This window comes from Cucurbita pepo, chromosome 8 (assembly GCF_057944985.1).
Source record: "Cucurbita pepo subsp. pepo isolate OVF chromosome 8, ASM5794498v1, whole genome shotgun sequence".
In the NCBI taxonomy this organism is placed as follows: domain Eukaryota; kingdom Viridiplantae; phylum Streptophyta; class Magnoliopsida; order Cucurbitales; family Cucurbitaceae; genus Cucurbita; species Cucurbita pepo.
Window position 1 is genome coordinate 10,404,653 of NC_141805.1, and position 69,657 is coordinate 10,474,309.

At 34.6% G+C, this 69,657-nt stretch overlaps 7 protein-coding genes, 1 long non-coding RNA gene and 1 pseudogene across 16 annotated transcripts; 3 read left to right on the top strand and 6 right to left on the bottom strand.

Moving 5' to 3' along the window:
* The first annotated feature begins 721 nt into the window (after nucleotides 1-721).
* LOC111799707 (uncharacterized) lies at nucleotides 722-3,235 on the top strand. The gene is made up of 3 exons (XM_023683156.2): nucleotides 722-1,415; nucleotides 2,098-2,202; nucleotides 2,832-3,235. The coding sequence occupies exons 1-3, from the start codon at nucleotides 1,095-1,097 to the stop codon at nucleotides 3,144-3,146; spliced, it is 741 nt and encodes a 246-aa protein (XP_023538924.1). The 5' UTR covers nucleotides 722-1,094; the 3' UTR covers nucleotides 3,147-3,235.
* A 4,634-nt stretch (nucleotides 3,236-7,869) lies between these two features.
* LOC111800368 (uncharacterized) lies at nucleotides 7,870-9,283 on the bottom strand. Its single transcript, XM_023684021.2, has one exon. The coding sequence runs from the start codon at nucleotides 9,201-9,203 to the stop codon at nucleotides 8,112-8,114; it is 1,092 nt and encodes a 363-aa protein (XP_023539789.2). The 5' UTR covers nucleotides 9,204-9,283; the 3' UTR covers nucleotides 7,870-8,111.
* Nucleotides 9,284-16,604: 7,321 nt separating this feature from the next.
* LOC111800296 (nuclear transcription factor Y subunit A-10) lies at nucleotides 16,605-19,443 on the top strand. The gene is made up of 5 exons (XM_087126155.1): nucleotides 16,605-16,848; nucleotides 17,967-18,076; nucleotides 18,166-18,234; nucleotides 18,679-18,819; nucleotides 19,039-19,443. Exons 1-5 carry the CDS (start codon nucleotides 16,605-16,607, stop codon nucleotides 19,441-19,443), a joined length of 969 nt encoding a protein of 322 aa, XP_086982281.1.
* On the bottom strand, nucleotides 17,728-21,303 carry LOC111800297 (uncharacterized). Of its 9 annotated transcripts, none has more exons than XR_015422182.1 (5): nucleotides 21,082-21,303; nucleotides 20,899-21,003; nucleotides 20,177-20,239; nucleotides 18,187-19,641; nucleotides 17,728-18,073 (listed from the first exon to the last, which is right to left on the bottom strand). It is a non-coding gene; the product is annotated as an uncharacterized LOC111800297 (long non-coding RNA). The 9 variants fall into 9 exon arrangements; XR_015422180.1 differs by having other exon boundaries at nucleotides 18,187-19,669; XR_015422184.1 differs by having other exon boundaries at nucleotides 18,187-19,104; nucleotides 20,177-20,298.
* Nucleotides 21,304-21,836: 533 nt separating this feature from the next.
* LOC111800295 (syntaxin-121) lies at nucleotides 21,837-23,924 on the bottom strand. Its single transcript, XM_023683917.2, has 2 exons — nucleotides 23,149-23,924; nucleotides 21,837-22,585 (listed from the first exon to the last, which is right to left on the bottom strand). The coding sequence occupies exons 1-2, from the start codon at nucleotides 23,681-23,683 to the stop codon at nucleotides 22,152-22,154; spliced, it is 969 nt and encodes a 322-aa protein (XP_023539685.1). The 5' UTR covers nucleotides 23,684-23,924; the 3' UTR covers nucleotides 21,837-22,151.
* A 1,206-nt stretch (nucleotides 23,925-25,130) lies between these two features.
* Nucleotides 25,131-44,698, bottom strand: LOC111800304 (uncharacterized). Its single transcript, XM_023683932.2, has 28 exons — nucleotides 44,237-44,698; nucleotides 44,015-44,109; nucleotides 41,056-41,149; nucleotides 40,276-40,380; nucleotides 39,012-39,174; nucleotides 38,369-38,489; nucleotides 38,192-38,254; nucleotides 38,000-38,080; nucleotides 37,783-37,877; nucleotides 37,557-37,707; nucleotides 36,960-37,046; nucleotides 35,985-36,104; nucleotides 35,773-35,901; nucleotides 35,593-35,690; nucleotides 35,328-35,451; nucleotides 33,357-33,464; nucleotides 32,854-32,995; nucleotides 31,198-31,308; nucleotides 31,052-31,112; nucleotides 30,853-30,928; nucleotides 29,578-29,763; nucleotides 29,360-29,470; nucleotides 28,923-29,084; nucleotides 28,283-28,441; nucleotides 27,511-27,744; nucleotides 26,556-26,729; nucleotides 26,042-26,151; nucleotides 25,131-25,952 (listed from the first exon to the last, which is right to left on the bottom strand). The coding sequence occupies exons 1-28, from the start codon at nucleotides 44,394-44,396 to the stop codon at nucleotides 25,409-25,411; spliced, it is 3,864 nt and encodes a 1,287-aa protein (XP_023539700.2). The 5' UTR covers nucleotides 44,397-44,698; the 3' UTR covers nucleotides 25,131-25,408.
* Nucleotides 44,699-46,975: 2,277 nt separating this feature from the next.
* Nucleotides 46,976-47,851, top strand: LOC111800163 (dof zinc finger protein DOF3.5 pseudogene; annotated as a pseudogene).
* Nucleotides 47,852-50,536: 2,685 nt separating this feature from the next.
* On the bottom strand, nucleotides 50,537-51,877 carry LOC111800668 (E3 ubiquitin-protein ligase PUB22-like). Its single transcript, XM_023684471.2, has one exon. It carries the CDS (start codon nucleotides 51,796-51,798, stop codon nucleotides 50,572-50,574), a length of 1,227 nt encoding a protein of 408 aa, XP_023540239.1. The 5' UTR covers nucleotides 51,799-51,877; the 3' UTR covers nucleotides 50,537-50,571.
* Nucleotides 51,878-55,980: 4,103 nt separating this feature from the next.
* LOC111800065 (BEL1-like homeodomain protein 1) lies at nucleotides 55,981-59,578 on the bottom strand. The gene is made up of 6 exons (XM_023683645.2): nucleotides 59,432-59,578; nucleotides 59,250-59,300; nucleotides 57,782-58,681; nucleotides 57,281-57,654; nucleotides 57,144-57,204; nucleotides 55,981-57,054 (listed from the first exon to the last, which is right to left on the bottom strand). Exons 3-6 carry the CDS (start codon nucleotides 58,619-58,621, stop codon nucleotides 56,218-56,220), a joined length of 2,112 nt encoding a protein of 703 aa, XP_023539413.1. The 5' UTR covers nucleotides 58,622-58,681; nucleotides 59,250-59,300; nucleotides 59,432-59,578; the 3' UTR covers nucleotides 55,981-56,217.
* Between the last annotated feature and the right edge of the window lie 10,079 nt (nucleotides 59,579-69,657).

Sequence of the window (69,657 nt, forward strand, 5' to 3'; positions counted from 1 at the left end):
AGGTGGAGATTGTTGAACACTGTCATAAGCCCTATTCTCTAGGACCAAGACCTATTCTCAAGGTCTTTTTTTGGCTTGTTAGTTTATCTTTAGGTTTAACAGAAGGCTATATAATGCCATTCTTTCTGCTGTTGAAATCATCAAGTTTTGAGTGTCATATTGTATGTCTTGAATAACTTTGGTGTTGTGAGTACATTTGTTCCGCTTTCGGCGCACAACAAACACCATTTCCAATTTCTCAAATCTTGCTTTCAAAATAATTTTTCGAAATCTCTTTGCCCCCGTTTTCTAAAAACTCTCTTCTTAAATTGGAGCTAGAGGCTCGGGCATACGTCGCTTGGCCATAGGCGACGCAAGAACGAATAGGTTTAACTCACTTTTGCTGGGAAATGAGTGCCGCACAATCACAAGTCCGTTGTCATCAAAGTGTGATTGTGACACTCAGTGTCCTCGCTAACACACCACCCTCATGTCTGACCCTACTCCCATTTGTAACAGCCCAAACACACTGATAATAGACTTTGTTCATTTTAGTCCTTTACGTATCGTCGTTAGCTTCACAATTTTAAAACACATATGTTAGAAAGATGTTTCCACCCAGGAATGTTTAGTTCCCATTTTCAATCTATGTGGAATCTTATTAAAAAGTTGTACGCATATAAATTATAATAATAAAATAATAAACAACTAACTAACACGAAAATAATAAAAGAGGAGTTTGAAATGGGTATGCTGACATGCATAACATAAGGGCATTTATGAAAAGTCTCTTTCGATCGTTAATGGGCTCGGCCCATTTGCTAAAACGGCCCAATTAAAATAATGGCGAAGGGCATTTATGAAGTCTTTCGATCGTTAATGGGCTCGGCCCATGTACTGAAACGGCCCAATTAAAATAATGTAGAAGGGCATTTATGAAAAGTTTCTCTTTGGATCGTTAATGGGCTCGGCCCATTTCCTAAATCGGCCCAATTAAAGTTTTGGGAATCTTTGTCTGCTTGTCTACGAAGTTTGACTCTTTCCGATCTTCGTTGACAACTTCGGTTCCCGGGTTTTTGCGGCAGAAGTTTCCACTTTCAATTTCCAGTACAAACATGGCGATTTACGATCTCTCGAGGGCATCCGCCGTGCTGCTTCTCCTAATGACGGCGGCGGCCGTTGAAGCTAGGGACAGCAACCGAGTTTTCTCTCCTTGCGCCGACACGACTGTTGAGAAGTCCGACGGTTTCACCTTAGGGCTTGCTTTTGCGACGCACCAGAAGTTCGTCTTTAACAAAACATTGAATTTGTCTCCTTGTGACAGTAGGCTTGCTCTTACGAATGGAAATTCTCTGATCTCTGTGTTTAGACCTATGGTTGATGAGATCTCCCTCCTCACCGTCAATACTACTCCCTCCGTGTCCAATTTCAATCCGGTTAGTTCTTCGAATTCTTTGTTCTTTTTCCTCTTTTGATGTCGAATTTATCGGTATGTTCTGTTTGATCTTCGTTTGAAGTTGATACGAGCGCTAGAATTAGATTTTGTGCTTGAGTTTGTTGAATCGGATGGTTATTAGGTTTTGTGAAAATGAGGTAATAGGTTTTGTATGACTCTCAAATCAAACATGGGTTTGGTTTTTAAAACCTACTCCTAAGCACGAAACAGGGGGGCAAACAGAACAGATCATTTTGGAATCACTTCACGTGCTTTAATTGTATGATTCAAGCTCGATTTGATTTGGGATTTTTTTTTTGGTATATGAATTGTTTCTTTGAGGATATTATAATCAATAGCTATTGGTTGGCATTAACTCAATGTTGACAAGAAACTCCAATGTTGATGTTTAGTTGGAAAAATAAGGAATTTCACTGAAGATGGTATCTAGTGTTTGAGAGAGTAGATACTCGCCCTCCCTCTTCCGCCTTAAGATGATGCCTTCCTAATGCTTGGGCTGCTTTGTCTCCATAGAAGGAAGAGATTAATGTATGAGCTTGTTTGATTTCTATTGCTCACATAGATCTAAAATCTTTTCTACTAGTTTATTTACTACAAATGCTAGTGTTCTGTTCTTACCAGTGGTGGACTCACTATTCCTTTTTCATTTCATCCATTACCAGTCTTCCAATGGCTATATGGTTGCATTTGCTGGACGGAAATATGCTGCAAGGTCCCCTCCAATTTTTGTCGCTGATGAACAACATGCCGTGACCAGCTTTACTCTGGTAAGTTCATGGCATAGGAAGTAGGAAGTAGAAAGTAAACTAAAGACACAAGATATGGATATAATAGAACACTGACTTTCTGATATGTTGTTTTTAAGAATATGACATCCCAAGATGCAGCCTTGTTGGCCAAGGTTCATGGTGTTCGAGTGTTGCCTATGATAGGGGGGGTTCATGTAACTAATAATCGTTCGATAAACATTCAAAATACTTTTGTATTTTCAACTCATATATTCAACGGTTGCAAAATTATTTGCCACATTACAACAACTTCCTCCAATAATAATTTCTTGTAATGAGAAGGGGAGACGATTAGACTAGAGAAATTCATTGCTGAGGATAGTGAGGATAGTGGGTACATTTTCTGTGAGATTACACATCGGTTGGGGAGGAGAACAAAACATAAGGGTGTGGAAAACTGTCCCTACTAAACGTGTTTTAAAAACTTTGAGGGGAAGCCCGAAAGTGAAAGCCCAAAGAGAACAATATTTGTTAGCGTTGGGTTTTGGGCCGTTACATTTTCAGAGCATGTTTACTTCTAATCCTAGAGAAGTGTTTGGACAATCCATTGTGCTCTTTATGATTATTTCCACTTCGGCATCAATTCCATCAAATGTTCTCGTGTACAGGTGCTCGAGTTCGAGAAGGGCAGGCTGCAAAACTTGTTCTGGAAAAGGGACGGTTGTGCTCAATGCTCAAACAACAATACCTTTGTATGCATCAACAATCAGGATTGTGCAATCAGAACAAGCAACTGCAAATATCGTGGCGGTCCTGTCGATTGCAGTCTTGCTATACAACTAGCATTCTCGGGCACCGATAAGCACCTTTCGGTTTTCAACTCTTGGTACGAAGTCTCAAAACTTCGCCAGTACTCGCTCTTCAATCTGTATTCGAATCTCAAAGATTCTCTCACTAGTCAGTACAACAAGATCTTCCAATAGAGCATAGCACATATATTTTGGTTAATGCATATTCCCATACATGTATGTTGTAATTCAGTTTAAGCATCAAATTCCTTTCATATCTTAAATGATTCCCCATACGCAGGGCTACCTTATATGTATACTAAGAGTATTTCGGATACACTATCGATCCGACTCTAATACTTATATAATTATAAGTTTGCACACGCGTGAAACCTTCGTTTTTTGAATCGATAAACCAACAAAAGTTTCGGGTTTAAATTGATCAAATTATTAATTTATCCTTTCACACTAAAATTTTAAAATACTTATTTTCATTATGAAAATCATTCACAATTCTTGTAACATGTACTCAAGTTTTTATTTTTTTTATTTTTGTCTTATTCATTGTACACATACATTAAATTTTTTATTTTATTTTATTTTTATTTATACATACAGTTGCAAATACAAGATTATAAATAAATAATATTAAGATATTTGTAAATATATATTTAAGAAAAAAGTTTATACAAAATAATAAATATTTAAGGAATAAAAATAAATAAATAAAAAAATAAATAAAAACAAGAAAAGTCGTGCCCTCTCAGCCCTTTCTCGTTTTATTATTCCCCTCGCTTAACTTACATAGCCGCCAAAAGCTTTCCCCACGCTTTTCTCGTCCCGCCAGCCTCCCCCATTTTCTGGCCAACGACGAATAAACAAACTCACGCGCCACCTCCCTCCAATTTCCAGATAATAATAATAATAAATAATAATAATATTAATTTTAAAAAAATTCTCCATTAAATTTTTTGAATTATATAAAATTACACCATGCTAATTTGAAATAAAATAAAAAATCCCAAACAATTAAATAAATAAATAAACGTTAATTCATTCAATTGTGCCAGTTTTGTGAAGTCCCATTAATACATATCTGGTGGACACCTCTTTTCACAAATTCTTCACACAAACGACTATTTTGTAACAAAAATTTTCTACAATTGTCAAAAAAATTGAGGTAAAGTTGGCGAGGATTATGATAATACCTACAACTTTTGTTTTCTTTCAAGATGGTTTCACATTTATTCCATTTCATTTAATTTTTCTTTGGTAAAATAAATATAAAATAATAATAATAATAATTAAATTTATGTATGCATGGTGTGTCGTGTTGGTAGAAGAAGAACACGAGGACGAGGAAGAGGAGGAGCGGGTTTGACTGCTCCTATCAAACACTTCTGCAAATAAGACCCTAAATTTGTCCCCTTTCTAAAAGGGTCATGCATGCAATGGTAAAGACTTTAAGCCCCTTAATTTAAGCCTGCTTTTGTCACTGTGGGACACCTTCTTAAACACCCTTTGTTTTCTTTTGTTTGTTTGTGTAACTTCTTCATTACGCGCCATTCTCGTTTAATCCTCATTATTCAACGTACCCGTCACTCTACCCAACGTCGTAAATATTATTCAATGTGCTTGTAAGGAGACTCTTGTGGTCTCGAAATTAGATATTTTGCCAATGTAAACGTAGCTCAATTGACGTTGTTGTTTGTTTATTTTTACGAAAAAAAAAAAAAAAAAAAGTAAAATGAAAAAAGGTGTAGAAAATGACAATATGTGGTGGAGGTGACAGCTCTTTGGGTATTTAGTAACTGAAATGGGAAAACCAGGCAAGCTTTGTTGAAGTTGTTTGTTTTGTTTTGTTCACTTGCTGACTGATCTTATCTTTAACTTTCTCTTCTCTTTCTCTCTCTTCTTTTCATCCATTTTGTAATGGTTTTTGAGATGAACACTTGTTAGTTTTATATTTGATGATAGGTTTAAAATATTCTTCAAACAATGTCATATTTTTTTAAACCTACTCTGGTTTTGAAACACGGATTCGTTGCATTGGCGGTATTGAAGTGGTTTGAGAAGAATTCTGTAACCGTTTAAACCCCTTGTTAGTAGATATTGTTTTGTTTGGGGGTTTTTCTTTCCGGCTACTCCTCAAGGTTTTTAAAACGCGTCTGTTACGGAGAAGATTTCACATGTTCTTCGTTCTTCTCTCCAATTGATATGGGATCTCACAAATTCAGGGTGTTCGTGTAATTTGATGACCTGAATAACTAGGATTACCTTATTCAAATGGTAAAGGTTGAATTTTTTTAAAAACCGAAAAAAATTTGTTTGTGGGTTAGAGTTTTTTTTAGTCGGGTCAACTCAACCAACGTGAAAATTAGGGTTTACATGTCCAACTCAACCTTACTTTTAAGATTATTACGAAAATTAATAAGATTTGAGGTTTGTAATAGATATTAGTAATGCATTGTGCCTTATGAATGTTTGGCATTTGAGTTATATAAGATTCTAGTTATTAATATGATATGTACAGTGGATAAATATGGTTTTTTAAAAAACCAATCCGACGACCCAACCCGAAAAGAGATGGTGGGCTGGGTTGTGAGCTCTATGCTGGTAATTCGAGTCACCAACTTGAAATTTCGGGTCGATCCGTAAACTAAATACATGTTAGGAACATCCCAGCTTAAAAATAGTTGCCCCGTTAAAGATGAGATTTTGATTGGTACTATAATTGTAAAACAACTTTTGAAAACAAAATATGAAACCGGTGTGAAAAATTGAAAGGCGGGATGAATTGTAATAGTTAATCGTTTTGTGAATTAAACGAATAATTGTGATAGGTGAATGTTAAAATGAGTTGTCACAAAAGAAAATCTCATATATTAAAGTTTGTTATATAGCAATGAAGGCGAAATTAATTAGTACAATCTCATTCTTAGTTGTCATTTTGACTTAAGAAAGCTTTTTAATTACTCAAATTAATATTATTAATATTATTATTATTTTATGTGTGAAATGGGCATTATGGTTACAAAAACAGTTTGAATTGGTATTTGAAACCAGAGTTTAATTGGTTGTGGTTGGTGAACCTCTTGCCTTTTACCTTTTTTTGTTTATGTAATAATCAGCAATTTTATTTTATTTTATTTTATTTTATTTTATTTTATTTTCTCTTTTTCCAATTAAATTATGAATTTAGTTTATAGAACTTTAAAATTTTAATTAATTTAAAAAATATTGAATATACGACCGAGAATAAATCTTTTATACACATCTGAAAGCTTAGGGACTAAATAAATAAAATTTAAAGTGAAGGGACTAAGTTGCAAAGGATGAGATTTGCAAAATGATCCCTTTGGAGAAGCGGTATTTCAGTATGAATGGTTTGAGTTGCTGGTTTATTTATTTTTTGTTTTTTTTTTTTACTCGTCTCTCGTTATATTTATATACTTATAAATGAACATGTCGTGTTGTACACGTGACTTTTAAATGTTATAAAAATCAATGATTTTTTTATTTTTATTTATTCTCCTTAGTGTCTACTGTGAATTTAAAGTCAATTTTGACTTAGTTTTCTGATGTTTTATGATGTTAATTATTTAATTTTTTTTAATTAATAATACATGGTAATTTGTTGTATTTCTTCTTTAAATTAAATTATAAGTTTATTCGTTCAATTTTGTTTTCTTTTTTGTTGTATTTATTTGATTTTTGAATTAAGAGCGTTCAAAGAGTCGATTAATAGATTATTTAGATTGGATTAAGTTTAAATAAACGAAAACTTTATTTATTATGTTAATTTATGGATTTATTTTTTTAAATTAGATTGAGTTTAACCGAATTAGCTCATATTTATTCTTAAGGTTAATATATACATTTTTGCTTAACTATACAATTATATATGCATATATTTATTTTATTTTTATTTAAAAATAAATTTCGAAGTTGAGTTGTAAATCTTAATTAAATGTTTGAAGATAAATAAATAGATGTTTTACGAGGGTTCATTATTGAATATAAGTGGTTTGAATTAAAAAAATTTAACCCTAAACAATTAGGTTGGGTCTGCACAATCTAACTCAGGAATACTCCTACTTTAAACTCTCAAAATTTTGTATCTAAGAAGTCACCGATAAGATTTAAATTAGGTCACAATTTAAAGTTTAGGTTTAACGAAACTTTTAAGTTTTAATTTTATATTTTGTAGATTTACGAATATTACAAAAGTATAAAGTTGAAAGGACTAAAATTTACAATTTTTGAAACTTTAGGGACCGAAGATGTAATTTAACATATATTGTAATATCGACGGAGAGTAAAAGATAACGTATCGATAATCATTAAATATTTTTCAATAATTACTAAATTTTGTTCCGTATCATTTATTCTCTCTACAAAAGAAATGAGTACACGTCCCGAAGTCAACGTATCGCTCCATAAAAAATTATCAAAATTTTAAGGCAAGACGATCTAGTTCAAAGATTTCACCAATCCGACACGTCTAATATGCCGTCATCACAATAAAGTTCATGCACTAACGGAACAATATCTTGTTCGGGAGTACGACGTGCATGCATGTACTGAAAATAGTTCTTGGAACAATATCTTGTTCGGGAGTACGACGTGCATGCATGTACTGAAAATAGTTCTTTATCACTTTTTTTCTTTTTTTTTTGTGAGTTTAATAATTATTCGTAGAATGAAAAATCAGACTATCGACTCCTAAAATGAAAATTAATTTTCTTATACTATGGAGTCGATATCATGATATAAATTTTAGAACTAAGTAATTAGGATTAAGATTATATATTAAACTAAGAAAAAAAAAAGCATTAAATATTGTTTATGTTCATCTGGGAATTCTGTAATGTATTTGGAGAGATTTGGATGAAGCTTTTGTCTTAGAAATGCATAATTAAGACTAAATATTTCCCATTAGTTTACATTTAGAAAGGGGGGGATTAGGATTGAGGTGGTGACCAGAAACTGAGCCCTAACCTATTGGTTTAGGTAATTTCAGGGTTCATAACATCAAAAGATACATTAAAAAAGAAAAAGAAAAAAGGAAAAACACCCTGAGAGGAAAATTGGATTCAGAACCCAAATCCTCCATTATTGAGATCACCACAGGTATTCAGACCTTAAACAGCAAGGCGTTCATGGAGTAAAGTTGTTTGGCCATTCCTTGTTGAGAAGATCATCTTCATCTTCTTCTTCTTCCTCCTCTTCGTTCACTTTCTCGATCAGAGTCTCATTTTCAGTTCCATTGCTGCTTCTGCTTCGGGTTCCGCTTCCGAATAATCCATGAAGCATCATCTCTGCTTCAACGCTCGCTCCATCGCCGCCGTCACCGATCATTCCGTAGTTCGCTTGCGGATTAGCCAAATCCATAGGGCTTGCATTGTCGTCAACGCCACCAAGGTTGCTCACAAGTTTCTCAATCTCGCTCATCCCGCAACCTGTTCCCCCAAAATTCCAATCGCAGAGCAGATTGTTCTCATCCATATCTCCCTCAGCAGTAATTGTTGTTCTTCCGCCCAAATCGACGACCTCCATCATCGAATTTCCTCCGACATTTCCTTCAGATTGGAACCCTAACTCCCCTGCCATACTGCTACTACTGCCTCCGATTTTATCGTTCGAGTTCATCACCATATCAATAAACCATTGATCCATTAAATTCCTTCCATTATCCACCAGATCCATCTCGTTACTTCCTGTTGGAAGCAAAGGAGTGTTAGAAGAAACAAATCCAGGAGGAGGATGAAGACGATGCACCTGTTGATGATACTCGATTCGTTTTCGGCATTCTCTCATCTTCTCTTCGACCATCCAGAACAATCCGAGCAATTCTTCAGTGGAGAGTTGGTAAATCTGACGACCTTGATGCAATTGGTGCATCAGAAGGTCGATTTCGAGTTCCTGATTCTTCTTCATGTGCTTCTTCAACAGGTCCTGCGCCTTGGCCGTACGTTCCTTCAGATAGGTCTCCTGGTTCGTCATTTTCTTCTGGCGTTCGACCTCCGGCAGGCTATGGAAGCGACGGTAGAGATGTTGAGCAGCAGAGAGGGACGGCCAGATGACTGGATTGTCGTCATCGGGGCCGTAGACGACGGCGAAGGCGTAAACGCCACAGAGAGTAGTGAGTTCACTCACTTTCTTCATCAATCCGAGCCTTCTCTTCTTGAAACTGGCTTTTCTTGCATTGTCGCTTGCAATCCACACGAGCTTCACCTTCTTCCTCGTCATTTCGATACACCTCTCTGTCCTCCCTTCCTCTTTGCTTGTTTGGTTTGTTCTTAGCTCTGAATTTGAGGTGCAGCAATGGAGTCTATTTATAGGGCTGGGGAGGGAGGAGGAGGAGATTAACTTCTTACTTTTTGTTTTTGTTTTTAATCTCTTGGGAAATGAATTACTAGGGGCATTTTTGTCATCTAGTAAATTGTGATTTAAAAAAAAAATTAAAAACAATTTATAATCGTAACAACCGACCCTCTGAAACATGACCCGACTCAGAAACGGTTAGCACATGCATGGCTCAAAAAGTTTTCAAATTTTTATCAAATAATATAAATAAATAATTAAATAAATAAATAATAGTATTCAAAGTATATCACCCTTTTAAACAAATTTGCATAAATATTTTTATTTTTTTAAAATGAAAAAAATTGATGCACCAATCACAAGCAGTTACTTGAATTTGTAACTCTGGTATGGAGATTCTAACCTCACGTGACTAACGTGACAGTCCTTGACATGTAATTTCCATCATACATACATCATCATTATTATTCACGTAAATTATATATAAAAGAAAATTTTCCATACCGATAATAATATCTTCGTATGTTACTCCTATATTTATTTCAAGAAATACCCAATTTATCCCTATATAGTTTTAACGGTAACTCGAAACTCGTTCTCCTTTGACTTAATATCAATTTAGTTCGATATCTAAAGCAAAATCTTAAATTTAATGTAAAAATCTTGGGACAAAACGCTGCTATTGTATTCTTAATCATGACCAAACAAGCTTAACGGATACTTACTCAGCCGTTCAACTCTGGATTATTAAAATAGACAAAAATTAAAGTCAATCTAACTCAACCGGCTACTGAAGTTGCTAGACTCAACGGAAACAGTGTTGGGCTACTCTGTCGAGAACGACAATGAGAGTGAGGGAGAGAGACAAAGAAAGAAGAAACTCGACTGGGAGAGAGTACTCACCGATGGTCTACAACGACGATACACCCACGATGCTGCACAACTGATTTGGAGAAGACGACGACACAACGTTTTGATCTGATTAGGGACAGTAGAACTCATCTACATTGCCGGAGACTACTGCTGCAATCAATGAAAGAAGATGACTATTAGGCGAGAGTGCATAATGGGCGGTGAGTATCGATGAGAGAGATTGATGACCGCTCGACTAGTGAATTATAAATTTTTATCTATATATGGTAAGACGATGAGTAGTTTTCGTAAGTGTTTATTTCGAGAATTAAATAATGAAGTTCTACTCCCCAATTGACCAAAAAAAAAATTATTTTATTTGGAATATTCAAATTAATATTTTAGAATAAAAATATATTTATTGTATTTAAATTTGTGACGAAGATAATAAAGGTATTTATTCATAACTAAATTACAAATTAATGTGTTAATAAGTCCAATCACGGAACTTGATAACATAAACAAGAGGGAACCGACCGCGTGCCTCAACCAACTATTGAGATACATATGTGGACACAGTCGGATAATACAAACTACTAAGATACACATTCAGTGTAACGACTCATACCTCAAGATTCGAAATCTGAATTTGACTCATGATAGCCCTGATATTCTCCTACATCCCTTACGACAGGGTCACATTACCTATTCCTTGCTTCTTAAGAGTGAAAACTATCTCCACAGACCAACACGAATCTTTCTAGCATACTTTATCCTTACTCACATGCATATCATAAGAGGACACCCAACATAGAATTGCTTCAAGTAAAGCACGTTTAACTTTGAAGTTCCTATGATTGAGCCGCCAACACTTTCGTTTAGTCTTCACTTGAAGTGCATGCATATCCTAGATTTTCTACTTACGACAGTCAACTATGACTAATACTCAATATTCAGAATTCAAGATCTGACACCTAATGACCTCGACATTCTCTTACCTAAAGCACATACATCTCCTAGGTTTTCATTTTATGGCGGCCACACGAGGTTTTATTTATTTATTTATCATTTTTACTCAATTCTTATTTTTTCCCCAATTTTCTTTTGGGCATTACAATATATATATACTTTAAAAATGAAAGAAATAAAAAGTGGAAAATAAGAGGAGACTTAGAAGCAGTTGCTGGCGATGAAAACGCATTTATTGCATTCAATTGGTTGATGTTAGAATCATATCTGGACCTATAAAAACATAGTTTGTTTCTGTGCTTTTAATTAATTCGTCACAATCTCATCATCTTTTATATTTTCTTTTTCCCAAAGTAAAAAATAAAAATCAAATTTAATTACCATGCTTTACAAAGGTTAAAAGTTAATATATATATATATATATATATATATATATATATATATATATATATATATATATATATATATATATATATATATATATATTTTTAAATTAGAAGTGATTTTGGTTAATTCAGTCTGATAATCATTTATCTTTTTTTAAAAAAAAAATTTATATTCTTATAATTTCTTTACCATAAGCTTCGTCTTAAAAAAAATATATATATTTGAATTTTTAGTCAAATTATAAAAGAAAACAAATATATATATAATTTTTTAAAAAATATTTAAAATTTTAAAATGAATATATAGATTTAATTTTGAAGAACAAAAAAGTACAAACTAAATGGTTAATAAACTAAAAAAGAAGAGTAATTATCAAACTTTCAAATTTATTCTATTTTAGATCTAATTTTTAAAATATCTAATAAATTTATGCGTTCTATTTTAGGTCTAATTTAAATATTTTAATTTTTTTTAAATAATGAAACCATTATTAGTTGATTAATTCATAATGTCACCTACATTTAGACTAATAAATGGTTTAGATACTAAGAAGGGTATTTTTCAAATTTAAAGAACAACCAGGTTTTTCTTTTTATTTTTAATTTAATATAATTCTTTTTTTAAACGAACAATCTGGAATTTAAATTAGAAAAAAAAAAAAAAAAATCCAAGCTAGATAATTATATGAGGATGATAATGCAAGAGTTGAAATTAGAAAATTTATTAATTGTGTTTTGATATTATATGGAAACTATATAATATGGAGTGAATGGATAAAGAAGGTACAAAAATGTATTTCTAATAATCATTGTTGGACTTATAATATTTATAATAACCTACATATTTATTTTTATTATAATGTTACACACTGAAATTAGATCGCTAAATAGGAGAGAGAAGGGAAACTTGGGCCCAGGCCCAAATTCTGTAGTCGGCCTTTTATGAGACACACGTCCAACATGCCTCGATACCTGTGTTCTTGGTTCAACCCAATTTCAGTTATTTTTTGTCCTATTCTAAAAACAAAAAATGAGAAAAATGCTAAGCGTGTACACGAGAAGTTAACCGCCCAAGCCCATCGCTAGTAGTTATTGTTTTTTTTTTGTTGGGCTTTTTCTGTCGGATTTCCTTTCAATGTTTTTAAAATGTGTCTTTCTAATAAAAGTAGTCCACACCCTTATAAATAATGCTTCGTTATTTTGTCTCTAATTGAAGAATATGAGAAAATAATTGGGCTTAAATTAAATTAAATGTGTTATTTTTCTCGTCATAAGCCCAAAAATTAATATTTCTAAATTAAAAATTTTGCATTTTTTAAAATTAGGATATATATGAAAATGTTAGGGGTAAATTTTATGAGGGTAAGAGTAAATTAAAATAAAAAGAGCTAGAAATGGAAACAAATCTGATTCTAATTAGTTTCCAAATATGTGCTTGGGAGCTCGCTTAAATTCGGGGGAAGTTTCACCTGAAAAATGTTAGGTCAGCATGAATACACGATTACGACTAAAGAGATAGGTTCAACTCTTTGAAGCCATTATAACGGCCCCGAAATTTAAGGCATGGGTGAGTTACGTGGATTTTTTTTGAAATATGAATAATAATAAAAAAAAAATATGGTGAGATATTCATCAAAATTTTAATTTTAATGTGTTGAAAATTTGTAGCAATTTAAGAGGGGATTAATGTTTTTTTTTTTTTTTTAATTTATTTAAATATTTAATTGAAAAATAAAGAAAAATTCATTAAAAAAAAGGTCAAAAGGGAGATAATATTCCATTAGAGTTATTACATGGACGCCACGTGTTGATTTATTCGGTTCTCAAGTAACTTTACAACCAAAACTCTTACCATATATGGGTAATAATAGAATCAGATGAGTTGTATTTGTACTTTTATTTATATTATTGTTATCAATTTATTTAAATTTATATATATATTTATATATAATCTCAACGAGGTGTGAATTACGTCACCATGCATATGAAGTTTCAATTTGTGACGTGGAATCCATGAAGTTTGTTTTTTTTTTTCTTTTTTCTTTTTCCATTGAATTTTCTCTCTTTTTATTTATTTTTATTTTTTTCAACTCCAATTTTTTTTATACAATTTATATTAATATTTCTTTTTTTTTTCTTTTTCTCAAGAACATTTAAAGATTTATGCAATAAATTTTGGAATACATTTTACGTTAACCTAATAATATATATATATATATATATATATATTTTATATTTTCGGTCGAAAACTAAACCAGTTTAATTTTAAAGTTTATATGATTGAGTTATTAAAATAGAAAGAGTACTTTATAAAATAGTTTTATAAATATATTTTTTCGAACTTAATTTCAATCTGTTTATGTATTATTTCTTTATTTAAATCGTTAGATATTAAAAGTTGATTGGATAATATGACGTGAGTGGAAGATCTAAATAGACGAGAGAATCCTTTTAATTATATACATATCATTCCTATAGATATCCGTTTCAACTTTCTTTAAACTGACACGTAGCAACGAAGTGACTATTACCAATATATATATATATATGAAAGGAATAGTCATTCAACCATAATTAATTAAGATTTTAATGGGAAAAAGAACCCAAGATTGTTATTATTATTATTATTATTTTGGTGTTTTTAATTTTTCATATTTAAAATTAAATTGATTGGAAAGGTAGAAGAGAGAAAGGGAAAGGCTACCCTACACTTTGGTACTCGACCCTAACTTTCATTCCCATGCATGCATGCACGCAATAATAATAATAATAATAATAATTTAATGTTAAAAATAAGAAATTCAATAAAGTCAATTTGTATTTTATATTTTCAGATATATATATATATATATATATATATATATGTATATATATTTTGTAGAAGATTTATAAATTAGATTCTAATTTAAACCATGGCTCAAGATGCATTATAATATGTTTGTAGACTGTAAAATTAGCTGTAGTTGCAAAATTAAATATTAAATTTAATTAATATAGGTTTTTTTTTTTTTTGTTAAACTAATGTCTTTAATATCATTTGATTTCATATTGATTTATCTTAATTTTTGCAATACGAAACCAAAGCAAATTAAAAAATTTTTTTAGCAAATTATTTTTAATAATCTTCAAAATCAAAATAATATTTATAATTGATTTACTTGTTTTATTAATTAAAATCGTAAACTAATAATTATATTTACTAAAATTAAAAAATTTCAATGGATTAATTTCGATATTTTTAAGTGAATCCCAACTATTTCTCCTCGATTACATTCAAAATGAATTGAAAATTACTTAAAAACATTATTCTTCTTATAAAACCAATCATAACGAATTAATAAATATTATCATGAAATTCTATCTACATAAGTAAAGAAAAACTAGAAGAGATGGTAAAAAATGAAAATCTCGATTTAAAATAAAATTCAAATAAGAGGAAATCTATTCAATTTTGAAAGTGTATGTCTTTTTATTTGATGCAATTATTACCCATAAAGATTTTTTTTTTTCAAAATACGAAAAATAAAATGGAGGCCACTCTAAAAAAAACCCACACTTTTTAATTTTTATTTCTAGTGGGTTTGCCTTTAATTGGATGCTTAATCTTAATCCTTAAACCCATCTCTCTCTCTCTCTCTCTCTCTCTCTCTCTCTCTCTCTCTCTCTCTCTCTCTCTCTCTCTCTCTCTATATATATATATATATATATATATATATATATATATATATATATATATATATATATATATTCTTCGATTGTATCTTGATTAAAAAAAATTAGATATTTGAATTTTTATTATATTGAATTAAATATATATTGTGTAAAAAGTCAACTTTAGATAAGATTTAATTAGTAAAAGATTGTAGTTGAATCTCCAATGCACAATTTTACTTAGGTGGATTTTTTGTAAAGTTTTTAGAACAAGTACATTATATAAAACAGAAAATAATGATCAGGCTTAAATCTATATATTCAACAATAAAATATAACAATAACCAAATTATTATTATTATTATTATGTTTTACTCAATAAATAAGTTATTTAATGAGTGCTATGAATCAATTATTTGTCTAAATCATCACTTAAATTAAAAACGTCATGATTACCAACATGTCTGTCAAACAAAATAAGAAAAAAAAAAAAAAAATGCAGTCAATGGTATTATTTTAAAAAAAATAATTTTTTTTATAGATTCCCAAACAATATTAAAATAGTTATATATATATAAGTAGAAAATTGGTGTCAACTTTATGGTGTAGCTTGGAATAATGTATGGCATCATTTAAAGTAGTAAATTAGTGAAATAAATGCAATAAAATAAGAGGAAAAAAATGATGATATTTTTATTTTTAATATTAAAACTGTTCTTGATTGAGAGACGGTGAGGCAAAGAAGATGAGAGATGGAAGAGTATTGAGTTGAATTAAGGGGTGTGATTTGGGTAATTAAGAAAACCAATCATTCACTAAGCTAAGTTTGAGTAGTTAATTTGTATTTATTATTATTATTATTTTTTTTTTTATGTAAATCTAAATCCATTGGATTTAGCAAATTAAAGAAACGGAATTGGGGAATTGAAATTCAGAGATTGGATGAATGGATCATTGGTTAGTGGGTTTTTGTTATTTTTCACTTTCTTTCTATCTCTCTCTCTCTCTGTGTTAGTGGTTGGTTTGCTTTGAAATGGACCAACGGCACTCCTATCTAATGGGGTTACTCTATCTGTATCCACCACCTGCGATTTCTTCTTCCTCTTCCTCTTCCTCTTCTTGTGAGTACTCTGTTTTCACCTTCTGTCTCTGCTCTGCTTTCTTCTTCCTTCATTTCTTCTTTTTTGGGGGTTTTTTTTAACATCTAGGTTTGTATAATCCTCGATATTGTTTGTTCGATCGCCTTGTTCTTTTGTTTTTTCCTTTGTTGCTCTGTTTTTATCTGTTTCTCTGTGCTCTGTTCTTCTGTTTTTGATTGTTTAGTGATTGAAGGAAGTTCATGTGGGTGTTTTTTTCCCCCTCTTTTCTTTTTGGCCCTTTTCGATTTAGTTTCATCGGTTTTTCTTGGTTTCATCTCTTGATTGTAGGAACTCGTGTATTTTGATTTTGGTGATTTGACTGTTGGAAAATGGCACCACAAACTGGGTATTTGAAAGAACATGAAGGGATTGTTCCAAACTCCCTTGGGCAGTTATCATCTTCCCCTACTCGTCTGTGGAGTGCTGCCTTTGGACTAGGTTCCCACTCAATTTTTGGGGATTTTGGTCAGGTGAAGGAACAACTTGACAGTAATGGGAAGGAATTTGCTGCCACTAAACAAGCTGCTCATGGTTTGGAGAAACTGAACACTGCTCCATTTTCCATCTATCCAGGTAACTTTTTGTTCATTCGGTTCATTTTCATTTCCATGATCATATTTAAGCTTGCCAAAAAGCATGAAAATTATTAAGAGTTGCTTATAAATGGTGGATTTACAAATTTTCGAGTGACTCAATATCACAAGCACATCTCTAGGCTACTCAAAAGTTGATTAAGAGGTGACTAGGGAATGGTTTATTCAAAATGAATAGCATAGGTAGGTTGACGAAGAAGCTGGATACTTCTAATCTGACATGTAGCAAACATATGCTCTGAGGTACTACTATCCAAAATGCGATAGGCCATGGATAACAAATGTTTGTAAGAGGAAACAAGTTAGGGGAGGAGGGACCTAGATTGTTTGTGCTGATCAGCTCGACTTATAGCTTAGTAACGTGACGTTGGGGGACTGGAGAAGTCGAGAGGGAAAGTGTATCAGGATGGTATGCTTTCAGTGTTTTGAGTTTGCTTAGGCTGGGAGGGTAGGGAGCTCTTTGAACATCTCCAAGCTTGTGGCCTCATTGTGGATAATGGATATTAAGCTCTATTCAAGACTAACCTCTAATAAGGTTCCAACTTCAATATGGGCTTTACTACTACTGAAATAACATGCATCCCAGGTCACCATATAGACTTGACAGTAGAGTGCAATCTTCTTGAGCAATTTATGTCCCAATCATCTACTGTTGAAGTACACCCTGTGTAACACAGAAGCCGCACTGCCGGTTGACCCTCTACCCGAAGGCAACTATCCCTTTTCTTTGTATGCTTAACTACGACCCTTTGTTCTACCCAATAGGGTAGATACACAACTCTCGGTCCCAATGGTTAGGTTCGACGCTACTACAATATGCTTTTCTTTTGTGTATTTAGTCTTAAAACTGGATCTCCCATTTTCCTCAACCAATATTTCTACCATCCCTTCTTCAGAATATTATTTTCTAGCTAATACTTCATCAAGGATTTAGCTAAAATCTCAATGTTTATGAAACAAGAGGGAAAGAAAGTAGCATGAAACTCAAGGAAGACTATTACCATTTTTACCTCTTTTTGTGCTGGCTGAGTTAAAATGTCAATCATCATGGTGAGCTTGTTATCCGATGAGAAAACTCCTCTTGAAACATCCATGCAGGTGACACTAAGAATTCTGTGGATGCACAAAAACCTTCACCAGTTTTTTCCCTGCAATCACCTCTGTCAGAATATCACAACCGTTTCGAGCTCGGATTCGGCCAGCCCCTGGTAGGATCTAAAATGTTAATTGAATTTCCCCCCCTAAAACAGTGCTTTATACATATATATGTTACTGATTATGAAGACGAAAAATGTAGATATGTGAAAATTATCCTTACATGGAACAGCATTATGGCATCCTCTCAGCTTATGGACCTCAAATACCAGTATGTCTCCTTCCATTCTTCAACCACTTCCTTTTTACCTTCCTTTTTTCCTTATATGTATTCAATGTGAATTGTCTTATATTCATAGATATTTTCCAACAAAAAAAAAAGTTAGATAGGTGAATATGAATCTCTGTTAGATATGTGCATAGGCAGAGCTAAGTATGCAAAAAAATCAAAATGGTGAGTGGAAAACAATACAATATAGCCAAAAACCAGAAATAGTGCGAAGGAGATGACACATTTAGGCCTCCTAGATGAATGTTGCCAAAAAAAATTAATAGGAAACACAACTCAGGGTTTCATGTATTTTAGTATGGTAGAGATGTAATTTTCTTTGAACAAAATATTTGTTGAATGGGTTCTGCTATTCATTGTAAGCTATCTGGAAAAGGTCAGTCTGCCTAATCTATGAGCAAAAACTTAACCATTTGCAATAATTAGGGTCGGGTTATGCTGCCAATGAGATTAACAACAGATGATGAACCAATTTATGTGAATGCAAAGCAATATCATGGAATCATTAGGCGCAGGCAGATCCGTGCCAAGGCAATGATGAAGAATCGACCTGCAAGAACTCGAAAGGTATTTAAGTATAAGTCTTACAGAGGTGTCTGTCCTAGCTTTTGAACACTTCAATATGATATACTATCCAGCATCATGTTCATTCTGTTGTCTGAACGAACTGTTATTGTGATTTATATGCCTCGATTATATCCTTCAGTCCAAATACTTTTCTTTGTCCTGTGCAGAACTAGTATCCACATTATTCCTGCTGATATAGATTGCATATCTGTCTTACAGCCATATATACATGAATCACGTCATCTCCATGCAATGCGCCGTCCACGGGGATCCGGTGGCCGTTTCCTGAACATGAAGAATCAGCCAAATGAGAAGAGTTCTATGGTACCAAAGAAAGTTGATGATGTCAATCTTTCTGATTTAACTGGTTCTCAATGTTCTGAGGTTCTGCAATCAGAAAGTGGAACCTTGAACTCCCAAAATGAAGCCAAGGGGGGGAGGGGCTTTAATCTCTTGAGTTCTGAGGTATCGAGCATGTTCTCGAGGGGACTGCAACGTTTTCAAATCAACCATATTGGACCATCAATGCAGTCACTGGCAGAGATCATTGATGGAGGAGGGCATGGCATGGTTCTCCCCAAATGGGTTGCAGCAGCTGACAACTGCTGTGACCTTTGTTTTTGACCGGTAAGGCAATGGGTTCTTGGTGCAAGTCACTGCACCAAGACCCTGTCTTTGTTGCGACCAAATCCAGCTTGCTTCAATGTCGTCGTTGATGGCAATTGTTTCAGGCTTCGCGAAGAGGATAGTCCCCGCGTTTGGTTGCAATGGCAAGTCATTTTTGGCTCTAATCATTAGCTCTTTATGATGATTCTTATCTCTCTGTTCTGCATCTCATAATGAGAGGTAGCTGAGAGAAGCAAAAGATTCATCCAAACAGATATCCAGTATGAAGTTATTGCAGTAAACAAAAGGGTTTGTTTGAAGAATAAGAGAATCAAAAGTATGAATTCTGCACTCTGTATGTGACCCTCAATGTAGAATAAGAAGAATGTCTATGAAGTCTAGTGTTTGGTTGTTTAAATTCAGAAAGTCATAAGCAATTTGTGCTGAACAAAGATGCTTGGCTTGTGGGTTTGTATAAAGATAACTGTGATGTTTGCTTTTGGTTTATGTAATAAACTACATTATCTTTGTAACATAATCCATGCTTTTTTTATCCCTTCGAATTTCTTGTACTAAAAAGAATTCTAAGCTTACTCTCATGGCTCAAACCCACTTCTAAGAATCAAACCCACTTCTAAGAATCAGCCCAAGGAGAAAAGCTTTGATACCAAATGATATGGAATCACTACTAGGGGAAGCTCTGATACCAAATGATATGGAATCACTACTAGGGGAGTAAGATTCGGATTACCTTGTTGATTGAATATCTCAAAGCAAGAACACTTGTTTAAGAATCAGCCCAAGGAGAAAAGCTCTGATATCAAACAAGTGTTCAAATTCATCATGTTAAGCTTGAATGATTCTACATGCAACCTAAATTACATAAAATTGCAAAGAAACTTAGTTATTGGCTAAAGAAAGCACAAATGCTCTTTCTACTACATTTTTTAAGTATACTTACAAAGATAACAATACATGACAATATATAGCCTCAAAATGAAAACTCTCAACCTTTCACGAGGCTTTCCAAAAGTTGTAACTTTCGTAAAGAAACATCAATTCTAAATTACTCTAAATTATGATCCACCCAAAATTTATAACAATGAAGCTTCATTTTTCTTCAATATGGAAGTATATTGTCTGATTGATATCTCTTGGTTCATATGGAAGAGATTTCCACACCCTTATAAAGAATGTTTCCTTCTCCTCCCCAACCGAGGTGGGATCTCAAACTTACCTAATCTCAGAAGAGTTCAAAAAAGTATTCAAAGAGAATGAAAAGTGAAATTAAATCTGAATGACGATAGATTTTATCAACCACCATAAGTTGGATTGGTACTAGAACATCAACACAGAACGAACATTCACAATCTACCAATAGAGCTCAACAAATGAAGAACACGGAAACGGGGGATAATCCTTCACAATCGCAAGCTAATAGAGATTAAAAAAACAACATAAAGAAAGACTCACAATGATTCGCTCAACCCCAGCACGCCAAGCCCTGCTTAATACAGCGGCTATGTGAGCTGCGTGGTAATGCTTCCCATGGCAGATTCCTTCAATCAAACATACCATCTGCATTTTAAACACAATAACCTCATTCCAGAAAAGCAGAAGGACAGTGTAAACAATCGAATGAAATGGAGGCATCACCTGTAAAATTGAGCGCAATATCTGCGAGAAGGGATTGATAGAAAGGTCGTAAGGAGTTAATTGCAGGTGGATTGAGTAAGAAAGTGGGTTAGGTATGATTCGCAGTGTTCCCATGGCGGAGGAAAGCGAGGGAAGAACTAGAAAGACGCGCTTTCATTGAAGCGGTTTCAGATTTGTTCGAATTGATAAGGAGAGATGGAGATGACCTCCACTCCAATAAATATGACATTTGTTGATTATTTATACCCTAAACAAATACTCAAAAATACTTCTTTTTATAAATATTTTTATTAATTTTGCCTTATTTATATTTAGTTTCTTTTTTTAATTAAATAAATATCCTTTTAAAAATATTAAAAACTAAATAATTATTAGCTCGATTTGAATATACAGACTCCCTCGTGGCTCGTGCACAAGTTATTCATTTGTTCTAAGATTTAAAGTGACCATTGCTCGATAATCGACATACCCTCTCGATCAAGAGGTTAAAGGTTCACAAGCATTTTCGCATACTCAAAGACAGAGAACACGATCATATTAGCTTCAAAAGACCTCACACCTCTTACACGAGCTTCAAAAGACATCAAACATTTTCGCATATTAGCTTTTCACTCAGAGACACAAACCTAAGACATTAAACGTCTCAACCTCCTACTACTGAGTTTTGCCTACTTTTTCATTTTATAATTTTTAGCTCGTAGTACCTTTTAGTCTTAATCTTTTGTTTGAGAATATGATATTTTGATCCGTTTGACTAGACTCAAGTCGGTCACTTTATTCGGAGATAGAGAACACGATACATACACTAATTTACTCTGAAATATGAAATTTATTACACAAAAGAATCTAAGCACCAATGGGTTTATACAACAGTGTCTAATCCAAAAGAACCATTCACCTGCTAATTCAATGACATCAAGGCCTCTCCATCTAACAAAAATAATGATACAAAACGAGGTAATATGGGCAGTAACATACAGACGAACGGTGTGAGGGCTCGATCGAGAGTTTTTCGGTAGGAAACTACTCGTCAAACATCGTAGAAACGAGGCAGGCCTAGGCGCTGCATTTCAAGTGGCTGGAGGAGTTGGGGCTGAGGGGGTTGGAGTTGAAGGGGCTGGAGTAGAGCCACTACTATTACCACCATTCCAAGTCCAAGGGCGCAGGCTGAGGATAATAATCAAGGCAACGATCAGCAAAATGATAATGCCAATAATCGTCCATTTACGAGTGCTTTTCTGGTATACTCTTGCTTTTGACAACTCCTGTGTGCCACCACGAACAAAAGAATGAGCTCTGTTCACATGGCTCTCGATGTCGTCGAGTTTTTCGCCTTGTTCGTGTACCAAGACCGCCATGTCCATGAAAACCTGATGCAGCTCCTGCAGATTCCTTTCCAGGTCTTTCACTGCATCATGCCTCTCCTGGATCTCGCTAATGGTGTCTAAGATTCTGCCTCTTCCTTGTTCTTGAATGGCTTTCTGCAAGAATGTCTCGCTTTCCCCTGCATAGTTGGAGATATCTCATCATGTTAGTTCAAGCTCATTCTTATTCGTTCTAAATACAAATACACTCGAGGATCTATCCAACAATTCTCATCAACAATCCTCATCTCGAACAAAGTACACCATAGAGCCTCCCATGAGCTCTACGTAGCCCTCAAACAGCCTCCCCTTAATCGAGACTTGACTTATTTTTCTGGAGCCAACGAACAAAGTACACCCTCTATTCAACACATGGGTCACTTTTGACTACACCTTCAAGACTAGCAATTTCTTTGTTCGATGCTTGAGGATTCTATTGACATGACTAAATTAAGGACATGACTATGTTACCATAGAATCACGGACCTACACAATGGTATGATATTGTCCACTTTGAGCATAAGCTCTCGTGGTTTTGCTTTGGACTCGCCCAAAAGGCCTCATACCAAGATGTATTCCTTACTTATAAACCCACGATCATTCCCTAAATTAGCCAACGTCGGATTCCCTCCCAACAATTTTCAACCCACGAGCCAAAATTGATAAGCAAAGAACTTGACAGAGTGAATTGGAGTTAACTCACCTGTAGATATCAAGATATCAATGGTTTTCTCATCCGGATTTTCACCAGTAACAGTGAAATACCTTCGCTGCACGGTCTCCCTATACTCAGAAGAGATTTGTTGCCTCAAATTATTGAACCCCTCCATCGAATCCTGCAATTTCTTCCTCAACCCACTGAGCACAGAAGTCCGAGTCCGGTCAGAGGACGATCCAGGGCCGCAGCCAGGTTGGGTCCGATTGGAGGCATTGGAGCGATCAAGCGCCTCTAATCGGACCTTAATGAGCTTAGCCTTCTTGAGAGCAAGGGAAACATCAGAATCCATGCGAGATCGGAGGTCCTTAACAGCCTTAGCATTGTGAAGCGTCTTACTCTGTTCATGGGAGTCGTAGAGGTTCTGGTAGAGTTTCTCAAGCTCCTTGAGTTCATCTTTCACAGATTCAACGTCTTCAAAGAACTTGTCGAGATTAGCAGCAGTAGGGGAAGAGGAGGAGATACCCATCTCAACGACATGGCTGTCGCGAGAGAAAGAGCGAGAGGAGAACAAATCGTTCATCGACCCTTTGATGTTCTTCAGGTAAAGTAGCGAAATCCGACAAGAAAAAGGGGGGAATTGGATGAAGAAACAGGGGAATTGAAGAACAGAGAAGAAGGGTTGATGGGTTATATGAGAAAAGTGGGAATCGAGGTCAAGTGGGTCATAAATGGAGGGGAGAAGAAGAGTCAAAGGGGAGGGGCGGAGGGGGTGAGATAGGTGTAGAAGAAATGGAAGAAAGGAAGCTCCATGGGAAGGATGGTGATGGTTGGAATTTGAACGAGTCCCATACAAAAAGCAACCTACTTTTCAAATTCTTCTTTTCAGATATATATTAAATATGAGTATTATACTTGAAATGTCAATTTTGGGGAAATGTTTTCTTTTTTTTATTTTCAAAATAGATTTTTTTTTGTTTGTTAGTTCTTTGATTTTGGATTACATGTGGACCCATGTTTGTAGGTGTTAGGGAAGATTTGAAAATTTGGATATCAAAAGAATGTATTTAAATCTTTATATAAATTCAGAAGGTTCCTAATTCATATCGCCGGCGTGTTTTGACGCCATGATAGCTTATTCGGTCATGCCATCGAGAATGGACCCACGTGTCGCTTATCTTATCAGGACCTCCCATACATCCCTCCATCTGGGTTTGATGGAGGCATTGACACTCCTGTGCTCATGTTATGTCATTTACAAATACCGTAGTGGATAGTGGGTATATATATCAACCTCCGATATGCAGGCTGAGGTGCAATACCGGCACACCCGTGCCGCCCAATATTGTCCTTGAAAAACCCATTTCAAAACAAGTCATTCGAGACACTCGTCTCGACACGCTCACCCTCATCATGGCACACAAAAAACTCATTCCAAAGGAAGTCGCCCGAGACATTCGTCTCGACATGCTCACCCTCACTATGGCACACACGTATCGTAGGATAACTCACTTAGACCACGTACCTAAAGGTGGTGGAGAGTTGACACCTTATGACCATTCACCAAAATCACGTTTATGCGTGAAATATTGAATATGCCTAAAAATGTACTACGGAGGTTTTATTTAATTTGGAATTGTTATAACTTTTAAAATAAAGTAAAATAGATTAGTTATAATAGTCAAAGTAGGATTATCATTTCAATTATTTTTCATACTCATATTTAATTTAGAATTTATTATAAGATAATTATTTAAAAAGTTATATAGTTTAAATTACATCAACTTAAATTATTTGATATAAATTCATTATATAAGAAAGAATTCTCTCATAAAATTAAAAAAAATTAAATAATTATCAAACGAAACTTCATCAGTAAGAATTTCATTTTTTTTTAAATTTTTTATATATCTCTATCATAGTTAGTCCAAGATATTGGCATGAAGCAATATTGAAATTGCTACTTTCAAAAAAAAATAAAAATAACGATTTTTTTTTTTTTTTTTTTTTTTTTTTTAATGACAAAAGGATAACTTCAAAAATTGCTAATTAAACTTGAGTTTCTCTAATCTTGTATACAGCGAGAGGGTAAAAAAGGCATTGTAGTTCTAGTTTCCTCTTATTACACCAACATCAGGAAAGAATATATAATTTAACCTATAGATAAACTTGATTAAGCTTCCTACCCTCCTCAAAGATGCTGTTGATATGAATATAATTCACAAGAAAAATTATAACAATGCTATGAAAACATTCCTAAGGTGAAAAGGAAAGGAAAACAAACCTGCTTCAATGATTTTGCAACTTCTCAAGTAGATTGAAGGACAGTAAGATAGTACGGATAGCCCCAGCATGTTCCCGACGAGACAGTAGTTTTACTGTTTCCTGAACCGGGCGACGGTAGAATTTCCCACTGTAAAATATAGTTTGATAGATCATATATTCCAGGAGAAAATATACAGATCTGAAGAGGAGCTACAGTCATGGACTTGGGTTCAATTTGTACTGTTGTTGAGCTTGTTCCAGACCAGATAAATGGAGATACGCTTTCGAGTGAAGACGACTTCTCCGTTTGTGCTCCAAGAACATCAGATGTGACCTTAATGTCCTGAGTGAGTGAGACATAGTGCCATCCTGTTTGGTTTGTGGAAGAGCTAGGCGATTGGGGAGCGGATTCATTGCCTTCACTCGTAGATGCAGAATCTATTGTTTTGATGCGTATAGATGCAGTTGAGTCTGATGAGTTATAGATTGTCATTTTGAAATTGATTTCACTAAAAGAAGTGGAGAAGTTGTGGTATGAACTCCGAGGCCCTTCGAGTAGCCACGATATAGGACTGTTGCTTGAAGTACTGCATAAATAGAAAAGAAAGGACAAATGAGTTGTATTAATAGAAAAGCTTGCCTCACCAGATGAGTATCATATTGCTCTGAATCTTACCGACAATGACAGACATGATGAGAGAATAGACGTGATGAATCAAAAATTACAGGATCAGTAGTATTCTTATGTGGCCGAGTGATCAATATGAAGTCTACTGTATTTATGTCCTGAAAAATGCAGAAGGATCATGGTAAGAAAACGTTTTAACTATCAGAAAACACAACGAATGTAAGATAGACCCCGACTCTGGGGGGGCGTTACCAACTACTAATCAACGAGATCCTAACAATGAAAAATTTATTCCCGCACCCAGAAGCCTCCAGACTCAACAATGTTCATCAGGTTTGCAACAAAAAGATACAGCTTAATTCTACAACAGTTTGAAACTTGTGTACATATTTAATTGAGATACTCAATAACCGAAGTGTGTGGCCCAAAGAGTTTCGGAACATGACCAGTGACTACTCATGAATCTAAGAATCAGTCACTTCCTGTGAGAATACATAGAAAAGACGCCTACTTACACCGGCATTTGAATCTAAGTTACATGGTTAAAATGAAAATGAATTACCTGGTTTGAAGTTCCTTGGTGAGCTCTTTCAGAATGATGGAAAGCAGCTAGAGGAAAACTAGCTGTGTCGAAGACCTGTTCATCGCTAATCTGAGGACCCAACTTTAGATCACTTCCAAGTAGCGCGGGGACAGAAGATACATTTTTTTCAGAACCAAACGCTTTGTTATTATTCTGAATACAAAGAAGAATTTATGAGATTAGTAGTGATTGCAAAATTTTAACATGGTGTAGTACACAAGGAAAAAAATAAAAATTCGCCCAGATAACTAAGTGAACTTAGACTATAAGTCGTACTTGAAGTTTGTTTGAAAGACACTTTCCATAGATGGCAGGTGAAAGTATCAAATTCAAATGATACCCTTTTCATTTAAGCGATTGCAACTATATCCATTATACTTGAAAGTCTTTCTCTGTTAGTTTTTCCCTTGAAGATCTCACCACCTAGTTATAGATCATATCAACTAAAGAATGATGCCCACATGCCACGACTCTTCTGAAATATATTTTTGTCCGGAAAGAGAAAAAAGCTCATCTTTCATGCATACTTCCCAAAAAGATACGATTATGAATTGAAACTTTCCTGTCATTCTCCCACAAGAATCTCTACTCCAATTAAGAGGGAAGGGTCTTCTCCCTCTTCCTAACAAAAGATCTACAAGGGCAACTCGTGGATGTGATACAAGATTTGTTAAATTTAACCAATAGTTTATATGAGGGGTCATTGAAAATAACTTCACAAACTTAAGGCTAAATCATTTTTGGCAACAGTGCAAGGGATCAGATTGAAAGTGCTTTCAAGGACGTGGTTTACATATGGTTACTCCAATTATAAAGTGCATACTTTATTACTGAAACCTGCATAGTCAAAGATAAAATAATAGTAAAGCATTTAAACGAAGTGAATGTGCAATAATAAGAAAAACTTAGCTTAGGTTTAGCTCCTTGTATATACCTTAAGAACAAAGAAACATGACAATGCTTGGCTAGGCATTAGAGCTCGTGAAGGAAAAATAGTATCAACAGGTTCAAGTAACGAAAGTTCCCAATTCTGTCCAATAGATGACAACTGATGAATTTGGAAAACCTGAGAGCTAGTCTTGTTGATAACATCCATTCGGACAAGAAACTCATGCAGTCTTGAAGGACACGGATTTATTTGGAATGATAAATCCAGGGACGGCAAAACCTTAAGACAGTGAAAAAAGAAAAAAAATCCCAAATTAGAATATTTGGTAGATCGTAAATCCATCCAGAGGGAGAAATTTGTGTTCATGAAGTACGCAATAAATCTGCAATGCGACTCGGAGAACATGAAGAAGAGAAATCCCACCAAAATTAAAGTAGACAATGTAAAAAAGACAATTATTTATTTTATGGGAAACAAAACATCTACCAAGACAAAAAAAAGTATAAAGGTGCCACTGGACACAAGCAGCCAGAAAGCACAACTCCTTCAGAAGCGACAGAGCTATATTAAAAAGATGACAAGTAAAGCTGCCAAAACAGGTGCCAGAACCCAGACAACCAAGAACCAAAAAACAGATATCCGCCTCCCATATAACGGGGGAAAAGGGTAATAGAAAGGAAAAGGAAGTATTAAAGTACCCTATGTTTACACGAGTTATACTGTATCAAAGTTAAACCCACTAGTTTCAACTATTAAGACAAACTTATAAACAGCTAAAAGTCAATTGAGCCATCGAGTCGTGCATATTTTACAATACCTGAATATTGTAGTGCATGCGTAGAATACGATATTTCATGATATCTGATACATCCTCCATCTCATAATATATGCTTATGTACAAGGATATATCTCCAGGAACAGCAGCTCGAAGCCAAAGGGGTAACAATAAGGATGCTCCGCCTTGAATTGAAGTGTCCTGGAACGTTTGAGTCTCAAATACATGACTGAAGTATTGATTTTTTTAACTAGGAAATAGAACACATAAAATAATGCAATAATAATTTCAAAGAGATTTGGGGTAAATCTTCTCAAAGTACTAAAATAACAATGTCTACATAATCTTGTCCCGCTAGATCTACAAAGAAAAGAGACTAAAATCTAAGAACCTCACATGCTTGGACTGATGATAATAATATATTTAACACCCATAATTTGTTTGCCAATAGTAACCTTATAACCCTACTGGTAGAGACTTAAGATCGCATTTATTATCCGAAAGCAAGAGGTTCATAAGTAACCATTCCCAAAAAAGTTTGCTTAAAAAATTTAGATTACCAACACTTGAAACATCTAACAACTTACATTTTTGAAGAAATTCAATCCGAACGTATGGGTGTTGGAAAATTTATTGCTATTCGCCAGTCAAAAATAGCACAAAGAATGTATTTGACACTGACCTCTGGGAACAAAAACGTGTCATTTGATGTTGTATGAGGGATGGCTAGTACTCCCTGTTCACTATTTTTTGGCTTCTCCAAGCAAGCAGGAAAGTCTGCATTCATATTTTCTTGGTTCCCAATTTTCAAGAATCGTGATTGACTGATCTTCATTTTCAAATTCTGCAAGAATTTAGTTATTAGGAAGTTAAGTAAGAATGCTCCAACATCTACCACAATGCTTAAATCACACATGCACACAGACAGAAGTCTTTGCCAGACATATAGAGGTCCGGTCAGGCAGTTTTTTATGAAAAGTTGCAAGTATCTCACAATTTCATTGAAGTCAAGTCTTTAAGACTTCTTTAAGGTCAACCAGATTGTGATCGACTGAATTACAAATTCTACGGGTCAAGTAACCAAGTATGTGAAGAATAGTCAAGTTGCAACTCTTATACCTTTACAGAAAACATAGATTCATTTTTCAGTTCAAGGACAAGGCGCTGTAAATCTCCAGCATATGCCGCTTTAGGAAGTGACAAAATACTACCGTCCAACTTTGGTAGACTCTGGATGTTAAGAATATAGGTGTAAGTCGAAGGTAGTTCAGCTTAATCTGCAACCCAAAAAATCTTTAAAAAAAAAAAAAAACAGAGGCTATGAAGAAGATATGCACCTTGATCACTACAAACTTCAGGTTATCAGCAAGAGAAGGCTTAGCTTTCTGTCTCCCCTTACCAATACTCTTCTGTCCTAAATTGTTAATAAAATTGTGGAACCCCACGACAGAATCAGAAAGCTTCCACCTAATACCAACCACTTGTAGGACGCCTTCTACTTTGGGAGTAACTGTCAGTTGCACCTGGAAAAATTAGAATCATTATAACAAAATCTGAGAGATGACAATAATTTCAATAAGAAAACATTAATTATATGCCAACGAGTGTTGTATACCCTAACTTTATGAATTAAGAGCAATGAAGCTATTTAGTGTTGATTAGTAGTTTTTTATAAAATAAAGAATTGGCCTTTCACTGAGATGTTTTTGAATGTCTGTTATGAATGTTTTAGATAGGCCAATTATTTTGTTGCATATTATCAGCCTTGTGGACTTGCATATATTATTTTTACTGAGGTATTAATATCCTAATAATTTTGTTTACTTCATAACATTCCTTATGGATTTGGATTCTAGTATGAGTATTGTGTTCTTCTGCTTTTTTTTTTATTCAAGGAAACATGATTTAAGTTCTCTCTTCTTTGATATTCAAGCTAGCAAATTCTCACTCTAGTTATAGTTCACCTTTGTATGCTTAGGTTATACTAAAGATTCTAGAGTTGGTACAATTCCTAATTTGTATGGATTCGTTTTATAAGGCTTGATATCCAGGCATGCTAATCCTATTGTATGACCAGAAAACTTGCTGAGTGTATTTCATTTCAGGACAACCATTACCCAAACCTTCCAAATGTGGTTAGTAGAAATGATGAGAAGTAAATAGTTACATTCAGCACAATGCACGAGAATTATCATATGAGATACGTCAGTATCTTTTTTCTCTCTTTTTCCTTTTGCTTTGGTGTTTGTGTGCCCGCAGTTGAGAAGTGGAGGTCAAAAAGGGGACAACAGACACCACCAAACAACTTCCAAACTTAATGACAATGATTAATAGAAATGATGAAGGTTAATCATTATATTCAGCCCAATCATGAGAATATACGAGTTATATCAACATCTTTTCTCTCTTTCCCTTTTTTTATTTTGGTGTTTGCATGTTGCCTGTAGTTGAGAAGTGGAGGTCAAAAGGGTTGACCTAGTGACAATTGGAGAAAGAAAAAAAGGAAAAAAAACAATACAAGAAATATAGAACATAAGTTCAAATATCGTAAGGTCTGACGGCTCCACAATGTAGGCAATAGGCAAGTAAAAACTGCAGACTGATCGACTTACAACTTTTTCTTCATTCCCTTCTAATGAGAGGTGAACTTCAGACAAAGTAAATGAAGCATTGTGGGACCCAATATCCCTGGAATGGAGCAAAAGAACTGCCTTAACGAGCCAAGACACAATTATTGTAAATATATCAAGATTAAGTGCAAAAGTGCATTTACTTGATATCAGTAGAATAAATAAATATTACAACACATACCAATCAGATGACCACTTGAGTTCAGTATCATTCTGGATACCGGCAATCATGTTATTTGAATCTGTACCATCACTGACACTCATTCTCCAATTTGGGAAAAGTAAGAAAGAATATCCAAAATCCAAAATAAGGAAGATTTGAAGTACCAGATCCAGTTTCATCAGATTTTGAAGAAAGGTCACATATCAGGGAAACGCTAGAGATGGAAATAGGGATCTGAAGAGGGTTTTTAAATACAATATCCACTTTCACTGGTTCTGCAAAAATAAAGGAAGAAAAAAAGAAAGAAAACAGTATTATGTATCGCCATAATAACAAAGCAAACTACATCAAATATGCAGATCTCTTATAAAGATTATTTATTCCAGACAGTATAAAAAGGCCTCACAGATTTGCTATGAACCCTGCTTTGTTATTATCGGTTCTTGCATTTAGCCAATGAAATTCATCAACATATAAAGCCATTGCCCTATTTACTCGGAAATTTTTTGAAGGGATCTTGTATGCTATTCCATAAGAAAACAGTCTTTCTTAAGTTTGTGCACCCTGGGTCACAATGAGATGGATATCTTTCCCATGACTCTCCTATTAGCACTTAGTTGGTCCAACTAAGCTGAAGCATCGTACTTAAGACTGTATGCCACCAGCTTAACTCTCAAATCATCAGGTGTATCAGATTGGTGGAAAAAATTGTTCACAATTTTACCCAACCACGAAAAGCTTCAGCGTTCATCCCATCTGATGCTATCTTAAATTCTTAGGTATTAAGGAGGAAATATCTTTTTAGCAAAAGTTTAAAAATTAATACTTTGTTTTGTGGTCTACTTGCTTGAAGCTTTAGTGGTTTGAGGAGCTTCCATTAAAGTTTTAGCCTTTGTTTGAAGGCTGTCTGAGGGTCTTTGGTGCTTTTATCTTCTAGTTTTGCAATTTTTGTTGTTAGTTGGCTGTTCTTTCGTTCCTTCATCTTGTTTGGTTTGTTTGGTTTCCTTTCAGGTTCTTGTAAAATTTTTATTTTTTGTTTTCCTTTGAGCGCTATGTTTTTCCCTCTCCCTCTTCGAAGGTTTGTATCTTAGAGCTTTTTCTTCCTTTTAATATATCAATGAAAAGTTTGTACCCGTTAAAAAAAAAAAAAAAAATTACAAATCAAGTAATGGAGCTTTGCCTAAAATAATAACATATGAGAGTCTAAGTGCTGCAGTCAAGGTTTGGTTCATAGCTATCAACGTTTGATCTAAGCCACAATGACATGCTCCATGGTGGCCACTTGATCAGGAATTGCGCTGATCATTACAATCAATTGCTATAACTTGAGCACATAAAATATAAGCTCTTTGGTGGCTTCTTACTTCTCCATAGAGGTGAGTTTTCATTTTTCATATTAATGGAAGTACTTTTGTGTTTATATTACAGGAAGTACTGAAACATCAATTACAGGGTAGTACTGTAGCTCCAATAGGTTATTTTATTAAACTTCCTCAATCCCAACACACACAAAACCTTTGGAACTATGTTTAAGTAATTCGACAAAGCATTTAAATAGGTAACTATAAGTAATATTGGGGTAAATCTTATAATTACCTATTTGACAGGTATGCTTACCTCTGGTAACGCCTCAGCTTTCAAAAGTTATCACAGTAGCTAAAAGTTATCATAAAATAATAAGATCAACATGCCATCATTTTTTTATGAGACATGCTGTGACCATATCTTTCAATTTTACGTCAAATAATAGAGAATCTTTTTTTATGAGACGTGATTTATGATGGTCATTAAGCTGGATATGTGCTACAGTCACTCTATACCTCCTGCAACGCAAATATTTGATTCTTTATACTTTCTCGACATTATCTTTGACTGTATCTCCAACCAATTTGTCCTACCAGAGAACAATGATGGAATCATGTCCTCCTCCAACGAGTGCCACAAACTTTCTCGAACATTAGCCTATAATGTTTCAAAATATGCCAATGAGCAAGGTTATAGAGATCATAACAAAAGCTACAAGAAGCATCAATAACACATTGCACTTCCATTAACCTTAGTGGAAGTCTTGTTTTCTCAATAAAAAAACAAAACAAAACAAAACAAAACAAAAATAATGGGGAATATACCAATCAACTGGAAATTTTTTTTACCAGTAAATGGTCAATTAAACCCTGTTTGAATAAGAAAGAGCATTTATGCTCAAATGGAATGCAGGGAAATGGGAGGACTTAAAGAGGAGAGGGATAGAGAGGGAGACTGCGAGAGAGTTGGTTTGAGGAGGATTCCAAATAAAAAAACAAAATGGCAAAATTAAACTTACAGCTGAAGCAGATGCATAAGTTCGATGATCTTCAAAGATAACCTTTAATGATGAAATGTTGATCTTGGGCAATGGTAGTTTTAACACCTTGACCGTCTTTCCTGCTTTCTGCAGGATCAAATCAGTTGGAAAAAAAATTAATAATTGAAAGCAACAGGAAAAAGTAAAAAAGTTTTCTTTGTTACACCAAAACATCGGCCACCTCCCTCCTGGTTTGGCCACAGAAAGACATTAGAAGTAATTATCGGAGTTGAAAAGAAAGAAATTGAGTGTTGATTTTTCTGAAATGGATTTCGATGGAAAGTAGAGACAATGAGAATTTTCACCTGAAAATTTGAGAAATGGTTTCAAGAACACTCTCATCAAAAGCTTGATGGAGGATATGATGACTGGATTTGTTTGAAGAATTTACCATTACTTTATTGCAAACGTTCTTGGTTTGAAGCAATTGGTCAACAATCGGGAGGCTTGGTCAATATCTCTTCCTAGACTAAATTTTATTGATTGTACAGCTGCTAGAATTGAAGTTCAGAAAAATACTTGTGGTTTCATTTCAGCTCAGATTAAGGTAATTGATGGAAGTGCAGGAATTTTTCTCTTCTGGGGATATATTTCTTTTAGATCCTCCAAACACGGATCATTAGACTTGTCAATTCTTTAATTTACAATTCCAGTGTCATGAGAATAAGTCAAGTTATGGTAGACGAATGTTTTACTTTGCCATCTAAGGATCAAAGATGTTGAGTTGAATTCTATTCCTTTGAATGATCAGTTGCAGAAATTGGATGGTCTTTTACTTCAAGATGACATTCAAATTACACAATATTTTACATATAATGTTTGATCTGCTCTGAAATACCTAAATATTCAAAGATTAATTCAAACGTTTTGGAAGAAACTTGTGTTCAATTCCTCACTTCCTCTTCGAAGTTACAACAGCTCGCTTCACAACCTACTAACACTTGTACTCTTTCAGTGATCATTCTTCCAAGTTCACCAAAGGTTAAGCTCTAACACCACTAAAGATCCTATCTACTCTCCAATTGTTCAAGATATTGAATCTGATGTTAGTATGAGCAGTGAAAAATCTTTAGTACATTTGGTTGATATTGAGATCGATGAAGTTTATGTCAAAGACTCTTTCGCAGAAGCATTTTGAAGTCTTTTTTTCAGTCGTTGATAAAAGAAATTTAGCTGAAGTTTCGCAATCAACAACATTATTAGTAAAATATCCTTCAATTCCTCCAAGATTTCATTCCTTAATTGAGGTTTGTGGATTCCAGATGAAAGAAATCACTCTTCAGTCACCACAAATTAAGATCTAGTTGTGAAACTTATCCATTTTGATTGCCAGCAATGAAAATTACTTCTTCGTAATCTAGAGGCTTTAGGGGCTCTTCTTTTTTTTTCTTTTTTTGCAAGTCTAAATACTGTTGTTGTTTCATACTAGTTTTCAGAGAATTACTAAATCACAAGATACTCAAAAAAATCTAAATAATACTAGGTAACACTATATCTACATAAACCCTTGGATACTAGGTAAGGTCAATCTAATAATTCCTAGCTAAATAGCAGTAACAGTAAATCTAAATAAATCCAACGAGATAAATTAGGGAGGCTAACTACTTTCCTTATTTAATGTGATTACACAAATATCTCTAGATACTTTTTCTAATTTATTTCAGTTTTATTACCCGGGTGCCTTTATTCACTTTTCTTTAAGTTTCTTTATTTTCATTTTTGTATTTTTCCTTTTTTTCACTCGAGATTGTATCTCGGACATTTTATCCTTATCATTAATCAATGAAAAGTTCATTTTTTGTTTGAAAAACATCCAACTTCAATGATCAAAACATCTTGCACACATGGACAGCCTACTGAGCTCCAAAAACCGTTTGCCTTACTGGTGCTGAAGACTGACAAACCAGTAATGGCTGAGAGATAGAATAAGTGACAAGCACAAGGAGGCACCTGAATAATTTTTAGAAAATCCTTCAGGAACAATTCCTGTGTTGCCTTGGACTGATGATTACAGTCAAGAATTTCCAACATTTGAGTGACAGCAACATCAAATAAACCTAGAGAAGCATACCACCTACAAGAGATAACTTTATATAAGAAGAAATCTTACACTTGATTAGTGTCATAATATCAGGGAAGGAACTCAAGTAAACTCTAGCTTCATCAGAATTAAATTAAATTATATTCTAAAGTTTAGAAAAATATAAAAACTCACTGTCCAATGTGGAAATATACATGATCTTTGATGTATCTCCATTCAGTTCCTTTAAAAACAGCAATTGCATTTCTATATGTCCGAATTGCATGGTTAATCTGAGAAGGCAAAGGCAAGTGGCTCGTTAATAAACCTTTGAAATATTAATCAAGCTGCACTCCTTGTCAGATATTTACATACTTGATCCATTCTTTTGTAACGATCGCCAGAGAGAACAAGATGAAATCCGTATTTGCGTATCAAAGGAGGTTTGGATAACAGGTAACAATAAGATGCTTGCTCAAGCATGACAGCTGAATGTAAAGGTTCCTAAGAATTTCAAAAAGAAAGAGAAGGAAAAAGCTTAGAGCAAAAATATCTTTGTTACTGGTATCAAGGAATTCAAAACCTACCTCATTACATATACGGAAATAAACAGCAGCAGCCTCTCTGTACTGTTCTCTTGCCTTCAACATCTCTGCTGACCAAAGACCACAGCGTATTGCATTTAGGTGACCAGATGGGCCCATTCTCTGCATGTACTTAAATTCAATTAACTAGAACAAATTTTGACATAAAAAACACAGTAAATACAAAGCATATTAGGAGAACATCAACCAAAAAGATGGCATTAATATAGTAATTTAAGTATCCTCGTGGAGTATCCACATACTTATCAATCCCCTTTCCTAAGATATCATTCGGAAAGTTAAGGTATCGATTTTAATGCATCATTTGAAGTAGACAGTCTTAGTAGACTACTACCTCACGGGGCTACTTTGGGCATGATAAAAGTGAATAGTATTGGTTTCTATTCACATCAATCATCTCCAATTTGCAGAAACTACATTATTTTTCTCTTCTATGGATCACATTGCAGTCAAGAACATGTTTACTTTTGTCAAAATTTTGGACGAGCGAGTGGGCTTGAAATTGATTACAGCAAAAACAAGATGTTATGTGAATATTGACGATTTTTAATGAAAAATCAAGCTTTTAATAACACATATATGCTTATGAGGATATTTATATTATACATCCCTTGGTTTCTTATAGAAAATAAGACATATATTCTAATTCGTTGATAGCTTATGGTACGATATTTATGCAATCCTTGGATGCATCTTCTGAATTGATGGACAAAGTATGCTTTAGAATTGTCAGTTTCAATTTCCCCCTCAGTCTGCATGTAGTTCTTTAAATGTGAGAGGATGATGGATCCAAATTATAAAAGGATAAAAATGCATATATTTGAGATACAACTTGCACTGCATCTCAAACAAGGGTTTGTACGGGAACTTAAAATTTCCTCACAGAAAATAAGCAGCAACAAAGCTTTGTATTCAGAAAAACATCAAGGAAGAAAATATAAAAAGAAATACTCGTACCAAATAAGTATTGAGTGCATTTTCCATGCAGTACTCAGCTTCCTTTCTTGATTGGTCGAGCAAAAAGTATGCAAGCCCCATTATCTCCTGCAAAAAAAAAAAAAAAAAAAAAAAAAAAAAAAAAAAAAAAGAAATGTAGTGAACAACGATATGAGTAGAAAATGAATGACCATAGAAAAATTAAAACAGAGGAGCCATACAGAACACGTACAGGCAAATGCAGGTTATAACTGTGGAACAAAAGTAGCGATCTATGTGGTATACAAGCTAAAAAGAATTGAGCATAAGATTAAAATAAAATTTTAAATAATAAAAAATAAAGACTTGCATAATGGACTGGTTTAATACAATAACAAACTTTTAAACAAGATAAAAAGAAAACCCTTTCCACTACATAAAAAATCCATGGAAACTAAAACGAAAACTCGCAGAATGGTAAAAAATTATGTACCAACCATCTTTAGCTTAAAGCATATAAACAAATTAAGCCAAGAACTCTCTCTTCCTTTCAATTGTAGTAGGGCTAAAGATTACTGTCTGTCCTCATCTAAAAAATAAAGATTTAAACCTACAAGGACAGCAAAGAGTTGGACCTACCTGGACACCAGCATAGCGTTTCCAAGCTTTATCAAGTTTGTAATCAGTAGAAATCAGGCGATAATTGGACAATGCAAGTTCATAATCCCGGAACATGAAGGCATAATCACCCAATACTCTAATCTGAGACTCGATAGAACTATAAGTATACCTTCAATGAAAAATATAAAAATTATGAATACCAAGGAGCAAAGTAAGGCCAAGAAAGTAAATAAATGAGAAATACGTTGGGCCACTAGGAGAATCCACTGTGTCCTCTTTCCCCTTTCTCCACCATAAGTTTTTAATCTGATTTCTGAAACCTTTCCTTGCAGCAGACACCTAGTCATGAAAAAGTAAAATGCCAATATGAAACTATGTAGAAAATATAAAACCAGCAAATATTATCATATAGAGAAGCATATGATCTTTGCACAGAACTTCTAGAAACCAAAACACAATACCTGTTGATTTAAAACCCGTATCTTTTGCTCCATGTACGGAATGATATGTTTTGACAACAAATCTTGCATTAACTCTCGGATCTGTTTAACAAGTGACGCAGTGAGCCACCCTCCCACCCCCCAACAAAAGCATACATACATAGTAGCCCTTAAAGCACGTAGCAAATACTTATAGTGATAACAGCAGTTTACCTCAATTAGGTCCTCATTGCTAAGAAAGCAGCCAAGTCGCTTAACGATTGAAGCATCAGACTTCTGTTACATAAGAACGTGAGGTTACAGCCCTGATTTCACCAATTCTTCATCAAAGACATATTTTCTCAAAAGATTAATAAACATAGTTAAATAACAGCGCCTCGAGTGACTTACAAACAAACCCCAAGGATCATCTTGCCGTTCATTGAGTTCATCATGAGAAGAATTGATGCAAAGCAATTGGCAGTCATTTGAACCAAACGTACTCCTCATGTCAGTTAGTATTTTACTTGCCCTAGAGAAGAGATAAAATTACATTCATATGCATCTATCTCTCATAAAAGAATTTTTTTATATATATAGAAAAAAGCCGCATCTATCTCTCAAATAATGCTCAGATCCTATTATATATTATAGAGTTTCCGTAACAAAAGACAAAGCACCATAATTGTATATGACCTGACAATTAATCAACCAAGAAACTAATTAACTACAAACTATCCTAATTAAGTATCAAAGCAGCAACCATCTTAGCAAACAAATCGGGAAGACAATTGGTAATTATAAAAGCAAACTACTAAGCAGAACATTAACAAAGCAAGTTCCATACTGTCCACTACTCAACCTATTGGCATACAACGTAAGAATAGAAGTAGCCCAATTTTCACCAGATCTATTAGCCATGATAACATATCAAAATCACGAAAATATAGGTATATGTGCATGCAGATATATTTGAAATGATTGACTGCCAAATAATATCGTGGGAATGTAATGGAAAGGATCCTCCTCGGATTAAGGAAAAGAACATAAGTACTTTTCTGAAGAGCCATCTTGATTATCATGTAACAACAAATAATGCTTCAAAATCTTAGGGTCCATGGCACCATCATTTAGAAGAGAGGGCAATTTGCTTGTGTGAAAGAGGTCAGCAAATCTGTTGATAGGATGATCGTCGCTTGAGGAGACAACCAAAAGGCCTGCATGTGGGCATGGACAATGATGATTAGAAAGAATAACTGTTTTCTATAAATATTTAATTTAATTTGCAAATAAATAACATAAACACACACACTTTTCATTGAGAATATGACAAGAAACAAACAAGGGAATGTCCCCACAGCCAAAGAAGTTCATAACAACAACCTTCGATCAAACTAAGATTTAAAAAAAATGTGTGTATGTAGCGACCACCTAAGTATCTTCTCATTCCCCTACACAATCAAAGAAAACTCTAATGTTCCACTCCGACTAAGCTTCCTAAAAGGTGGCTGGCCATCACACACTATAAAGTTATTGCTTGCTTCTTAAACCTCAATGCATATAAAAGTTGGTGCAACTTTTTTTAATAGAACTGTTGACAAATAAAAATTCATGACAATTATGAGAAAATTTAAGTTGGCAACCTTGAGCTATGGCATGGGGCTTTCACTCTCCTAGGGATGATCGAGTCAATGGTTGGAGCCATCTTAATGTCTATCACTTTAATTTAGCTAATTGACAATAGTTTCTGGTCTTAGCGTTGCACCAAGAAAGAGAAGCCATTGAAGCTTCAGAGCTAGGCTGTCTTGTAGTTATCGACGTAAGGAAGGAGGTTTCAATATCATTGGGCGGACTCATAAGATTTAGGGACCAGAGAAAGAAACAAGTTTATGAGAAAATTCTATATAGTGATTTAAACCTTACTCTCTACTATTGACCAGTGCAATGGAATTTTCACCCAATCTCATTCTTTGACTGATCATCTCTTGCTTTCTTTTTTCTTCTTCTCTTCTTCTTCTTTTTACTTTTTCCTTTTTTTTTTTTTTTTTTTTTTTTTTAATCCTTTTGATAAGAAACGAGAAGTATCATTAAAAAAAAAAAAAAAAAAAAAAAAAAAAAAAAAAAAAAAAAAAAAAGAGGACGGACTATACAACTTAAAAGGAAGTAAATGAAGGAATCCATATCTAGGAAATTATTGAAGAATTGAATACGAACATCAAACTTCCAATGAAATTATTTTCTCATATTATTATGCACATCTTCGTGAAATGTGATAGAATCAAAATGCATGATAGACAGTATATCAAAGAGAAACTTACATGCCACTGGATGATCAAAAGCTTCGTGTTCTGAAAAGGATATATTACGTATAAGCTCTTTGTTAAACAACTGGAACCACAAAGGTAGAATTGCAGACTCAATACCTGTGGAGGACGCAAAATATCAGTTAATAAAGTTTAAAACCAATACCATACTTACAAACTCCATGAGCATATTAGCCTCTTTTTTCATTTTCTCAATGAAAAGATTTGTTTCTTGTAAGAAAAACCAATACCATAACTACAGAGTTTTATTAAGTCAGTCATAATTCAAAGATGGTGTAAAGCATAAAGGGACCAAAAAAAGAAACCGCATAGAATGTCAACGTTAATCATGAAGGTTGTTCCCTGACCAATGAAAATGGGGGAACTGGAAATCTAAAAAAGGATTGTAAATTAGTGCATTTACATAATCTCTTTGACTTTTCCTCTTTTTTTATTAGAAGAAATGCAGTTCTGATCTAGTTTCAGACATAGAAGCTGCTCTAATTGTTATTCATAAAGGAGGAAAAAACAACCGACTACATGTAATCTCTTTGAATCAAGATCTGCTTTTAACAATCTATTTTAATTTTAAAAACGAGTTAATATTAATTAAAGAAGTAAAAAAACAAAAAAAGGTCAATATTTTACTAAGAAGTTTTGCAAGCTACTGAACTAAATAATAATAATTGATGTCAGTAATTCGATAATGATTCAAACTAGTCCCAAAAACACCAAAAGTTTTACTTGAACATACAAATAACGAGATCCAAGAATCTAGAGATGAACAGTACTTACAGTCAACATCATTAATTTGAGGTGGGTCAGAACATAATTCAAGATCTTTTTCACTGGCTTGTGTAATAACTTGTTTCAGTCGCTCTTTTGATGCCTAAATGAATAATTCGGAAAGTAGAGAATGAGAAGGAGATAGTTGAAAGAACAAACGAAATAAGTCCTGATATAATGGAGATAAAATAAAAGACAGGAAAATGTTACTGGAGTCTCACTTTTTTTCTATATCTCTGAAATATTTTGATGGTTTAATCATACCGGTGAAAATTGTATGGTAAAAGATAAGGGTGTTCATATGGCTCGATGGCTCGAACAAACCAGACTACCGAACCCAAACTATAAGGGTTGGGTTGGGTTGGGTTGAATATTTGAAAAACCAAAATATCGGTTCGGTTAGCGGATTGGAATTTTTTTTTTTTTTTGTCAAGTTAGGGTTCACAACACAACTCTATTCTTAAGATGGTTATGAATATGAAAAATGTTTGACATTTGTAAGATGTTAGTAATGTGTTGGGTTGCGGCTTGTGAATGTTTCATATTTGAGTTTTATGAGATTTCAGTTATTAATATATACATGTGGATAAATATGATTTTTTTTAAATAATAAAAAAAATGAACCTCCTACGACCCAACTCGAAAGTAGAGAGTTTGGTTGGGTTGGGTTGGGTTGTGAATCCTATTTGAGTCATTTGAATCACCAACCCGAAATTTCAGGTTGGTCCACAAAAAATCTCCAACCCAGCTCAGGAGTATAAATTGGCCACTTAAGAAACTTCCATTTTAAGAATTTCCGGTGATGCTTGAAAGTTTCATCTTTATGACTCTCCACTCTATTTGCCACATTTGCAACTATAGCATGTGCAGAAGTTCGGTACACAGAAGGGCATGCTTACAAGTTGTACATTAGAAGATCACCCCATGTTTCCATAATTTTTTTTCTAACCAGGACCCAATTCTCAAATACAATGGCTGTTTGCTTCTAAATAAAGCAGAAACAAATTTAGAAATTATCACAATGTTCTAAATAAAACAAAATCCATAACAGTTCACACCCTTTTAAAGATTCTCTTTATTGGTGTTAATGTTCGCACCCTTTTCAAGATTACAGTCTTTAATCATTAAGTTTACAATTGAAGATCTTTCTTATAGTCCACCATGCAAAAGAAAGCTACAATAAGGCTCTCAAGTTAGCCAATATAGTAAAAAAGTGCAATTACAAAATGACAAACTTTGTACGCCATGAAGAAGAAAGAAACATGATCAACTCTGACAGATTGTTCTGATCTTTTTCTTTCTACATTGAAAATTATCTACTTCCTTTGTATCCAAATTACGTAGAGAAACGTGCAAATACTATAAAATCAGAACGGATTATTAGTCCCTTAGTTATATGTTCACAAAACCCAGGAGAATCAACTCTATCGCATTACTAGGGGGAGAGACATTTAGACTGTAGACATCCATCAACCTGAATAAAAGAGAAGATGCCACCAAACCAGCCAGTAAAATTGGTGATTAGTATCTTCCAATTTTCTTTTGCAAAGGAAGTACTAGCTTGGTTAAAGATTGTAAGTTGGGTATCTTTTCTGTAATTTTTCATCTGTGTGTAGTTCAAAGAAAGCATCCAAAGAAGATGATAGGTCTCCTATTAGAAGCGTGTATAAGAAGTGTCTGAGGAAGGATAGTCAGGTAGAACGTAATTAGTTAGTCAAAGGGGTCCACTATTTTGTAATAAGTACATGGCTATGACGGTAAGGGGAAGGAGTAAGGGTACTTATAGGAAATACAAGAGCTGAGCAAGGAACGTTTTTGCTTATTTGTAGATTGGGTGCATTTGGGTGCAATTGGGGGAGACGGTAAGCTCTTGAATTCTTTGTTCCAGTGAACTGGGAAGGCTTTCAAGCCTTTCAACCTTTTTATGAATGCAAATCCGGGCCACCCCTCCGAAGGAAAAGAATTCCACCAACCTTCCAAAGTGTCCAAAAAACAGGGGGTGCTCCAGCAACAAGTTTCCGAACCTCAAGGGAATGTTGCCCCATCTTTGCAAACCCGAAGTTAAAAGTATAAGGAAGTGACCTGAAAAAATTCTCACTTGCCTGTACACAGACCTCTTTAAAACTTCTCATCCAACCTTCAGAGAGAAGAAATCTATCAATTTTAGAACTTGGCGGTCTATCACCTGAACTATACCAAGTGAAGGAGCCATTTTTTAAGGAAGGATCGAAAAGATTCAGTTCATCAATTAAAGAATTGAACAACGTCATATCTTTCGTGATTATAGTAGCAAAAGATCTTTCTGAAAGCCATCTGGCCATGTCAAAATCTCCCCCTATACACCAACAATCGAAACACAAGCCAGCTCTGTCATACAGCTCTTGCCAAAAATCTCTCGTTCCTTTGCTTGAAGGGGATTTTTTTTTTCCTGTTTCTTGCCTGTACTTTTTCATTTCATCATTATTTCTTTGGTGATTCTTCCGAGTTGTGGCTCCTCACATGAGTTTAAGGTCTTCTCTTCCTTTTTACTACCAAAAATTCTACAATCAACTTCTTCTAAGTGCACCAAATACGAACACATTAAAAAATATCCTCAACCTAATTCCTTCCAATTATCTAAAAACCCTCCCAGAAAATTAATTGACGGGTTGGCAAAACCCCAGACATTAGCCAAATAATTCAACAACTAATAGGCAGAAGCCAATTCATTAATAAAATTATCTAGTTTATCTCCTCATATCACACCTAACAGGGAATTTTCCATTTCAGTAGCATATCATGTTGTAGTGATTAAACTTGGCTAGTTGGTTTTCACGTAAGCTTCCAGTTAAGCTAATAGTTACCCCTTGTTCAATCACCGTCAATTTAACTGAATTCTTTTGTATTGGCTATCCAAACTACAAATATGCAATGTATAGTTGTCCAACTAACTTCTTCATGAACCAAACATCTCGTTTAAAATGTTTACCTCTAAATTAGGTTGACGAATCTCCGAACCGTAGAACAACCGTGAGCCGAATTTCTTAATCCTGTAAGGTTGATCACTGGCGGTGCGTACGGGCACTGAAACAAGAAAAAAGAAGCCCAACCAAACATGAAAATTCTCGCGTCCAATTCGAATGTTCTCGCAACTACGTGCAATGTGTATGTATTAAATTGAATCTGTATGAGGAAGACAGCAATGGATTACCGTCAATATTGTCGAACGAGCAGAATGGTGTGAGCATCTGGACGAATGAGAGACCGTTCTTCAGACAGGCTTCTTCAACAAGAGGGGTATTAAGCACCATGATAACCGGAGTGATCTCCTCCAGCAGCATCCTGCCCAGAGGTGTATTTTCCGGATCCATGTTTCCCTTTCTTTCAGCTGCCGGCAGTGACTAACGCCGGCTTCAATGACGGAAGCAAATCGCCTTGCTGAATCAACGCAACTCCCGGAATTAGATACTTGCTGCTAATTGCTAATAGACCATTAGATTTCAGCGGCGGCAATGGAGAATTGAGCGGGCAGCCGTGGTAGACAAGAATTCCGGGCTGTTCTGGGGCTGGACTACTGAGGCAGCAAGCTACAGACGATCCTTGTCAATTTCGCGGTCTAGTGGCCCGTTTGTTGTTGAGACTTCAGACTCTTCACCCGCTAAACTGCAAAGCCCTTTTCCTTTGTCCTTTTTTTTTTTTTTTTTTTTTTTTTTTTTTTTTTTTTTTTTTTTTTGCATGTCAAATTTAAAGAAAAAAAATAGTTGTTATACATTTTATATCAATTAAATAAATTTTGTTGTTAAAAATAAATAAATAAAATTCAAATTAAACAAAAATAGAAAAATATTTAATATTTAAATTATGTCATATATATATACCCTTTCCCACGACATGTTTCCACGCCCTTAGTAAAACTTCGTCTACCTCTCCAACCAATATAGGATTTCACAATTCTCTCTCCTTGGACGTCCAGCGTCCTCACTCGCACACCACCCCGTGCTCGATTCTGATACCATTTGTAATCTCTAATCAATGTAGAATCTCACAATCTACCCCTTTGAGGGTCAGCATCCTCGTTGGCACACCGCTCCGTGCCCCGCTCTGGTACCATTTGTAATCTTCAACGGATGTGGGATCCCACAATCTACTCCTCTTGGGGGTCCAATGTTCTCGCTGGCACACTGCCCCATGCTCGGCTCTAATATCATCTGTATCAACTCAAGCTCATCGTTTGTCGATACTGTCCTTTTTGGGCTTTCTTTTCAAGAGCTTCCTCTTAAAATCTTAAAACGCGTATAATAGAGAGAGGTTTCCACACCCTTATAAAAAATGTTTCATTCCTCTCTCCAACCGACTGGAATCTCAAAGCTAGTAACTATAAAATAACCTTAGTTGTTAGCCCTTGGCCTTCATGTTATTGGGAAGATTTAGCGTAAGATTCATTGTAAATATGCATTTATCTCCAAAGCTGTTAGGCATACCCTTCTGAAATGACTGTCTCTTCAATTGTTGGCTTCTCAGTAACATTATTACTTCTGGTAACTTCTTTAAGGTTGAACAGTATTCATTTGCTTGACAGGCTAGCTGCCTAAGTTTGGTTATATATATAACATATAGAAAATATAGTTTGATGATTGATGAGGCCGTGACTTCTAATGAAGTTATTGTCGTAAGTTGTCATGAAAAATAAGTTCATGCTAGCCATGTTTTGACATTTAGTTCATAACCCTTTTTGATTCATGTATGACATTAATACTCTACGCCTATATAAAGGGTTGTCTAGGATAGTTAAGATATATAGAGTTTAATTGAATTTGAGTGTCATCTTGTATTTGCTGAGAGAGATTTAGGAGGAGGAGATATTATAGCGATATACACTTTATAAGCACTTTAATTATTGAGATTTGTTGCTACTAGTGGATGTAAAAGAATTTCTTTTCTCTGAACCCGTAAATCTTTATGTCTCTTTGTTTAATTTTTGTTTATGGACATGTGAGTACGATCGATCTTACTTTCACTTCCGTTACAACAATTTGTATAAAACATTTTAGTTGCGACAGGACATTCGTCTGTGGTCAAGCAACTAGTTTAACTGAGATTATTCCTCAGAACACTACTGCAACTTCATGCCATTTTATTGATTGAGTTGAAGCGATAAAAGAAAAGTCTCAAAGAATTAACAAAAAGCCACGATCTAGCTTTGATATAAGGTGAACTACACACACGTTTTATGTGGTGCATCATGCTAGCTAGCTTCTAACCCTCTACCTGCACTTCCCTGCCTCAGTTACTGCCGCTGCAACCTCCACAGCCACCCCACAGCATCTTAGGCCACCCATTATGGCTCCACAGCTACCAGAACAGGCCAGGTCAATGCGAACCCCAGTTCAAATGCAAATGGTACACGAATTTTGGCGATTTGGGTGCACGAACTCTAATTGAATATGAACTGAAAGTCACCATTTTTTCTCTTTATTTTACGTGATCCAAGAAGCCCATGATCCAAGAGATCCTTTCTTTACTTTTGTACGCTATTGCAAGAGAGAGATTCCCACTATTCCCTTTTTCTCTCTCCTCCTCCATTAATATTGGAAAAAAAAAATTAAAACTTTATGAAAGAATATCTAAATATCTCAAGGGATTGGATGACCCAATTCCTGAAAGCACAATAAAAATAAAACCATGTGGGCTTTCTCTTGATATCATAAACCAAACCCTAAACTTAGGTTCTCGAGGCTTTTGCTTCCCCATTAACCCTCGTATTCACCAATACCCTTTTGCCACGTAAGTCAAACACCGACACCGACACCTCGTATTAGCCTTCGGATCAGTGGCATAATCCTTTCTTCTTTCCTCATGTGCTCATTAGCTTGTTCATCTTCTTCAAAACCCCACCAAAAAAATTTCTTCTTTTAGAGAGAATTTTGCAAATCTTGTGATTTAATGCCAATTCCCATCTGGGTTTTCTCTTACAATTCCATTTGAATATGGAGAGAGGTTGGAAGCCAATGGTGGAAATGTCACCAAATTGTCCTAGATGTGGCTCTTCTAATACTAAGTTTTGTTATTACAACAATTATAGCCTCACCCAACCTCGCTACTTCTGCAAGGGCTGTCGTCGGTACTGGACTAAAGGCGGTTCACTTCGTAACATTCCTATTGGTGGTGGCTGTCGGAAGAATCGACGACCGGCTAAACCTTTAGCCCTAACCCCATCCTCCTCAACTTCTAAATTTCACAATGATAGAAGCTGCCTCGGTCACCACCACCGTCTCCCGGACCCCAACGGGTCGCCAACTATCGACTTGGCGGTCGTCTACGCCAATTTTGTGAACCAGAAGCCAGACATGCCGGGGACTTTTCCGATGACCGATACTACTGCCTCGAACGGAGCCGGGAACTTCTTGGGTTCGGGTGAGAGTGGTGGAAATTTTTGTGAGTTTTCCATGCAGGAATGTGGGTTAGGGGCCAGTGATTATCAAGTGGCGGATTGCTTTGGGTTAGAGGAGAAGAATGATGATCAAGTGGCGGCGGCGGTGGCTCGTGAGCTTCAATTGCCACCGTTGCCGGGGGAGGACATGGTCGTTGGCGGTTGGTCAAGCTCTATGATAATGGTGAATCATCTTTGTTTGCAACCAACAAGAGTGGAAATGTTTGGAATGGAAGCTCAAGATCCAAATTTGGTTGGTGGCAATTGGAGCCCTATTGATTTGCCAAGTAATTATGATACATTTTCAAGGGCTTAACAAATATACATCTATATTAATAATTTGTGGTATTTTTAAAAAATATACTTTTGTGTATGATCTTCATATATATTTGTGTGTTCGTGTTTTATTGTACATTGTTCATGTATACATATAAAAAAAAAAAAAAAAAAACTTTAATTTGAAGTTGTTTGGTCGCATATTCTATCTTCCCTATGTATAATAAATAATTATCGCAATCATCAAGTGATGCACTAAAAGCGTCCTTTCTGATCATCTCTAACTCTTAATTTTGTGTATATTACTATTCTCGTAGATTAACACAAACATTTCCCGCAACAAGTTAGTTAAGTCAATTCGTTTTTGCATCGCATACAGCCAAGCGACGTATGCTCGAACCTCTGGCCCCAGTTCAAAAAGAAAGTTTTAGAAAACGGGTAGAGAGATTTCGAAAGAGAGTTTTGAAAGTAAAATTTGAAAATTTGAAATTGGTGTTATATGTGATGCAAGCAAAAATGATAAGCAACTACAATGCTGGAATTTGCAAAGCTAGAGATCCTTCTAGAATCCTTACAAACATTCACAGAGAAAGCTAACTTAACGGATTGATTCCAACCAAGAGCTGGTTAGAAGATGAATGACTCTTAAATCGAACTTGGAATCTAGGATGGTCACTCTTAGATACCAAGACGACTCACTCCAGAATTAGCTTGATCATGGCTAATCCAATGAATCGATTTTTAACATCAAACCGAGAGCAAGGTTTGAAAGAAACATACTACCCAAGGGATTTCAACCACAAGGTTTTTGTATTCCACCATGATTTCAAAATTGAATATTAAATGCCTTTAAATAGGCCCACAAGATAACCCTAACATAATAAGGCATTCATAAATTTTGGTAGTTCAACTCCAAAGGCAAGTCTTTTAATCACTTTCCAATGTCAGCCACTCCATTATTTTTTTGATTTGATACTTAAATCTTCTCTGTACTGCTTCTTGTAATTGCTCGTTTGGGTACATGCAAGTGATCAGTTGTTGGATTCATATAAAAAAAAAAGGCAACAACAACGGCTTACAGCATATAACTATCAGATTAGGGGAAGTTGACAACTTATTAAATCCTAGAAATAGTTGGTTTCCACGTCCCTTTTAGCATGTTTTGCTTTCATTCACGTGTTTTCTGAGAAAATTCCTAAAAAGTTCACCTTGTTACAAGCGAAATATGCTTAATTTTTGTGTTCATATGATCGAGTCACTCAAAAATGAAAATAAAAATGAAAGATTTCTCTAGCAAAAGTGAGACAAGAATCTTTATGTTCTTACTAAGAAACCGAGATTGAAACCTAAAAGGCAACTACTTAGAATCATACGCCATAACTTCTCTTCAATCGTCCAAATCCTTATACTTTTTTGAATGATTTTCAAATGTTGGCTACTTTTTCAGTTTGAAAGTTTTGTGTTCATATGCTGTTTTTGTGGACCAAAATAGTCAAACATATAATTAAATATAAAGTAGCAGCTCAGAATTGAGTTTATGCTCTCCTTCTCTATCTGTCCATTTCATTGAATTTCTTTTGGGTTTTAGACCGATCTTCCAATGGTTTTTAAAGTTCACAAGACGTTGATGAACAAGCAAATAAAAAAACCATGCAAATTCTCATAGACTTTTCAATTCTAAACGAGGCCAAGAGAATGGAACTTTCCTTGTCCCCCATTCTCCGTCTTGTTCGACGCTCCAATTCCACATATTAAATGAACATCACAAACACTAATCGTGAGATCTCACATAAATTGGAAAGAAGAACGAAACATTTTGTATAAGTGTGTAAAAATCTCTCATTAATAGACTCGTTTTAAAAACTTGAGAGGAAACCCGAAAAGAAAAGTCCAAAGAAGACAATATGTATGCTAGCGGTGGGCTTGAGCTATTACAAATGGTATCGGAGTCAAGCAACGAGAGCTATGCTAGCGAGGACATTGAGCCTCTCTAAAGGAGTGGAGTGTGAGATCTCACATCAGTTGGAGAGGGGAATGAAGCATTCCTTATGCATGTGTGGAAACCTCTTTCTAACGGTAACGGTCGCAATTTTGCATAGATTATTACACATTGATACAGTGGGCTAACCGAAGCTTCTAAACCATGGGATAAAAGTCTCCAAAGTCTCCATTGCAGCCACAAGTTCAGTTGGGGAGTTTGAAATGATATCACCCAAAGTAGACGTTTTGGTTTTGGACGCCATTCCTCCAACTTCAATCTTCTACACAAGTATTAATTATGAGCATATTTTGAACATTCAGCAAGCACCTAGAAGGATCATCAAGACCTTAGTAACCATCCCAATCTCCCGAATTCAGCCTAACCCCTCTTCTCACACGCTCCCAACCTCATAAATCTGTCGATAAAATCCTCAAATATCGAATAAAGAATTGTGAGCCTTCAAAGGTAAAGTAAAAAATGACTAAAGTATCAAATAAATGGTGTAATTTGTTCTAGGGCTCCAGAGAATGGAGTCGAGTCTCGATTAAGGGGATGCTATTCGAGAGCTCTATAAGCCTCAGGGGAGGCTTACAGTGTACTTTGTTCGAGCGGAGAATTGTTAAGGATTATTGAAAGTGAGTCCCATATTGATTAATTTAGTGGAAGTGAGTCCCAAACCAAAGTCATAAGAGCTTGTGGACAATACCACACCATTGTGGAGAGTCGTGTTCATCTAACAAATGTATGTATTGAGGTCGAAGAAACAACCCTTTTAAATTTTGTTCTAAATATCCATAGCTTACAATTTGGAGTGAATTATATACACAAAAAAAAAATGGGCTTTAAATTGATGTCCGTTTTAATTTGCAGGATAAGAAGAAGCCAATTTGGAAGGAATACAAGCCGAATTCCTCCAAACTCGAGCATGCATCTTCAAAATTTCTTTGGCCTTCTCCTTCGTCTTGCTCCCACTTTCAACTTGCAGAACCAGGCAAAGCTTCGCCACGATCCCCAACTGCGCCATTTCCGTCAACACCGCCGGACTCCCTGAATATTTCGCCACCCAAAACAGAATCCTAACCGCCCTCTCACTCCCCACTTGCGACACTCTCAAGATCTTCTTCGAAACCACTGCCATCCCTCCGCCGTGACCCAGAAGCGCCGCTCGCCCTTCTGCACACCCACATAGCAAATCCATCGCCGTCAACACCATCTCGGACACCCTCCTCTCCGGTCCCGAGAGTAATATCTCGACTAAAGCCACAACCCCACCTGCCTCAACTGCCTTCACTTTGTTCCTCCCCCATGTGCAGGCCGTAATCAAAATCCCCAATGCCGCTTTCAAACTCTGCTGCGATGTCTGATCCTTCAAGATCCCAACAATTTCCACAAACAGTTCGGATTTTAGGAATGTCAGCTCCATTGGGTCCGCCACTTCCAGTAGTGATTTCAAAAGCAACGCCGCGTACGCTCGCGACTCGTACGTCCCCTGTTCCATGACCTTCGTCAACGAATCAAAAAGCTCGGCGTTTACGGTCAAGCTCTTCAACTTGGAATCGGAGAGGCGGAGATTATGGAGAGTAGAAAGCGCTTCATGGCAGGAAATCGAGGCGGTTTCGTTGTCGTTGTCGGAGATGGAATTGATGATAACAGAGGCTAGAAACTCAGGGGCGCCGGCGGATTCGATGCATCGGCGGTTGGATTCGGATTCGGCGGCGAGGGAACGGAGGCGGCGAATGCAGGAGAGAAGGGAGGAGGGAGTAGAGGAAGAGGAGGAGATGAGTTTGTGGATTTGTGGCTTGTTGATGGGGGGCTTGGGAGTGGGGAAGCGTTCGATGCCATGATCGGAGTGGAGAGTGCACCAGGCTTGGATTAAGCGGCGGAGGGTGTGGTTGGGGGTGAGGGAATCGGAGTCGGCGGGGATGGGGAGCTTGGTGATGGGGCATGAGGCGTTTTTGGTGGAGAAGAGCCAGGTTTCGATGGAGGGGCGGTCGTAGGTGATGCCGGAGGGAACGGTGACTGGGTCTTTCATGATTTGGAGGGAGATTGGGCAGAGGAAGTAGTTGGGGACTTCGATTTCTTCCATTTTTGGAGGTTGAAATTGCAGGATTTGCTGAAGAAGAACAGAGGAGTTCGTCGATTTGGACTTGGATTTGGGGGCTGTGGGGAGACGATATATATATATATATATATAGAAGGGGCGCGTTGAAGGGAGAAGGAAGTCAAAAAACGCGAGTTTAATTTGATGAAGAGAGGATTGGGAGTTGAATTTTCAACAAAAACTGGGATGGATTGACCATGTGTTAATAATGTTGGACGGCCTTCAACACGCCCGCCATACGCTTATGATGCTTCCTCTCGGATGCTACACTTACCACTGTTCAATCATCAAATTTTAAGATTTTATAATATTTTCTTTACACACATCTATTTAATCTCATAACTAAATTTGCTTTGTGTATGTGTTTCTCGGGAACATATACTACTCTATTTCATTGCAAAAATCGGGCATAATCAACTAGACCCAGTATTCTTTCGAATCTCGAACATGATACTACCAACAAAATCAATCAGTACTAGTTGAACAAATGAAAATTTCGTTTTTTTTATGAAATGAAGAGATGAATTGATGTATTTTTTTTATTGGATTTGGATCCATCCAGACTCATGAGGCTCAAACACGCACCTTTCACCATGCTAAAGTATTAAACATTATATTACATTTGCACAGACGGACAAAATATGATTAGATTTATTATAATTTTTTTTTTATTAATGTTATTTATTTGAATGAAATATATATTAAAATATGAGAATTTATTCCTATCTCCACACAATATAAGGAATTTTACGGATATGAAAATTAAAATACTAGGGTAGAGACAGACGTTGACAAAAAAAACTTCTCACCATCGTCCTCATCCCATTTGTGGACATCTCTAATCTCGAGAAGTTTACTCTAATAGCTCAATTATAAAGAATTTTACGGATAAAAAAATAATATGAATCATTTTGTCAGCTACAACTAACAAATCAGTGTGACACTTGTATGAACTCAATAGTTCTTTTAATATGTGTGTAAGTTTAAGTAGTTTACAAAAAAATATATATATATATATATATATATATATATTGTTTGGATCTGCCAAGAAAAACGTTTATAAATTTTAAATATAAGACAAAATTGTAATGCATTGATGAATCCATCCATAAACACATGCCATATCAGATAATAAAACAATTGACTTTTATGTTGACTTTCTCTCTCTGGAATCTTCCTCCCTCTCTCCTATTTTCACAATTAACAACTTTGAATCCAAAATTGAAATAAATAAATAAAAACATTACTCATCATTTTTTAATTTTATGTTTGGCTGCTTACCAATTAGGGCGTTATTATTATCACGATTTTATTCTATGAATTGTTCATACAGTATGGGTGTTGAAATATTCACCATATATGCTTACCTGACTTATTCCAAAACTAAACTTTACTTTTATACGTATAAATATATATATTTTAATTTCTTTTACTTGTAACTCTCTAAATAAAATGTTTTTTAAATTTTATTTTTAAATTTCGATTTTTTTTTTTTAAGGAATGAGCTAGATCTAAAATTCAATCAAAGTTTACATATATTATTTATTATATTTAATTAAATTTTGAAACCATTTTTTATAAATTCGAAATAAAGATTTTTTATTTATTTACCTAGTACAATATATATATATATGTGTGTTACAAATTAAGTAAAAATGTAATTAGATATAATATTAAATGTTTTGAAGAATTAGTAGTGGAATTTGAAAATAATAAAATAAAATTCAAGGAATTTTTTTTTTCACTAAAATAATGAAGCATTAAAGTTTTAATTGTTTTAAAAAAAACTTAGGTTTTAGAAAAGTGGATGCATGGGATGAAGAGGGAATTAAAAAAATTATTTGTTAATTAAATATAGGTATTTGCGCACATTATGCATAAACCCATATTATTTTAAGTTTTTTTAGACCAAGTCCATTTATTTAATATAACCTTTCTTGGAAATGGTATGAACCAACAAATTGTATTTAATTATGCTTAATTTTTCCTCGACATACCTAATTAATATTTTATAATATTTGTAACATAACTGTCTTTTAAAGTTACCTAATTCAAATTTAATTACAGATCAGTATGGAATCAATCCAGGTGAAGAAAATGCTGTTCAAATTATCAAACCATATTTTAATTACATTTACATAATGGTCAATTATGACCATAAAGTATGAATGTTACAATTCTTGAAATGTCTTACATAGTTTCATTTTGAGACTATATAAAGCTATGTATATTGTATTTGTAAGTAGACTTGGAAAATACAGTAAAAGAAGTATTTGTTTCATTTTGAGACTATATAAAGCCATGTATATTGTATTTGTAAGCAGACTTGGAAAATATAGTAAAAGAAGTATTTGTGCTTTACTTTAGCCAATGACTAAGTTTCTTTGCAATTTTATGTAGTTTAGGTTGCATGTAGAATCATTCAAGCTCGACATGATCAATCTTACTTGTGGAGTGATTCGAATCCTCAAACAAGTGTTCTTGCCTTGAGATATTTGATCAACAAGAATTATTTAAGCTAGACATTATCGATCTTACTTGTAGAGTGATTTGAATCTCAAACAAGTGTTCTTACATTGAGATATTTAATCAACAACGTAATCCAAATCTTACTCTCCTTGTAGTGATGTCCGTATCAACTTGTTTTAGATATATCTTCGTGACAACATCGATGAAAGAATGGATTTGGTCGAAGTCGGTGTCGGTGTCGGCGTCGGTGATGAATATGGAATCAACTATGATGGTCCGTGCAACTAGTTGGCCCAATTGCCAATTTCGCTATCTCTTGAACTATCATGACTTGTTGAGTATTTTTGTCTTTTTTAGTTTACTCTAAAATTTATTAAAAACTCATTCCAAATCTTCAAAATCAACCCTATTTGACTTTAAAATAATGAGAATTAAATTCAAATTTCAAAAAAATCGAATGGAAAGTATATTCTAAATTATATTTTACGCTAAATATTCTAAATAAGTGTTTGAAACTTTTAATTTTGTGTTTAATGAACCGTTTTTATTAATATTATCAGCTTACTCATACTGTTATTCTCTTTAAACAACATAATTATTATGTCAATAGAGGTTTCATTGTTTCTTTTGCGTCGATTATGAAATTATCTATAGATATTTTGAAGAATTTTAAAAACGTTGAGACGAATTACGTACAACTTTGATGTCTCATACCCATAATAGAATTTAAAATTTGGATTCGGTATTTGATGACCTCAACATTCATTCATGTTATCTACTTGTCTCAAATTGCTACTAAGAGCGAAAATTAATCACACAAATGAACACGAGTCTTTTAGCACATTTGACACTTACATATTTTTTAAAATATTCAAGAGCTCAGGACTTCACCGATCCAAACACACTTAATTTTAGAGTTCTAGTGATTGAGCTACGGACGAAAAAAATCATTAAAAACATTTTTAAAATATTACATATATATCTTTTAAATCTATAATCTATAAATATATGGGCTTTCTGATATTTATAATCTTTAGCCCATGGGCTTTAGATTCTTGGATTTTATCATTTGGGCCTCCAACTTTAGGCTAATTGCCAGACACTATTTTCTAATAATTGAATATATTGCATATAATTTCAATCAAATTACTCCAAACAAAACAAAATACTTCTGATTGATTGGCTGTACCTTTGATAAAAAAAAAATATATATATATATTTATAATAATTTTTTAATAAAAAAGAAAAGAAAAGAAAAATGTTTCAAAATACATATTATTATTTAAATAAAATTGATGGAGATTAAGAGTTCATTAAATAATCTAATTTTGATAATCAGAGTATAAAAAATTATTTTTCTTACTTGATTTTAATGATATTTTGGAAAGAATCATTAAAATGATGTGGCTTAGATTTAGATAAATTACCATTTTAACCCTTAAATATTTCATTAGACCTTTTTAGAATAATTAATCGGGACGTCTCGAGAACCTTATCCTATATGTATATAAATTTGAATGACTTAGACAATTATAGTACGTGAGATTCAGTAAAACTCAGTAGGTTACATTAATTTATCCGAATAATTTATCCGAAAGAATCAAAGAAGAGAGGGAGGAACAATGGAATAAAAAAGATTATGACATAAATAAATGAGAGACCCTTATTCAATCCATTTACATATATTTGAAATCAATGTTCATATAAAAATATTTATATAATGGGTATAATAATAATAACACATACTAATTAGAACAATCCATCTAAACAATATACAGTCCCCAAGATTTATAATTCTATGCCAAGTGTGGAAAAAGAAAATCTATAGTGTTCAAATTTCTTCTTTTTTTTTGTTGTGTTTTTTTGGTGTCTTCTTTACTACTGTACCTTGCACCAAGCTCCACCAATGGCTCTGTGTTTCTGAAATTTTGGTTTTCAGGCCACGAAGTCCGGCAGTAACTGAGCTGCAAACCTTTTGCCATTTTGGATGTTGATGGTTTCAAAAGCAGTGGAGGAGTGAGGTGTTGAGGCGTTAATGGCGGAAAAATCAGTGGGTTTTCCCATTTCTGTTCTTCTTCCTAAATGGATGCTTTGATTTGGGAGAAAGGCTTGGTGGGTGGCTGCGTTTACGGAGAGATTTTCGCCATGGGGAAGGCCTAGACTCAATGAGACGCCATTGTTGCCGGAGAATCTTGGAGTGAACTGATCGGCGTCGAATCGGCCGATTTCTCCGATTGGGTATTGACCGAATCCGGCCATGTTGAAATGGGGTTGGCCTAGAAATGAATACCCATCTCTGTTTTGTCGTTCCTCGTCGAATTTCATTGGAAGATGATGGAGATTTTGATTTTGATTTTGTTGTTCTTCTTCTCGGAGTTTGATGTCCATGTTTATGAACTGGACGTTGTTGTTGTTGTTGTTGTTGTTTGAGGAATAGAGGATTTCGGTGCCTCTCTGTTTCTTGGGGCTTCGTTGAGTGATTCCGTCGAGCTCCGATGAGGTTCCGATGAGGGTAAACCCAGATGGGTTTCGAACATTTCCATCGGAGGACGTTGAGATTGAGACTGAAGGATGAACGTTTTGGTTTGGAGAGTTTTCTTGTTTTGAATTTGGGCTTTTTGAATCTGAATCGTCGTTGCTTTTTTCCGCAGCCGTCGACGGTGCCAATCCGCCACCGCCGTTCTGTTCTTGTTCCTTGACTTCCTCCAAATACATCTCTTCCACCATGGGCTTCCACAGTCGAACTCTCGCATTTATGAACCAATTCGAAACCTGCATTTCGTTGAATCCAAGATGATTACACCACAAGATTGAATTGAGTTTTGGTTTTTGAGTTCATTTGAATTGAATTTCAAACTGACCTGGCCTCTGGTGAGCCCTGTTTGCTTAGCGAGCATGTGTTTGTCTGAATCTTTAGGGTAACTGAAACGAATTTGAATGATTTTCAGGAAAATTTCAAATGGGTTTGTGAGAATTCAAGAGAGAAATGGAAACTTACGGATGGAGAAAGTGTTCGAACAGCCAAGCGCGAAGAATCGAAACGGATCGCTCTGGTAAGCCTCGTTGGGGTCTCCACGCATTGTGTTGGATCATACCCAATTGTTGCAGAGCTCGCTGTTGCCGGAGATGGTTATCGACGAATTTCAACCGGGAACCTTCCATTTTTCTTCCGTTGTATTCTTCTTCTCCTAAACTCTTGTTCGCCGCTTTGATTTGGCCGGTGATTGCGTCTTTTAAGCACCGGAATTGCTTCGAAATTGTCTGAAGTGCCAGCGCGGTGTAGGTTCTTGCCGACCCAGCTCCGGCCGCCTTTTCAAATGTGGATATCACTATCTTCATTTGGTGGTGGTAGTGTCTGTACCTCTGCTCTACCTGAAATTGAGAAGAAGAACAAAACCCAGAAGTGAAATTAAGAACAGAGGAGAAGAAAATTAAGAACAGAACAGAAAAAAAACAATTCAGAACAGAGTAGAAAACAGAGGATTTCAGGGCCGTGTACCTCATCGAGCATACTGATAAGCTTTTCTTTCTTCATCTGAATTTCTTGTCTCTCGGCGGTCGTTAAATCGGCGGCGCGTTTTCGGTCGGCATCCCCTTCGAAAGAACCATCGGCAGTTGTGGCGGCGGCGGATGCATCTCCATTCATCTTGTTTTGATTTCCGGCGGCCTTTTTAGGAGACGATTCGTTCTTAATCCCGTTTTGGGTTACATTAACAACCTCATCTAGAAGTTCTACAGCAGCCTTGAGATACTTAGAACTAATTAAAACGCCCTGAATTCCAGCCGCGCCATTGGTGATACCGGAAGCAGAGGAAGACGATCCACCGGAGATCCGAACGTTCTCCTCGCCGGAAACCGCCTGATGGGTTTGCGATTGAATCTCTCTCGACCCAAAACCCTGCTGTGAAGACAGACTCAAAGACAAACCCTGTTGAGCGCGTGAACTCTCACGCGCCGTCGTGGATGGGTTAATTGGTTTCCAAATATCATACTGAACACGAGGAACAAAGCCATGTAAGGAGGAGATATCATGGTGGGTATTGAAGGAATACAAATTATGGTCTTGAGACGTCGGAGAAGCGGTTGTCGTCGACGGTAGTGGGATGCCGACAAACTGTTGAGCATGAGAAGGCGGGTGAGGCAGAGTCTGTGCAGAGTAGGCATTAGCAGGCGAAGCAGAATTGAAGAAAACAAGATTAGGGTGTGAGGGAGGCGGCGATGAAGGCGGCGGTGGAGTGTCGGAGAATTGAACATAGCCGGGATTCATTAAGACAAGGGTTTGAAGGCCAGCATCAGCAGCAGATTGAAACTCAGAATTGGCATGAAGGTACGTCGCCATCGCCGACCGGGAAGCGTTCGGAGAAAAATATGTTATCCTTTTTGTTGGGAATTCGTTTCACTGAAAAAGAGAGTACGTTAATCAGTTAAGCTTCACATCCACACATCCAAACATCCAAACATCCAATCCCCCATTCATATTTTACTCAAATCTTGCAGCTTTTTCCACTGTCATTTATCAAAAACAAGTGACAGCTTCAACTCTCTCTCTCTCTCTCTTTCACTTTCTCTCTCCTTTTCTCTATGCCGACAGATTATATATATATATATATAATATAAAACTTTAAAAGGGTAGGAGAGAGTGAATCTTAAATACTGTTTGGTGGATGGGAAAACGAGGGAAAAGAAAAGAAAAACAGAGAGAAACAGAGAGAAACAGAGAGAAAAACAGAGGCAATCGGAGAAAGAGGCATGAAAGAGATGGGTTTGAAAAGAAACCTTCAAAACCCATTAAAAAGAAGAGCTTTTTACGAAACCCTTTTGGTTGTTCAAACCGCCATAGATAAGATATCATTTGGTTTGAAGAACACAGAAAGAAAGCAGAAACAGAGGGTTCTTCCCAAATATATATATACAAGTAAGAGAGAGAAGAGAGAAGAGAGAGAATTTATGATAGTATTAGTTAATACCTGAAAGTATAATGGGAAATCTGAGAAAGCACGTGTGATTGGGGGATGAATCTGCAAAATATCAAAGAAAAAGGCGTAATTTTTCGAAAACCCAGAACACAAAAAACCTCTGTTTTTACAGAGAATAGAAAGATATGTTCAAATATAGAGAGAAAATGAGAGTGTCAGATAGAGATACTAACAGCTCGAAAACGAGGAAACGTCTCCTTCCACCAAGCTTTCTTTCTTTCTTTTTTTATTTTATTTTATTTTAAAAATAAAAATTAGAGAGAGAAAAAGAAGAAGAAGAAGAAGATGATGATGATGATGATGATGAAGAGGAAGAAGAAGAAGTTTAGGGCCTTTTGTGTAAAAAGGAAAAAATTGGAGGGCCCTTTTGCTTTCATTTCATTTTTAATATCTTCTTTGTCTTTTTTCGTAATTTCGATTTTTTTTTATTTTTTTTTATTTTTTTAAAAATTTTGTGGTTTTGGGAAATGGTTGAGATTGGAGATAAAAAGCAAATTAAATTTGTAGACAAACAAATGGAGCAACCACCGCAACACCCACTTTTAATGCTCAGTGGACCAACCATGTTTCTAATACTAATACTTACGGGTTCCTATGGGTTCGGTTGGACTTGTGTTACGATCTAATTCGTTTAGGGTTTTGGGTTTAGATACAAAAAATAATCGGTTCAATTTGGATTGAGTCGGTCTCACACACACAATGGAATCACCATCGTTTCTTCCCTTCTCCCACTCGACACTCATCCACTTATCGTACTACTCATAATGTCATGTTTCTTTTTTCCCTCTTTCCCTTTTCTCTTCTTTACGCTCATCATTAAACCAATCACAACCTCACTTCTATTTTTTCGTAGGTGAACTATTTCATGTTCATTGAACCAAATAGTTGTCATCCACCACTAGAATCGTCATTGTTGGATCCAAGGGTTATGTTATAACCCTATTCGATTCATTGTTTAAGTTCAAACGTTTATAGACTCATAGGTAGTCCCAATTTCCGTCATCTATAAAGGTAACAATAATGGACTATTTGACACTACGTGTTGTTTATGCACATTTTTTTGAAAGTGGTAGGTGTTCTTTGACCTTAAGCGAGTAGAATTTCTTCCCCCAAGATATAATTACTTTATCCATTTCTAAGCTCATCCCATCACCTTTAATAAAGTAAACCCTACTAACTCATAATTATAAACATTAAAAACCATATCAAATACCCCTAATGAATGAAATACAACAACAAGATTTGATTAACCATGTAATTAAGTGTGTTAATGATAATGATTCAACTTAATCTTAAACTCTATTGTTCATGGGCTCCTTAATGGTATATACATTATAGTTGAATATTTTAAGTATATAAAAGAAAGCATTACATCAATCTCTCCCCATCTTCAATATGTGGTGTATAAATGAACCCTAGGGTTTGTTTCGATGCTTGTTTGGTAATATTTTCGGTTCTTGTTTTTCTTTGTTGAAAACGAAACGATGGGTATAGCTTCATTTTTAGTCTAAAACATAAAATGCCATGTATTTGGTAATTGCTCGTACTTCTGTTTTGAGAATTTTAGCCAACTTTGCAATCGGTATTGCATTACTCCCATCATTGCAACCATGTTTGGCATTCTTATAGTATTTGGGTTTGCACCCTGATACCTCGGTGGTGAAACTCTTATCACCACAATCAAATTTGCATTGACTGACTACTCGTGTCAAATATGTTCTTAAACTTTCAATTTTATGTTTATTACGTCTTTGAATTTTTAATTATTTTTTTTAATCGTTGAAGCATGAACCATGTTCAATGTCATGAATTGTGTGTCTAGATTCAACACAATCATATGTATGAATTCATATATGAATGTGAACAATATGTTGCTATTTGCATATCATAGCCTAATTATGATGAAAAATAGATGGAATTTTAAATGAAATACACATTTTTGTTCATATAATAACAATAATATATCTAGAATTATAATTTAGAATAGGGGACCTGAATCAAAATTAGTAATAATTTAATGCAAGTTTGGCAATAGTACAGATTCTTATCCATTCAGCTAACACATAGTGCATCCCTTAAATCATGAACATTAGTTTAGGTCAAGATTTGATTATACCTTAATTATTGTCTCCAAATTGTCCCCTATTTACCTACTAATTTCTTTAAATTTATTTCCAAAAACAAAAATAAAAATTCACAAACAAATAAATTATAATTCATAATATTCCCTAAAACTTGTCTATATCCCATTGTTCGTACTTTATATCATATTCTTACACGCTACACAAATAGATGGAAACACATATGATTCTTTAAGAACTTATTCTAATTTTTTTTTATTACTTTAGTTTGTATAATATCGAGTGGCATCGCTATCGTCCACGTCGATATCGAACATTAAGTCTTTAGCAATAGCGACAAAAGGAAGAGAGGAAAGAAAAATGGAAAGGAGTAATAGTGATAGTTTTTTTCTTCACTTAGCATTTAGGAAAAGCTTGAAATTCATAGAAGCAAGTTAAAGACTTGAGAGGGTAAGGGTTGAGTTGCTTTCATAAATTGGACCCCATGCCTTTGATTGCCAACCAAAGTGAGCCTTATCTACTTTTCTCCTCTACTAACTCGTTCTTTTCCCCCTCGAATGCCCGCTCCGATACGCAACTCTTTTAAACCCTAATTCGTTAAATTATAAATTTTGTGAGATCCCATATCGGAGAGGGGAGTGAAATATTCTTTATGAGGGTGTGAGAAATTAACTCTAATAGACGTGTTTTAAAATTATGAGATTGACGGTGATATGTAACGGGACAATGTAGACAATATCTACTAGCGATGAGCTTGAGCTATTATAGTTGGTATCTATAACGACCCAGGCCCACCGCTGGCAGATATTGTCCTCTTTGGGCTTTCCATTTCGGGCTTCCCCTCAAGGCTTTAAAACGCGTCTGATAGGGGAAGGTTTCCACACCCTTATAAATGGTGGTTTGTTCTCTATTGTGATGTCCACATTGGTTGGGGAGGAGAACAAACCACCATTTATAAGGGTGTGGAAACCTTCCCCTAGCAGACGCGTTTTAAAGCCTTGAGGGGAAGCTCGAAAGGGAAAGCACAAAGAGGACAATATCTGCTAGCGGTGGATCTGGACCGTTACAGTATCAAAGCCAGACATTGGGTGGTGTGCTAGCAAGGACGTTGGCCCACAAGGAGGGTGAATTGTGAGATCCAACATCGATTGGAAAAGAGAACGAAATATTCCTTATAAGAGCTTGAAAAACTCTCCTTAATAGACGCGTTTTACAATCTTGAGCTGATGGCGATAAGTAATGGGCTAAAGTAGTAATATCTGCTGGAAGTGGGTTTGGGCTATTACAGAGTTGGTCAAGTTTGTATAAAAAAGGTCCGTAAATTTTAAAAACCTTAAGAAAATGTTGAATACATCAATGACCTATACTATTAGATACAAACTTGAATAATTTAGGATTTGCTCAGCCTAATTGAAAGTTTAAAAGCTTATTAGATACTGTTTAAAGTTCAGAAACTTATCTTATAATGTAACCTTCTTTAAAATATTAGGTAATGAATCTCGCATGTGATGAACTTTTGGATGCTAATTTTTGTTTGAAATAGTTGAAGTGACATAACAGCGCGCAACAAGCGTTGAAGAATTAGTCTAAAAAGATTATACCTACCTACCATAGCTAGTTTAGGGTTTAGAGCCTTGTAACGATTGAATGTGATATCGAATATAAGAGGTTAAAACGTTTAAAAATAGATATCTGAATACTCCAACAACTGTTTTACCCTAGTTTAGACAATAATTTAAGTTTTTGAATTAAATATTGATTTTGAAGACACGATACCGTGAATTATTTTGTTCGATAGGTAGGGTTCTTTTGTTCATTGAACTTGTCGAATTATAAAACAATTCAATCATTAAAATTTGCATATGTTGCTTTCTCTATAACTTTATTATTAGAGAATGACAGTTAGTTTAAGGGTTACCTAGCTGCTTTCTTAATACAACATTGTCTCTTCTTTCCCACAAATTCTTTTTTTATTATTTATTTTTTTTAAAAAAAACCTTTAGATCATATTCTACATTCTTAGTTTTTTTTTTTAATGGAAATTACGTATATTTTAAGAATGACGTGGAAGTGTGTGTATAGATTAGTGATGTGGACATGAGTGTCAAAATGAATCATATGATTAATTAATTAACTACTCTAATTAAACTATAATTAATGTCTAATAAACCAAAAAATATTAATGTTTAGCGTAGAACCAATGAAGTTAGGTATATAAAGTAAGTGTACCATACTAAAAATATTAGGCTATTTTCATTAATTTAATATGATTTATAATTTTGTATTATTAAACATTAATGGTTATTTAAAAAGTTCTTTTATAGTCACGACTTCAAATTTTTACGAACAAAAAGGTTATTTAATCTCGAATTTCATTATTATTTTAATTGTTTGTCCGTCATAATTTTAGTTAACTAATTAATGCGTTAAAAAATTAAAATGAAAATGAAATTCGAGATTAAATTAAGAACATAATAACCTAAGAACTAAAAGAATCACGAGCCCGCCACGTCACGCAAACGCCAGAAGAAAAAAATTAGGCAGAGGGAGGGGGGTAGGGGTGGGACCCACGTGGGTTGATCCTACGTGCCAGGTCGAATTGCGTTAAAGGTCCGTCGGGGGCGGGGGGAGGGGGTTTGGACTTTTGCAAGTAATGGACCCCACAGGAACCCAATCACTGTACACGCGTCAACCATACGGGTGGGTTTTAAATGTGCCCCCGAAATTTTTTGCTTTTTACGAAGATTCGTCAAGAGGTGGGGCCCAGAAGGAGTCCAATCAGAAACGGGGCTCATTTTTTTTTTAAAAATTAATTTGTGCTTTGATTGAGGCGTGTAATTCCACGAATAGAAGGGGCCCACGTGTTTTATCTTAAGTGGAAAAGTCAAGAAAGCAACCAATAAGAGAAGAGAGATGGGTGTGTGGGCAACTGAAACTGGCTTTTGTTTAATGCGGGATAATGTCCCTCTTGTCATTGTCGGGTCCCATGATTTGACACGTGTCGCACTCTTGTACCACGTGACCAACTGCCCCGCTCTACCTCCTTTACTTCCTTTTGACCCTTTTCCCCCACTTTTCCCTCTCCAAATTAATTATTACAGAAATGGTGAAATATACCCTAAACTTATATCCAAATAGTTATTATAGTTCGTGTATTAAACCAAACATTCGATTAAATTGTGAAATCTCGTATTGATTGGAGGGAGAAACAAGTGCTAGTATATATTGTCTTTTTTGGACTTCTCCTCAAGATTGTTAAAATGCGCATGCTATAAGAGAGATTCTCATACCCTTAATAAAGAATGTTTCGTTAACATCTTCGATGACACAGTATCTAGTCTCCTCCAACTTTTTTTCTGGTAGTTGAGTGAGACACGAAAATATTCAAATCCACATCCTTATTAAAAACAATCTTTCTCATGGAATAATTCTTCTTTTGCACAACCGATCATGATATAACGTACTGTTTGTTTATTGTTTAAAATCTCACATCGGAAAAATAAAGAGATACATGAATTACAACTCTCGTTATCAATTAACTTTGGAATGGAACCTCATATTTACATAATACACATGCTCTTTTACACTTTAAATCTCTTGACTACATTTATAATGCATCAGCTTTCAAATCCCTAGCTCGATGGCTACAACATCAATAAATCATTTTCGACTTTAGCACATCTACATCGGCCTCTTCGTATGGGACGGGCTGATGGAAATCGAACCCACAGGAACTTTTGGGATCCCTAAATAAGGCTCACGGCAAAGCCTACAAGTTTGTTTGTATATTCACTCGATTGGACTGTAAATAATTGCTTGGGCGGATCTACGTGCATGGCAGCATGGGTACTATGACTTGATGCTGACGTCAGCTAAGGGCAGTTATGTTATAAATTTTTAACCTTTTTGTTAGAATTTAATTCCCGCAGTAAATGTCGGGGAAAATAATAATATTATTATTTTTATTTGGTCAAATTTGTAATAATTATAATTAAAAATAAACAAAAATGGAAAAATAATATCTATATTTAATTAAATATTTGTTTTATTTAATGACGCATTCATAAACATGTGTGGTGTTCAAGGATTCAGATTTGTTCGTTTAATATTTGTATTGTAATTAATGTAAATATATGTGGGCTCATTATTTCTAGATTCTCTATCACTTGTGTACCAAATTCATGTGTTTCAACCTATGGAATTTGTTTTATTAAAGAAATTTAATGATTCCAACCATATATTTTAAATATCGTGATTGGTAGCTATAATAGCCAAACGCTACCGTCGGTAGACATTGTCCATTACGTATTGCTGTCAGCCTCACCATTTTAAAACGCGTCTATTAAGGAGAAATTTCCACACCTTTATAAAGAATATTTTGTTCCTATTTCCACACCGTTGGAGAATTTTTTTATAGAATAATTAAAAGTTAGGTAAAATAAAAACACGATTAGGTTAATTTAATTTCTATAAAATTTGTATCCAATCATATATTAAATAAGATTGACTAATATAAATAATTGGTGATGCATTTAAATAGGGTGTTATTAATTCCAACCATTGGTTATAATTATTTTATTAGGTCAACACTTTTGGATTTTATAGAAGGGTACCGAATTTTGATTTTTTTTTAATTTATAAAATCAAGAAAAATAAATTATCTATCTTATTTAGATTAATAATTAAATTTAAGTTGAGCACGTTAGAATATTTTGAGGAATATTTATATATTTCTAGAAAAACCTTTCGAATTATTCAATTATTTTCGTCATTTCCCTCATTTATTTTTCTAACCATTTTTATTTTAATTTTAGGCTAAACCTGAAAAATATAATACCTTTTTTTTATATAAGAAAAAAAAAAACATAATATTTAAGCGTCAAAACTGGCATTTTTCTCTCTCTAATTAATTAAAATTAGTTAGATTTTGCGCAGAGTCAAGAAGGATTATCTAATTAAGGTAACACGTGTCGGAACATGATTGATTTATTAATTAATATCAAATGCTTGAGTAAGTCGTTGAAATTTGAACCGTTCAATTCAATTTCTCTCTCATTTTAAATTCCAGCTGTCTTGAAAAAAAAAATAATAATATTAATAATTTTATAGTAAAAAAAAAATTTACTCTCAAAATTGAGAGTAAATTAAAAATTTATTAGACACAAAATTGAAAGTTTAAGAGAGGTACGTGAGACAGAAATTTGTTTGAAATAACGGGAGGAGGAAAAGAAGAGGATGAAGGAGTTTGGTAAAAGAAAAAGGGTATTAATTGAGGAAAGGTGGTGTCCCTAAGTTCCACAAATTTGGAATAAAGGGAAAAGGTAGGAATATGAAGAATTGTAGATAGGCATAGTAGAAGATACCAACCCATACAAAACCCATAATTTGGGGATGACTTTATAAAGTCAATAAATGAAAATGAAAATGAAATGTTTAATTATATGTTATGAAAGATTGAAGAAAATAAATATGGTGGGGGTAACTCCAAACGCCAAATCATACCAAACTAGATTATTAATGTTTCAATTAGGGTTGCCTAAATGATTACCAACAAAAAGGAAAGGCATCGCCATCCACAAACTTACAATTTTCTAATACAAAAAAGGTCGGTTTGTATTGGGTTTTGGGTTTTGGGTTTCATTTCATGGCCTTTCGTAATAGATTTGGTACCAACAAATGGATCAAAATCGGAATAGGGTCAGAGTTATAAAGTGTAACAGTTTTACCATGTTAGATGAATACAACTCTCTACAATGGTATGATATTGTCCACTTTGAGCATAAGCTCTCGTGACTTTACTTTGGGCTTCCCTAAATGCCTCATACCAATGGAGAGAGTATTCTTTGATTATAAACCCATTATCATTCCCTAAATTAGTCGATGTGAGATGTGAGACTTTCATCACTCAACAGGGTTATTATTATTATTATTATTATTATTATTATTATTATTATTATTATTATGATATAAAATGTGAAAAAATAAAATAAAATAAAAGTATATAGAATTGGATTTGATATTGGGCCACATTTAACCGAGTGGAGCTAGATTGGGTAAGGCCCAACTATTTTCTAGGATGGCTTCTACTTCCACGGCCCAATGGATAATTGCATGTTCGTAACTTTATCCACTATTTTTATTTTTATTAAATCACCAATTTAATTCCTTCTGGATTTCATGTCTTTTTTAGTCATCAAATTCTCATAATCGGCTCTCATTTAAATGAAATTATGGTTCATTTATCTGAGTGTCACAATTTTCTTGAGACCAGAAGTCCAAATTCTCGATCTCTCGTATTTGTTGTACTAAATAAATAACCAAGAATGTAAATTCTAATTTTAAAATATAGTTTGAATGAGGATTTTAATAAATCATATTATATATATATATGATAATATGCTTAGGGTTTAGGGTTTAATGTGACACATGGAAGGCACATTTGGAAATATGGAATTAAAGCATTTGATAAAAGTAAAAGTTATAAGAATAGAGTGTAGTTATCACTTTATTTCCCTTTTTTTTAAAGTTTGTGGAATATAACTTCCCATTCATATCTCCATTGTGTACTTATCACTTATTTATAATGCATTTTCTATTTATTACATTAATTTTCTTTTAAAACAATGGTGACCAAATCTCATTCACTCAATTCTTTATATAAATATGTATTCTTTTTTAATTTAATATTCCTTTTCCCCCTTTTCCTTTAATATAATATTCATATAAAAAAAATTATATTTCAAAGAAAAATGCAAACTAGTGGCTATCCTATTAATCAATGGAGATCATGCAAAGTGGAGAAAAAAAAAACATGTTTTAAAAGAAAAAAAAAAAAAACATGTCTTCCACTAAAAGAACCCACTATGAAACATAATTAATTTTGTGGGTAACACAAATTTAGAAACTTAAAGTAAAAGGAGTTATGAGCAAATTTGTTTTTTTAGGTATTTCGTACTAAAGGACTACCAACCATTTGTAGATTTTTTCTGTTTATATAAAATTTCATAGTCTTTAATTAGTGTAAGAAGCAAACTAAATCATACCATATAATCATTTGATAACTCTAGGTTTTTGTGAAATTTAATTTAATTAATTGATTGATAATATATGTTTCTGAACGATGAAAGATGTCATGAATTTTCATATTTGTAATTCGTATTTGTTTTAGGTGAGGACGGTTGTACTTTGTCAAGTTTAAAATTCTATATTTCATCTCAGCTTCACGGTTTTATCACGTGTCTATTAGGGAAAGATTTTCAAACCCTTATAAAAAAATGTATTGTGGGATCTCATAATCCACTTACTTTGGGTCCTAGCATCCTCGTTGACACACCACTCAATGTCTGGCTATGATACTATTAGCAGATATTGTCCGTTTTGGCCTATTACATATCGTCGTCAGTCTTACGATTTTAAAATGCATCTACTAGGAAGAGGTTTTCACACCCTTATGAAGAATGTTTTGTTTCCCTTTCCGACTGACTTGAGATCTCACAGAAAATAGGTAAAACAAATTACAAGCTGATTGAGGCCATTGAATGATTTCCACATAGAGTGTTTGCATAATGAGAGGAGGTAAAAGGACAGTGGATAAGCTTAGAATTAGAGCATTGTATCAAAAAATGAAAACACTAACATAGCTAGAGAGATGATCACTTAGAAGCACTATCTACTTTGTTCGGCTACCTAGCTAGCTGTGTATCACCCACTTCTCTCCATCAACTTGCATGCCAACCTACAAAATTGGGTATCAATTCCATCTAAAGTTAATATCCATCTTGGGGTTCAATGTACAAACTTGTACTCATTCTCATACTTCCAACCAACTTCTATATATCATAATTTGTTTCCAATTTTCATTTGGGTTTTTGTAAAGGAAAAGTAAAATGGGGGAAAGTCACTGTATGAACATTGAGTCAGATCCTACTCATTAGTGCTTCATGACAAGGCTTATTATTCCATGAATCAAAATGTTGGATCAGATTGGTTCATATATATATGGTTAATAATAATCAACCATGTAAATCCCTAGTTTAGTGTTAATTAATCATAAACATAACTGAGTTTTTAAACCATTTCTATATTTAATATGCTCCAAATTTAAAGCCTATCTATATCTCTCTCTTTCTCAATGCTGACACTGCATGCGTTCAACAGGAAGTAGTGGTGACAATTTCTGGTGACTTTAAGCGTAGAGATGATGATCTTCCAATATTAGTTTAAGTATTTGACTTCCATAATCCATAATTCTTTTTTTTTTTTTTAGGTTTCATTTTTAGGGTTTGAAAGGGTTGCCTTTTGGAGTTTTGTATATTGAT

Bases quoted from the DNA above. Each gene is read 5' to 3' on its own strand.
- LOC111799707 (XM_023683156.2), top strand. From the start codon at position 1,095: ATGGCGATTTACGATCTCTCGAGGGCATCCGCCGTGCTGCTTCTCCTA. The intron at 1,416-2,097 runs GTTAGTTCTTCG...ATCCATTACCAG, and splicing joins CCGTGTCCAATTTCAATCCG to TCTTCCAATGGCTATATGGT. The intron at 2,203-2,831 runs GTAAGTTCATGG...TCTCGTGTACAG, and splicing joins CCGTGACCAGCTTTACTCTG to GTGCTCGAGTTCGAGAAGGG.
- LOC111800368 (XM_023684021.2), bottom strand. From the start codon at position 9,203: ATGACGAGGAAGAAGGTGAAGCTCGTGTGGATTGCAAGCGACAATGCA.
- LOC111800296 (XM_087126155.1), top strand. From the start codon at position 16,605: ATGGCACCACAAACTGGGTATTTGAAAGAACATGAAGGGATTGTTCCA. The intron at 18,235-18,678 runs GTATGTCTCCTT...TGCAATAATTAG, and splicing joins CTTATGGACCTCAAATACCA to GGTCGGGTTATGCTGCCAAT. The intron at 18,820-19,038 runs GTATTTAAGTAT...TCTGTCTTACAG, and splicing joins GACCTGCAAGAACTCGAAAG to CCATATATACATGAATCACG.
- LOC111800295 (XM_023683917.2), bottom strand. From the start codon at position 23,683: ATGAACGATTTGTTCTCCTCTCGCTCTTTCTCTCGCGACAGCCATGTC. The intron at 22,586-23,148 runs GTGAGTTAACTC...CCAACTATGCAG, and splicing joins TGATATCTTGATATCTACAG to GGGAAAGCGAGACATTCTTG.
- LOC111800304 (XM_023683932.2), bottom strand. From the start codon at position 44,396: ATGGATCCGGAAAATACACCTCTGGGCAGGATGCTGCTGGAGGAGATC. The intron at 31,113-31,197 runs GTACTTCAAATC...GTGATGGTACAG, and splicing joins ATCTGATGAAACTGGATCTG to ATTCAAATAACATGATTGCC. The intron at 29,085-29,359 runs GTATAAGAGTTG...AAATTCTTGCAG, and splicing joins AATCTATGTTTTCTGTAAAG to AATTTGAAAATGAAGATCAG.
- LOC111800668 (XM_023684471.2), bottom strand. From the start codon at position 51,798: ATGGAAGAAATCGAAGTCCCCAACTACTTCCTCTGCCCAATCTCCCTC.
- LOC111800065 (XM_023683645.2), bottom strand. From the start codon at position 58,621: ATGGCGACGTACCTTCATGCCAATTCTGAGTTTCAATCTGCTGCTGAT. The intron at 57,655-57,781 runs GTACACGGCCCT...TCTCAATTTCAG, and splicing joins TTATCAGTATGCTCGATGAG to GTAGAGCAGAGGTACAGACA. The intron at 57,205-57,280 runs GTAAGTTTCCAT...AATTCGTTTCAG, and splicing joins TTCGAACACTTTCTCCATCC to TTACCCTAAAGATTCAGACA.